The sequence below is a fragment of the Pygocentrus nattereri genome, chromosome 28 (assembly GCF_015220715.1).
Source record: "Pygocentrus nattereri isolate fPygNat1 chromosome 28, fPygNat1.pri, whole genome shotgun sequence".
NCBI lineage: Eukaryota > Metazoa > Chordata > Actinopteri > Characiformes > Serrasalmidae > Pygocentrus > Pygocentrus nattereri.
This window is the reverse complement of record NC_051238.1, coordinates 21,921,402-21,982,349: the sequence shown is the minus strand read 5'-3', so window position 1 is coordinate 21,982,349 and position 60,948 is coordinate 21,921,402. Positions and strand designations below refer to the sequence as shown.

The 60,948-nt window shown below is 40.8% G+C and overlaps 3 protein-coding genes across 8 annotated transcripts in view; 2 read left to right on the top strand and 1 right to left on the bottom strand.

Moving 5' to 3' along the window:
• Nucleotides 1-5,000: 5,000 nt before the first annotated feature.
• adra1aa (adrenoceptor alpha 1Aa) lies at nucleotides 5,001-29,639 on the bottom strand. Its single transcript, XM_017702769.2, has 3 exons — nucleotides 29,500-29,639; nucleotides 15,517-17,426; nucleotides 5,001-6,394 (listed from the first exon to the last, which is right to left on the bottom strand). Exons 2-3 carry the CDS (start codon nucleotides 16,472-16,474, stop codon nucleotides 5,877-5,879), a joined length of 1,476 nt encoding a protein of 491 aa, XP_017558258.1. The 5' UTR covers nucleotides 16,475-17,426; nucleotides 29,500-29,639; the 3' UTR covers nucleotides 5,001-5,876.
• Nucleotides 29,640-52,188: 22,549 nt separating this feature from the next.
• tmem230b (transmembrane protein 230b) lies at nucleotides 52,189-59,044 on the top strand. 2 transcript variants are annotated; one of them, XM_017702726.2, is made up of 4 exons: nucleotides 52,189-52,295; nucleotides 53,025-53,172; nucleotides 54,261-54,386; nucleotides 58,554-59,044. In XM_017702726.2, exons 2-4 carry the CDS (start codon nucleotides 53,077-53,079, stop codon nucleotides 58,692-58,694), a joined length of 363 nt encoding a protein of 120 aa, XP_017558215.1. In that variant the 5' UTR covers nucleotides 52,189-52,295; nucleotides 53,025-53,076; the 3' UTR covers nucleotides 58,695-59,044. The 2 variants fall into 2 exon arrangements, with proteins under 2 accessions (XP_017558215.1, XP_017558216.1); XM_017702727.2 differs by having other exon boundaries at nucleotides 52,194-52,422.
• A 1,787-nt stretch (nucleotides 59,045-60,831) lies between these two features.
• Nucleotides 60,832-60,948, top strand: part of igsf9b (immunoglobulin superfamily, member 9b) — a 47,635-nt gene continuing 47,518 nt past the window's right edge. For all 5 annotated transcript variants that reach the window (XM_017702773.2, XM_037535790.1, XM_017702771.2 and 2 more), the window contains exon 1: nucleotides 60,832-60,948. This exon is cut by the window's right edge and continues 470 nt beyond it. The gene's annotated coding sequence lies outside the window, so the exon portion shown is untranslated.

The following is a 60,948-nucleotide window of genomic DNA, read 5'->3' as shown; positions in this document are numbered from 1 at the left end:
TAAGCATCCGCCTCCTCATTGCTCCCCGGCGTTACACCCGCCTATTTGTTTCATATCTGGTAACCCGGGGTGTCGAATGGTACTGGGAAATGGGCAGTGGGCGGAAATCACAAGCCAAAACACAAACAGAGCTTCCTTTCCGGAGGAGTAATTCCAGAGAACATACTGTGTCATATAGTTCAACTTAGCATGCGTCCTTAATCACTGATGACTCTATCATTATGGTTTAGTTCAGGAAATTTATATTGTTCATTTAATATCAGGTAGGCCTAATTGCTAGCTCCATGTGTATTTAGTCAGCCAGGATATTTGAATTGAATTGAAATGAATAGTGCATTAAGTGGATATTCACCTACAAAAGTAAGGGACCATCATCAAAGTGCGTGTCCTTATGTACAGGTCTTGTTCTGAATGTCAAAATCTCAATAGCGTCTAAACCAGCCGAAAACCAAGGATGTTAAGACCTTCCTGTAATTGTAACATAGGCTACTACAGCAGCAGAACTTGAATAGAGGAATGTGTTGATTTATGATTATTCCATATGCATAAAATAAAAAATTAGTAGCTTCTTTATTGTAGGGTCTAAACAGGTAAAACACAAGGCATTAAATGCTGTTCTGCTCATTACACCAACTACAGCATGTCAAATTTGAATAAACTCTAGTTTAATTAATGTGTTAAACATAAAAATAATAATAGCTTCTTTACTGTAAGTCCTATAATTTTATGACCAAATGCATTAAAGTGTGTCCTATTATTGCAACTTACTACAAGTAGAATTTAAAGTGTGGTAAAGTTGAATACATTTTTCATACACAACATTGATTAGTTTCTTTACTCTAGGGCCTCAGTCTTGTCTGTGGCACATTAAGCTACTTGTGTTTCAAAGTCACGTAAGCAAAGTAGTAAGTCACTTCACTGTGTAAGACGGTACGGAGCTGCCAGTTTGTTACGGACCCTTACGGTCATTTTATCTTGTACACTTACTAAATGCTGACTTTAATCCCAGGCAAAACGTGGAGACGTAACAGTGCGAACATTTACACTTTTATGTGTAAGTTGCGAGAATCTTATGTCAACTTTTGACAGAAGGAATTGTTTTTGTTACACCATCATTACAGATATTTCACAGACATCATCAGTTAAAACAACAGCAACGATTTAACAATTGTGATTACAATGTATGTGGAACTATTTTAGTAACAGGACACTGTTATTGTGAACCTGTTTTAATCTTTCATACTTTTTTTTTCAACCTATCCTGGTTTCCAGCATTTTTCAGCACAAAGTGACACAATGGCTACTACATCTATAGTGCACTACCTGTCCAACAGAAAACCTGATTAGATGCACATACGGACGCCAAGGCATAAGCAGTGGCTCATATATATGTGCACAGCATGAGGTAGTTAGTTTGTGTGTTGGATTCTGCCTGGTGGCAGATATACAGTAAATGCCCAATTAAGACACAGGTGACCAGTCGGGTCATTGTAATTGCTAGGAGCTGAAGAGAGCGAGAGCAGGAGGCAAATTGCCTCCCACACATAAGAGAAAAACAGCAGCCCCCCACAAATTCAAATCAATATGCATCTAGCAGGGCCTTGTACATGGTGAGATAGCCATGTCTTCCCCCGCAAAAGCCAGGACTGAAACACAGACAACTTTGATTTGACCTTTTGACCGCCTCTTTTCTTACTGCTGGGCCTCTGTATGGACCATTTGGTGATACTCTATCACATGATTTGTGACTATGCGCTGGCCACACAATAGTCTCTGGGATTATTTAGCGCTGAAAGTGGGTGTGTGACAAACGCCGGTGTGTCTGTTCATTGATTGATGGGGACTGTGCAGCCAGCAGAGTGTTTGGTTTCTGCAGAGATTCGCAAGAAATATGAGTCTGGTGGCTTAAGCACGCCGACATTAGAGATCCATGGAACAGGATAAGCCATCTCAGAAGATTAAAACATTCAGAGAAGGGTTGTTTTTGTCTGTTGGGTCAATATCATAGGCTACATTAGGCAGCCACGGTCATCTTTCTGAGCCTTTGCAGGCTGTAGTGTTTCTCATGCGCTCTATGTTTGGAGCGGATCCCACAAAGGGCCGAATGAAACATCTCTCCGAGTCCCGTGAGAACACGGTTAGTCTAGATTCCGGCAACCTTGGGGTGTCACCCCGATGACACACAGGAGGACGGCTTATATGAAATGACACGCTTATGATTTTCCCTTCATGAGCCCACAGATTCCTGAAAGGCCGAGTGTGTTCTTCACTCCCTGGAGCCCTGGAGATGTTAACCTCGATTAGAAGCATTCATTTCGTATGGAACACTTCCCCATATCTCCTGTGTTTCCATTACATTGTGAAAACACAGGAATGGAATACAAAAGGCAAGTGGTCAGTGAGGCATGGCATCGCTGTCATGCAGTCGCAGCTTTTTTCTTATTTCTCACTGCATCATTTCTTGGAAAAGTCCACGGGTCTCAAACAATGCACTTATTACATTACTCAATCTATTCAACGTTTCCATGCCTCATCTCATGTTGCGTTAAATTTACATTTTTAAGTATGTTTTTGGCCCAGCACCAGAGCCTTTGCTTAGTGAGATAGCAAGCGAGAGAGAGGAAGGTTGATCTGAAGCGTAGATGGCTGCTGGAAGACGAATTGACGTCAGAACAGAGGCTCCAAGAATATCACTGCAGAACACAGGTGGGTGTCACGCCGCTCTGTTTGTAGTGTCCTGATCAAGACTGACTCACTCTCACTCACTCTCATTTTATCTCTTGCCTTGCACTCTCCCTCCCTCAGGATGGACTTGAATTAGTGTAGACAACAGGGAGGAAAGTACAGGCTTAGCGAGATCACCGGGCCATCTAGAAGTAGCAGCTCTGTCTTCTGGTAAATCACTCCGAAATGAGCTACTCCATAAACTAGACTCCATAAAAAGACTTTTTAAAGCACTGCCATAAATCACAGCTGTCCATGACAAGATTTATTGGGTCCTTACTGACCACAATGAATTAAAAAAAAAAAAAATTTTATTTGGAGGGTGTATGTGTGTAAACTTCAGGGAAAAGCTTATGGATGGCCTCAGCAACTGTCCAAACAAATGAGTGTGTGCATTTATATTCAGTATGTGTGGGTACAGTACAGTACAAAAGTCTATGGTGCACAAGAAAATGGTTTAATACTATTCATTCAGCCTCTACGTGTGTTGAGAACTATATTAGAATAAATGCAAATAAACATAAATAGAGTAAAATGTAAAAATAGATTGGTTAGAAGAAGTTAAGAGTAAGACGAACAAGGGTTTGGTTGCCGACTTCTTGCTGCTCAGGGCTCTTCAATAGATTCATTCATTTTGATTAGCAACACACCTTCATTAAGTTAAATATTTAATCAAGGATCTATTATTTGAGCCAGGTACCGGATGGTAACTGTAATTACAGGGCTTCCTCAAAGAGAGGTTTGGAAACAAATAAATGCTTACCAATCTTTGATAGGAAAATCCGAGAACAGGAATAACCTACAACAGTAGGTCCAACAAAAACGTCTTTGTAAAGTGCTTTTAAACTATGTTTCCCTCACTGTTTTAAAAACACTGACAAAAACATTTCGTTTTTTTGGTTACTGAGGTTAAACCTAGGTTAGCTTTGATGTGTGGGTGCGCTGAAAGCTTGAAGAATTCTCAGCATCCATTGTTTTTTTTGGTTTTTTTAGATGGACTTAAGAGGTCAAAAGGACGTTCTTGCATTCTCACAAACAGTAGTCAATATGCTTCTGGAAAAACTCATTCCACATCAATGCATAATCCCGTTTTCCTTAAAGAGGAAAGACTGAAGACTCCTAGAATGGGAAAGAGTATCTTGTGGATTCAAAATCGCTGACAATCTGTTTTATTGCAGCCTTTAAACAACTGTAGACATTTCTCATACTTGACTGGCATATCTAACATGCTGAGATGTAGAATTTTCCCAAGTGTCAACAGCGTTGGATTTGGTTGGAATAGTTGAACTCTGACCCCCACTGTAACGTCAGGGGACATCTTAACAATTCTCACAGTGGGATATTTCCGAAATCTGCTGGCTGGGGGTGGAGAAATTTGGAGTTATTTTTCCAAAACTGCTCCCAAAGCACTTTGAGTATGAACTGGCATTAATGACAGAACACAGAGCTTATGACTGCATTTATCTCATTCAATAGAACATTGAACAGAACACGGTAAAAAGAATTTGGTCTCGTTAATAGAAAAATACTTTACATTAATACATTGTTAATACATTGTTCTTAGGATTAAGGATTAAAATCCATACATTGTGAATGCGTGTGCGTATCCCAGGCTCTGTTCCAAACACTGGGCCTTTGGAATTGTGAAAACAGAAAAAAATGTCTGTGCATGTAAATGTTCATAGGATTTGTACTGTAAAGACCTTTCGTATATTTTTCACACACATACATCAAAGACCAGGCGCGATCCTGTTGAAGTCCATTTCTTGTGCGTCAAACGAAACTTGAGGTGAGGTATCAAACCTGGTTTATCTTTTATAGTAAAACATTTTAAATACTCAAGACACATAGGTTTATAGGCATACCTGTTCATTATACCAGAAACCAAAACAACACACATTCATCATTTCAGGCATGTATACATTTTTTTCACTGAAAACAACAGTTCACTTTTTGTGCAAATGTGCAAAGTTGATGCAAAATACCTGTCAATCATATTGATTGATAGGATCCTCATATCCCCTTCCCTGGATACACAGTGTGGTCCCACAGCCCCTCTTTGTCTGAACAACATTGATGTGCATCGCAGGCTTTCTCTCTGAATGAGTGCACATCCTCGTCTCCATTGAATGGCTGCCAATGTTTGCCGCCACTGTTGATCTTGATAAGAGGCTAGTCTCACTCAGAGACATTTCTGCGTTTATCCGGTTCATATCAATTCCGTGTGTCCGTCACAATGTCTTACAAATCGGCACCACACACACACAACACAAACATCTGAAGAGCTGTTTGTCTTCAAGACATTTCACCAGAGTACGTTTTTTATCACACCATAACAATTCCAAGAAAAACTGCACAGAATATTTAAAGAACTGTTGTTTAAATGGTCAATTTTTGGGTTTGGTTGATATATGTGACAAAACATTATTTGCATCATAAGCTTATTTTAAGTAATAGAAATTATACACTTATATTATGCAACCATGTCGCAGAAACACGCTTACTGTACCCTTGCGTCTGTCTTTGTTTTGCTCTTAGATCGTGCTTCCTTTAGTCTGCTACACAGGTTTTGATAACAATGGTGCACATTTTTTGATGCATAACCCTTTAAAGTCGCAGTTGTCTTCAGTCATAACAAAAACATGGTGTAATTCTATATTAATAATGATTTCTTCCTCGTAGCTTGCTGATATAACTGGAGACTGGACTCTAAACTCTCAATCGATACCATATTTGTGTTCATAAGTCAAAAAGGAGATGTTTTATTATGATTTGAATTTTTAAAAAGTTATAGTTAATGCAATCATTGTGCAGAAAGAAACCCATTGTTTACATTTTTGCCATGGTTTTGTAATTGACATCAAAAGTCAGACTGAGAATCTGTCACTTACAGATTATAAATTAAATGTAACTATGTATTTAACTGCATTTTAATAGTATAGCAAAACACAGAAGTAACTCTGTGTGTGCAATTATTAAGAATTTAATATTGCAAATGAATGTTTTCGCCACTAAAGGACAGAGATATCAACCAAACAATTCAAAAATGATGTCATAAAGTGTCAAAAGAACACTTTCACATTGAAAATATTCTGTGCTCGTAGTGATCGAAAATTTATGGTGTGAAAAAAACATACTTCACACTCCACGGTTTACACTGCGTCCCCGTTCTCACACAGAGAGAGCTGATGGATCTTAATGATGGGCAGAGAGCTGCGAGGTGGCTGAGTGCGAGGTGGTTCCATTTCTATGCAGCAGCATGTCCTCAGCAGGTTTTTACTGCACACCCCGGCAACTTTAGCCCCAGCATTCACCCTGACTGAGGAGGCCCGGGATGTGGGCTGCCACTCGCGGCCATCTCGGGACGAGGGCGAGCGGGACAGGGCCATGGAGGAGGACGGGCTGAGGCGGGACGTGTAGGGACGGCCCTCCAGGCCCAGGGAGAGGAGCTGCACCTGGCCATGGCCTGAAGTGTGGCCTTGGCAGAGTGGCTGAGTGGGTGTGGTCCTGCGCCGCAGACAGTGCACTCCCAGCACACTCAGGAAGGCTTTCTTAAACTCCTGACTGGAGCAGGGATAGATGATGGGGTTGATGCAGCTGTTGAAGTAACCAAGCCAGAATGTGATCTTGAAGACTGTGTCTGAGGGTCTGTAGGCTGGGAAGATGGAACCTGGTGGAACACACACACACACAGATATTAATAGTTTGTTCTCCCATCAGTCTCTGATTAAATCATTTTGTGAAATTGGATTGAAGGATTTTTCATGATCATCTTTTTAAATAAAAAAAAAAAAACCTATCAACTTTTCAGGCCTTGAAGAGAAGCATTAAGAGATAGAACTTTCTAATTATGAAATTTTCTTTAGGCAGTGGAAAATTACTGCAGACAGTTTGTGAAGGCTTTCCATAATGACAGCCAAAAATTGCAAGACATTGTGCCACAGCAGTCAAAGGATGTCTGCAAAGTTCTGAAAGAGATGAAAAAGAGGTGCGATTGACTGAGCCTGATTGAATCCTCATGTTGGCTGGATGACTACGCGGTAAAAGATTGTGCTCAAAGAAAAAAGGGAAAAATCAGAAAATCTGAATCAGAGAGGCAGTCAAAAAGAATTGCTTACATGCACAAATGAAATACAGTGATGTTTTACACCTATTTTTGATGGTTTTATCCAGTTTACTTCAGGAAGGAAAACCACAACAAATATTGGATATGCCAACAATCCAACGTAAGGTTCCACACAGTTCATTGAGTGAAATTCAGGCATGATTTAAAACCTGTTGGAACTCCTCCCTCAGTGTGTGATTCACAAAACTCAATACGAAACTGTTCATATGTGCAATAATAACAATTGTGTGTGCAATAACTCAGAGGGACACTAACTTAATTTAAATAATTGTATAAATGGTATAAATGCTTTATACCTGATGTTTCACATTACTATCACAATCACCGCCACCTTACTATATTCTTAAGTACTTAAATCCTATGTACATACTGTAAATTCTCTATATTGTCTTAAATTATTAGTAAAGTGTTTATTTTTACATAAATGGCTGCAACTGTAACAACTGCAATTTCCCCCTGGGATCAATAAAGGAATCTGAATCTGAATCTGATCTTGTGGTGCTATGCTAGGAAACGAGGATAGGAGACAAATGTGAAGACTGTGTGAGAACCAATTCCTTTAAATCACAAAAAAAAGAAAGTATGACAAAGTAGTGTAAAGTTGTGTTCAGTACTAAAGGAGCTACCAAATGCTGGTAAACACTATAAACTGTTAGTGTGTGTTTCCTATTGTGCTTCATATTTTGCTCTGTCAGTGATCATTAATGGAGTTTTGGAATAAGTGAAGTTTGGGGGAGGGCAGGCCTGAAACCCCTCCTCCTTCCAATCTAATACCCTATAAATGTCCATCTCTACCTTCTGTTTCCTGTGATGAAGTTTTCGAGTACCCTATCTCCTCCCTGTTCCTCAGTTCAACACGAAAGATGGTTCTTCAGTGGTTCTTCAGTAAAGGGAATGGCTCTATTTAGAACCAACAGTTCTATAAAACCATTTCATGCTTAAATGGTTCTTTGCATTGTGAAATGGCTCTTAATTTTGAAGGAGAACACACTGCTTATGGTTCTATATAAAATATTTGTATAATATTTGAAAATGGTTCTATATAACACCAAAAATGGTTGATATCAATGGCTTTTGATATCATAACAATAGAAGAACCCAGATACTGGAAAATGGTAATGTAAAAAATGAATGATGACTGTTCTCAACAGTGAACTACAGCAACACTGAATCAAGATAAAAATATTTTAAAATTACATTTGTGCTAGTAATTACTGTAGTCATGCACTAATGATATGCCTATGGTCATTTTGGCCCATGCCTATGGTCAAGCATGGTTAAGCAGAATGTCACTGCTGTAGAAACACAATTTTGTTTTCATGAAGTCACAAAAATGCTATGAGTGGACAATAAAACACAAGAAAGATGTAGGATATGAGCCCTTTAAAATGACCTGTAGAGACTGCTCCCCACATATTCCTCTCTGCTTCACGCACCATCCAAAATGTTTAGATTTTTCTTCTCTAGCCCCACAAGATCACAGTGTTTTTCGAATTGTGGATAAACATGCCAAAACATTTGTTAAACATCAGTGTATGACACACACGCACATGAGCAATCCTCTGCCAGGGTACGTCACTGAGAGCACAAATGTCTACAAGTCAGTGGTCTATGACATGAAAGCCCAACACGCCATGCATCATATTTCAACTGCAGTCTTTTTATATTGTCCTGTCCTTTATATTGGCTTCACAACTCATCTCTTATTCAAGGTCCATAGTTTGCTTTCAAATGAACCTTGTAAAACAGAGCAGGGTAACAGGGTTGTGGAGTCTGCTGTGTTGTTTGTACTGGTCCATGTACTGGTGCTTGTTCTGTTGGGTTCTGGTGTATCTCATGTCTGTCCCCAGATCAATCTGTGATGGATCTATGACCCTGGACTGTTTCGACTATGACCCTGGATTTGCCCTTAATGAATCTTGCTTATCTCCACATATGCGTCCGCCTCCTCGCTCCCCATTACAGCTTAGAATTCAGACTTTCAACAGAATGTTTCTGCTTGTTGCGGTGAATTACAAGGTAATACAAAATTACAATATGCTTGTGCTGCAAAAAGAGTGCCTTCTGTAAAGAAGCTGAGTGATGATAGGCGATTCACAATCTCAGAAAGAGGAGAGAACAAGAGAGGACAATGCACATGGCCAATATGGCCCGCCCATGGTAGCCTATATACACTCAGAACATTCCTTGACAGTACACAGGCTCACCCATTAACAGAATTAAAGTGTCTGAGGAAGGCGTCCAGCCTTGAAATGATGCGTCCGTCCTCAGAGCTGAGGGGCGGTGAACTGCCTCATAACACACTTTATGAGTGACTCCAGCAGGGGTCGTGTGCGTGGGCTGCATAAAAGATGAGGGTGAGCGAGAGAGAGAGAGAGAGAGACCTGAAAGTTGTTAAAGGGAGTCTCCTTCTCTCCCTAACCGACTGCATTTTAGCCATTTTATTGCTCCAGGGGGGTAACGGGAGCGTGGGGCAGGAATTCTACTGTGCCGTTCCCGCAAATGAATAAGTATGACAGCTCGTCACAGTAGGTGATGTCACATCTTAATTCAGGCAACCACATTCATTCCAAATTGCCTTCTACAAAATTCATTATCACACAATGTATTTAGGTATAAAAAAAGAAGAAAAAGCATCACTAAGACCAAAAACTGTAATGATTCATGCTTTGTTATTTATCCCACTCCGCAAGAGACGATGGAGTGTAAATAGTGGGGGGCCGCAGGGATGGAGGAATGGTGCATTAAACTGAAATGAAGCAAATGAGAAAACGGCAACAATGATTTTGTTCGTGCCCATAATATAATGACTACAAAATGATGAACGACAACGTCCTTTTTACTCTGTGATCCCCAAGCGAAGAAACTACCAATTTGCTTCGTTCGGCGAGTCTAAAAGTAGAGAGCAGCAGGAGGCAAAGACACAAACGATTCTCATGAAATACAAAAAGAAAAAAACAACAAATAATGCAAGTGAATCTATCTCTTCAACCCTAGCAGGTCAAACTCCAGCAAAGCCTACGAGCCAGCTGGGCTGAGGTGCACTTTCGACTCCAACCCCTTATGGAGCAGCGTGACAAAACAAAAATAAACAAGCATTCCGCACTGCATCCACTAAATCAAGTCACAAGGATCCTGCTGGAGCGTCACATCCTCTGTGTAGACTTGTTATTACAATGCCGCCCTTGAATCATGGCCTTGTTAGCAGAATGTGGCAGGCTGACATCAGCAGGGGGCCGTGGTGGGTCTCAAACCCATCAGATAGTGCTACAAATTAATTCACACATTAAAATCTGCATGATCCAGGGAGAACAGAAAAAGAAGCTTTAAGATCATTACTAGGGGATTCTTTTTTATAAATATATGTTTCGCCAAAGGCTTGTAGTAGTATTTACCATAGGAGAATCTGCTTGCCTTGAATTGTCAGTTCATTATACTGATCTTGGAAAGAGGTTCATGTCTTTAGGCCTAATTTATAAGAATAATAAGCACAGCAGGTATAACACTTACTCCTTACGATTTGCACTGATCGCTTCAACTAATGTAATAAGTATGGGATACTAATACATCAAGACGTAAGGCGTGTCCAGTTCCGGTTCTGAAGGACCACAGATCGGTAGTATTCCTGCTCAGAAGCCTACTAAACCTGTTAACTAATTGTGAAGTTGAGCTTGTTAGAGAAGGGAAATTGCCAAACTGTGCTGGACTAAGGCCCCACAGAAGCACAACTGGATCCCTTTGAGCTGGTCAAAATGGATTGACAGCTACACATGCTTTCTTCAATGCCTGACTGCACTGATTGGTGATGTCAGATGGCATGGTGAGTCTGCATTGTGGAGAGAGAGGGAGAGAGAGAGAGCAAGAGAGAGACAGAGAACTGCAGAGAGGCTCCTACTGACCTCCAGCCTCTGTCCTTTAACTACCATTTCCATGCTGAGACTGGTGAATCATGTCATGAATTTTTACAGACTGCCAGAGAACTTCAGAGAAGCTTTGCAGAAACTTTCACTAAAAAAGTCAGTCAAACCGCCACTTGAAACATCACTTGAAAATTCAGCATGCACAGGAAACTTATTGGCACGGTGGTCACTCAAGTGTAACATTGAAATACGAGTGACTAGTCTGGCAACACGTGTCTGCCCAGCATAGCTTTGAACTCAGAGGATCAACATGAGTGCAAGACACAGAGAGACAGAGTGAGAGAGAGTGAGAGAGATTCCCGAGAGGCTCAGCTGCTGGTGAGACCAGAGGTGCTGAAGTGCCAGTGACACGTCAAAGTCAAGTTAAAGAGGCCTTCGGCTGGTATACTCCTGCCTAGAGCATCCAGTCATGCACATCTCGAAAGGCCGCAAACTACACAATAAAGCCCATTCAGCTTTACTTTGGGAATTCATATTTCTGAATTCTGCCAGCTTCTGAAAAACACCCATTCGCCAGTGGGACTGCCTTGCCTCAAAACAACAAATGTGTTTTAAAATCAGCCAGGCATGAAATGGCTGCATTCATCCTTTGGCTTCTTTTGGGCTTGTCAGAAGTGGCCATGTTCAGGGTAAGGTTAGGATAAAGACTGTGCATTCCAAACAGCAAAATGTCAGCTTAATACCTATAACTATGATAACAAGCAATAACACACTTACTGCCCAGTTAAAAAAACATTTAACATTAGATTAAATGCAAATAAATACTGATGCAATAGAAATATAACAGGAATTTATTGCTTACAAAAGTAGATAACTTGTCAGCTAGTTAAAAGAGTAAAGGTTCGATTCAAGATTTCTTGTCAGTGCCTTCATCCATCAAATTTTCTTAAATTTCATCACCAGTTTACCTATGGAAGCACTGATTAGACGATGCAGGTATTGGATGATGACTAAAAAAACAGGGCTGCCATGAGGAGAGGTCTGAATAAACAATGGTTAAATAAACACACTGACATACAAAAAATCACTACTTACTGTATGAATGATATTTATATTTATTCTAAGATGAGTGATTTTCTGAGTAAATAAATGCTTACTGCTCAGATACATTGCTTATTAAATATGATTTTCTAAGGTGCCTTACTGTACAGTACTGTACATGCAAAAGTGATCACATCTTTGTTTATTTAACCATTAAAATCCCAAGATTATTGCATTTATTTTCCAGTAACTACAGGGACTCCAATTGAACTGTTCTTAAATAAGTGTGTAATATAACTTTTGTTACAAACGCCCTGGCCTTTTATGGGGTTAATTTCCAGTGATAACAGACATCAAGTACAAACTGTTGATTTAGTAGCAAACAGATGTTTAACAGAAACACAAAAGCTTTTAACACTCAATATCAAATCCATCAATATTTAATTTGTCCACCCTTTAGATTTGTGCACGTTCCTTTCACTTTAACTCTTCCATTCTTCCAATCTTGTGTCCTCCCAACAAAAGCTGCAAAGGTGATATTGTTACCCTTCAAAGTGACACTGAACCTTTAGAGTAAGACAAGCAACGACCCAAACACTCTTGTATTCTCATGGGCATTTAAAACTGCAAACTCCTAACATTAGCAATAACCGCACTAATGTCCTAGTAGACCACCTACATTGCCACCATCTGCTAAACAGTACATAAAGCTTTTATCTGGTGTGAGAGTGAAAATAAAGCTCCCTTCTTGCTTCAGATCTGAAAAAAAACCACAGGTGTTTCTGTCCATCCTTTTACTGCAAGAAGACCACTCAACACCAGGATGAAAGGATGTGTAGCTGTTAAGAAGCTGTTACTGAATAAAGGCAATGGAGATAACGTTACTGGATATCCGAGAATTGGAGTAACATTTTACAGACTGATGTGTTTAAACCTGAGATCTCTTAAGGGCAGCATGTACACTGCTAAAACAAACCACCTCCACAACCATCCATCCAGCACGACGGAAGGATCGATGGCTGCTGATTTGTTTATGATAGAAGGCAACACGAATGCTGATCAGTACAAATGAACTTTAATGCATCCACCATGCAATATCCTTTGGAAAGTGTGTGATTAGGAAGAAATCCACTCTATAGCAAAATAAGGTCCCCAAGCACTCTCTTGAGAGTCATTAGAGACATTAGACTACAGAGAAGCTGGTGTTCTCAGAACAATAGACTATTCACCCAAGAGCGCCAGACCCCAACATTATTGAATGTGTTTGGGATTACTTGGATCGTGAAAAGTAGAAAGTGCAACAAACTTCCAAGACTGAACTTTGGAGGTGTGGAAACAAAAATCCCTGCAGATTTCTTTTAAAAACTGACAGATGTAATAAAGGCAAAGTGGATACACTTATTGATTTTTTATGATGAAAATAACCATAGAAATAGTTAAAAATGGCTTTTAAAAAATAAAATCTTGCTGCATTAAGAACATTTCTTTCCTTTTTTTTGCATAAAAGTTTACACTGAAATGTTCGAACTGCAATGCCATTCTGCTTAAGCCATAATGAGCATAGGCATATCATTAGTGCAAGACTACAGTAATTACTAGCACAAACATAATTCAAAATTATTTTCACTTTCATTCAGTGTTGCTGTAGTTCACTGTTGTTGCTAAAATTTTGATCAGAGTTGATGGACATAAAGTTATTCTGTTTACTTGTTTGTTTGCATAATTTCCTGTTTGTCTTTCCACGCTTTGGCCTGTCGGCACCCCATGAGAAGCATGCAGATAAATGATCCCCTCAGGCATCGTCAGAGCTGTTGTTCTATTACGTTACCATTAACTTCTTCCTAATTAGCGAATATGTTTCTGTAATGATTAAGAAAAAAAAATCCCTGTACTGTGATTCATAATATATGCATGCAAAAAAAGTCTGATAACAAAGTAGTAACTAAATATTTGTGGCCTCTTGAGAAAATGAGGACCTACGTTAATTCATAAGGCAATTTATTTGTTTTTGTTGGGTTTTCAGTAATACATTAATCCAATTTCCTGCATTTGTGCTGTTTTATGACAAGTTGGACTAATATAATTTGGTTCAATCGTGCCTAACCTTGAACAGAAAGGTCTTCACAGGGCTTTAAGGAGCAAGGTTCATCTGGTGGGAAATAAACAAATGGTTATATTCCACATATGGAAAATACAGAGGAGCTCTGCTAAGTATTATAGATGTTTTTGCTGAATTGCGAGAATGCCGAGACTCTCAGTGAAATGCATGGCTGGATCTAAAAAAGCCTATTCCATAAACAAACATGTCCCCTTTGTCCAAGGAAAAAATTAAGGACTCTAAATGAAAGAAAACAATGAGTCACTTTGAGACAACCAGTGGCTGTCCCAAAGGTCTTGCTGCATCCATGCTGATAATTTAGTGTGTGTGTGTGTGTGTGTGTGTGTGTGTGTGTGTGTGTGTTTTAGTGTGACATGTCTTCTCCGAATCCAAACTGGAATGTCAGAGTATAATCCAAAACAGACTCCCAGACCGCAGAAGCCGGTGGCTTAAATAATTTGCTGGTCTCATGGGTCCAAGGTTGTCAATTTATTGGCCCTTGCCATAATGATTATAGCCTTATGTGAAATTTCTATATCTACAAGTGTACAAAATGAACTACCTCTTTTGGGAAGGACATCTTATTACTCTACGCCATGGTGTGCATTACAAATAGACTTAATAAACAAATCACACTGTCAGAAAAAAAAAATCCTTTTTCCATCCTATTTTACAGCATTTGAAATTGCCTGCTGCTCTTTGCGTTTTCTGAATACTTTATGATGAATAGACAAGCATAAATCTTGGAATGCAAAGCTTTTTTATTAACAGATGGTAAAAAATACACTTTTTCCTTCTCCTATTAAGCTGCCATTTCAGAGAGTGGGTAACTTAAAGAGCCTTCAAAAGCTTCAGTGAATCATTTCTGGCAACTCAAAATTACATGTTTATATATAAATTGTAGATAATTTTTTTAAGTCCTGAAACTTCTAACATAAAATTGCCTAATATTTTTTTTCTCCATAGTTTTCAGGTACTTACAGCCAAGCAGCTCTCCTATTGGTTAGGATTTCACAAGCTGAAATGAAGTCCTTACATGTCAGATTCACTACCAACATAATTGGAACTCGACAGAGGGATCAACCAATCATATTTTGAATTCCAGTGAGTGGGACCAATTTTGTGAGAGAAAACATTAGTCCGTGACCTCTGGAAGTACTAGCTATGTTACTGATTATGAAAATAAGTGTTAGCCTAACCAGGTTTTAGTCAGTTATTAGAAATGGAAAACAGTGGCAGCTTTATGCAAAGAACTCTTTAGTTGACTAAGGTCACTTTAAAAGTTACATAGGTGAAATGTACAAAGTAAAATATGTTAATATCCATTAGCAGCTGCACATAAAACTTACGGAAGATCTTTTTCATGCTTCAAATATTTAACCTAAAACAGGAAAAAAAAAAATTAAGCTTAAAGCTAACATAATATTAGAAGTCCCATAGGAGACTAGTAAGAGAGTAGTAAAAAAAGGCTTACACTAGAGGTGTTTTTATTTAGTTTTGACATTTATGGCTCGAACTGAAGGTCTAGCTCTGATATTCACAGTTCACCACTGTTTCCTTATGACAGTGACAAAGCAGTTTGTCTGCACAAATATTTAGGAGGATATAATGTATCAAGAAAACCTGAACAGTGTTCACCATTAGTAAAAAAGAGTAAGAAAACTCACCGATGGGAAGCACCAGGAAGAATGGAAGCCAGCAGAGAACGAAGCATCCGACTACAATGCCCAGCGTCTTAGCTGCTTTTTTCTCCCGGGAGAACTTGAGCAGTCGGAGGGCAAAGTGTGTGCGACTCCTCAAAGCCTCGTCCTCTGAGGCAGCAGTGTTGCCACGGTGTATCCGTAAGGTCACAGCTTCTGCGTGGTCCGACTTCTCCGTCTTCTGGCCCTTTCTGAGGCCGCGTGTCTCCCTGCGGGCCACCACATACACACGGCAGTACATAACCAGGATCACTACTAGTGGGAGGTAGAAAGAGCCCACTGCTGAGAAGATGGCGTAGCCAGGCTCTTCTGTGATCTTGCAGATGGACTCATCCTCCGGTGCCGGCTCCTTCCAGCCAAAAAGTGGTCCCACAGAGATGGTGATGGACAAAGCCCACACACCCATTAGTGCTAACAATGCCCGCCGCTCAGTCACTATGGCTGGGTAGCGTAGAGGGTAGCTGACTCCAATGTAACGGTCTACAGAGATCACGCACAAGCTCATGATGGACGCTGTGCAGCAGAGGACATCCATTGCTGCCCAAACGTCGCAGAAGGTCCTGCCGAACACCCACCGGCCCAGCATCTCAAAGATGGTGGAGAAAGGAAGCACAGTGGAGCTCAGGAGAAGGTCAGCCACTGCCAGGTTTACAATAAAATAATGTGTGACAGTTCGCAGATTACGATGGCAAGCCACAGACAGGATCACTAGGATGTTGCCCAGAACCCCAAACACGAGGAATATGGCAAGGACAAGGCCTAAAACAACAGCCTTGGTGACGTTCAATTCTGGGATGAGGGCTTGGCTGCAGTTGGTGCAATTCTGGGCAAGAATCCCTGGGGTCATGTTCTCTCCGAGGAGAACCATCTGCTCACGATGTTCAGGCATTTGGTGATGAATGATAGATAGATGCGCTTCACTCATTCACTTTGTGTTTGCATTCTGGACTCCTTCCAGTGGTCCACAAAAGAGGTTTTAAATGTCAGATGCTCAACTAGCCACTCTGCAAGGGCTTCAGCGCATTTACATTTCAGTCTCCATCTGACAACTACTTAGAATGTAATGAAATTAAGCCTGTTAAAATGATGGGTTTTTAACTATCTGCACTCAGAAAACATACATTTTTGCAAGGAAGTGCACAAAAAGAACTAAACATCCTGTGTGAAATGGGCACAGACATACACTTCTGAAATAAAACGGCTGTGCCAAGTAATAAATTTGTCTCAAGTGTTTTGACATTCTTCACAGTCAGCTGCAGATGGCAATCAAAATCAGATGAGAACATGCAACAAAAGTAAATAGCATGTTTTGAGTCCACTTTTGCAGCAAAGGATAATGTCCTGGCAATCCAATTGCATGTCAATGCCCTCTGGGATCTTGCTCACAATGTCATCCCGTCACGCTGCAAAATCCTTCAACTTCTAGAACCGTGCATTAATACAAGGGTGCTTAGAGACATCACTTGTACAGGTCTGTGCTGCTCCCTCTCGTGAAATTCCACAAAGGACTACTACTTTTTTATTGCCGTGTTAATGGCTTCTCATCTGCTCTCAAATGTGAAGCAGCACACATGACTGAGGGAACATTTTCTTGACATGTATTGATGTATATCGCCCAAGTCATTGTTCAAAACTACAGAATGGAGCTGCTTTCCAATTCAGCCTGGTGTGCAATCCTGTCAAGCTACAAGCGGAAAAGTGATAACATGCTTATTGTTGAATAATAAAACCGGAACTAAAAGCATTTTGGCAGGATCTGAGACAGTTATTTTTGGCAGAAGGGCAGGTCACTTTCAGTCTCCAGAGTTGGGCATGGCTCCAGCAGAAGATACTTAAGGTGCTTGGCTATAGAGATGATGCCCGTGAATTGGTTCCTCCTGAAATGCACAGAAAGACAAAAGTCAGCGGGAAACTGACATCAATAATACATTAGACATGATAGGTCATTAGGTTTGAACCAGTCATTGTTATAATGCTCTCTTGAGCATTAAAGTGGTTTACTCAAATTACTGTTTAATAGTATTGTGGAACTACCTTTGTAGTTCTTTACTTACACACCATGTTATTCTGCCCATTATACTATTCATCACAACAGTAACACCTACCTTAAGTTATATTGTATGCAAATATTCTGTTGTATTCAAGCACATATACTCTCAATGGCCACTTTATTAGGTACACCTTGCTAGTAAAAGGTCGGACCCCCTTTCCCCTTCAGAACTGTCTTAATTCTTCGTGGCACACTTTCAACAAGGTGTTGGAAACGTTCCTCAGAGATTCTGGTTGGTTATTTGAGTTCCTGTTGCCTTTCTATCATCTGGAACCAGTCTGCCCATTCTCCTCTGACCTCTCACATCAACAAGGCATTTTCGTCCACACAACTGACCGCTCACTGGATATTTCCTCTTTTTCTGACCGTTCTCTGTAAACCCTAGAGATGGTTGTGTGTGAAAATCCCAGTAGATCAGCAGTTTCTGAAATACTCAGACCAGCCCGTCTGGCACCAACTACCAGGCCACGTTCAGTCACTTAAATCCCCTTTCTTCCCCATTCTGATGCTCGGTCTGCACTTCAGCAAGTTGTCTTGACCACCTCTACATGCCTAAATGCACTGACTTGTGGCCATGCGATTGGCTGATCAGCTATCTGTGTTAACAAGCAATTGAACAGGTGTACCTAATAAAGTGCCAGGTGAGTGTATGTAAACCCAGTGTAATTTAGTGTCTTGTATATCTGTCCATTTTGTAGTTCGTCCTAATATATGCATGTGATTTGCTGTTACTCTGCTGATTAATTTGTCTATCTGCCTATTAAGTCATGATGAGTTGTAAGAGCTCCTGAAAGTCACAATTTAGGGGAAAATTGATATGCAAGTTCATCTTCATGTGCATATTCAATAATTTGATATCATATCGTAGCACATTTCACCACCATAAACCAGGCTGTTACAAATAAATGTGTTCTTTTCATTTTCACCAAATCAAGGATTAAGGTCATGACTGCTGTCTACACAATCCATTTATCTTGACTAGAGCAGTACAAGTAGGGATAAAATAAACAGTCACACTTCTTGGATAGTAATGAAACAGTCTCTTGCCTGTTTATTCAAATCACATTAAAAGCCAATCAGGAAAATGCCAAATTCCAACATTCATAGTTGCATCCAGAAGGAGAGTACAGACCAAGAGGTAGTGGAAATGCTATTTTGTAAGTGCAATGTACATTAGATGGGATTGCTTCCAGGCAAATGCTAGCATGTTTGTTCATCCATGCAAATCCATACTTGCCAGACCTTTCCATCAAAACATCTCTATTTATTTTTTGTGCCCCAGATTCAGACTTTCACCTGTCTCAAATCAATGGGGTTTCGTTCACCTCCCTGCCATTGATCCAGTACACAGTGCCGGCCAGAAGGCTAGAGAGCAGCAAATGAGGTACGTCAATCACATATCAACTTTCTTAAAATATCTGCAGCAAAGAGAGCAAGGACAGTGACCTGTGGATCCGAGCCTGAACAGACTCAAAGTCGTTATTGGCAGTTAGTGGCTTGCCATCAGCAAAACTTCACACCATGATCTGCTTCATCTGTCTGCTTAATTTAGTATTTAATAGTCCATTACTTTGTCCTCAGAGACTTTCCCGATATAAATTCCACTCATATATTCATTATCAGAATGCGATGGAATATAAAGAGAGTGTAAATGCACAGAACAAGCCAACTAATTAAAGGAATTCCACCAATTTTTCAACATTTCTGCATAATTAAACCATTATAATGTTTACAGTGTCATACGGAAAAGTTTGATGTAAAATGCTCCACTCTAGAGAAACATTGCAAGTCAGAATTTTTCACAGTAAAGGTGAAACGAATCAGATGTCTGAAGCATTTAACAGCTACCTTCCAAAAATTATTACATGAAACATGAAACTTTTGGCCTAAAATATGATTTTAAAGGGCAAAGCAAGGCAAAAAATCCACAAAGAAAACTGCCCCTATTATATATTACGTATAAAAACTCAGGCATGTGTAGCTTTACTGGTTATGTTGGATAGTAAATAAAATGACTTTGTATACATGGCAATCCCTGGTTCCTGCCACCTCCTCTGTAAGTAAATCAGGCTCAGTAAGATTTTCTACAATGAACCACTTCACATCAAACCACTCTGACTTTGTTTACATCTCAAAACAAAATTATGCAGAAACTTTGAAATAAGCTGTTTAATTCTACACTGAAAAGAATAGTGCATTGAATTTACTCGATTCATTTCCATATGAATTAAATATTATACCAACACAATTTAAGTCGTTAGTACCAAAATTAGCTCATTTGAAAGATGAAACCATGCAGTAATTATTCTATTAATATGTAAATGATGCACACATTTCAATCAACTCAATTCACTGCATTACTTTTTCAATTCATAAGTGCTATTAAAGACAAAAAGCCTTCTTGCTGTGCTAATTCACACAGGCAGAATTATCAGCTTATGTCTCACTGAGAGGTTTTATCTAGCACTGTGGTGGCATACCAACCTTTTCACTGCAAAAAGACAAAAATGTGCCTTTTTTCTTGCTGGTGAAATGAGCTCAATGAAACCTCTGATTTGAGAAAATACACTTGAATTAACAAGTACTCCAACCCCATATTCTACAAAATCTCTTTATCTGCTTTGTCCTTTACAGCAATTTATTTCTGCTGTCTTTTTATGGTTGTTTATGGCTCTCCCATCCTCGACTCAAAAGAATCTTTTCCAAAGTGAGACAGGAATGCTGCTCTAAACATCTTTACAGAATATGACAAATGAGAAAATGAATCTGTACAGCGCTGTCCACTGCCTCCGTCTTTTGTGGGTGTCAAAGCAAATTCATTCAGGAAACAAATGGCAAAAATGCACTGAATGCATTAGAATATAAACACCGGCGAGGGAATTCTTAGGTTTTCGGCAGCGATATGCATGCCTGATGACAGATGAGCCATCAAGGATGATACTTGTAAAAAGCCATTAACATTTTCAGCTCTAATTCATCCTCCCTCTACAGACGGCAGAGCAATATCCCTCCGATCAGTATGCCATTCTTCTCCACAGATTAACCGTGATTACAAGAAATGTGTATAATGACCATGGAATTATGACTTTATCGATTACCACAGCTAAGAAAATCCAAGCCAGCCTTCCACTCCTGCTCAGATCCTTTTTGTGGTTTTTGTTATTAATCTCAAGTATTGATCAGATCCTGTTAATAAGTAATGGAAGTGACCTTCAGGCTCTTCTGCTCTTGCTGAAAGTTCTGCCAGGACGCTGCCAGGGTGTGAAAACACTAAATCACTCCCAACTCGCCCAGCTGGAAGCTAGCCTTTTGAAAGTGCGAGTTCTAGCTTTGCTTCACCCTGAGGGCGCATACAAGGGCATAAACGTAGTCCCTCCAATCTGTGTCCTGCAATATTGCTGTATTATATCACTGAACTAAACAAAAAAATCAGCCTGAGTCGCATTTTCAAAAAGATGAAGTGCTTTAGCAACAGAATGCCATGTATCATAGCCACATGTGTAATTGTGCTACAGTGCAATTAGAGGGAGCTCATTTCAGGGGATTCTGGTAGAAAAGCCCGTTATTACGTCGCATGGCAGCAGTTTCATTCCTCTATAGTGGCACTTTAGAATAAATTCAGGGCAAATCAGTCACAGACTACATAGATACTAAACTAAGCTGATTCAAAATCCCTTACAATATTAAACGAGTGAACTAAAACAGTCATATTTAAAACTTTTTAATGGGCTCAATAGCATGAAATCACTACGTATGAAGTGCACCTCAGATAACAGCGTGAGTCCATTTAAAAGTTTTAGATGTGATAAATGAAAGAAACACTCTGTGCTCTTAATTAATTGGCTATTACATTTTTCTAAAGCTTACCTTAACTCAACGCCTCCCAAATAGCCCAACGTCGCTTTCACCCTGTCATTACTTCACAGCCATTTATAGCAAGATAATAATTTAGTCTGCATTAATTGATTCTGGAAAGTTTGTGGAAATCTCTGCTAATTGCAAGTTCGGCCTGACACCGCTGTTATTTGCTTGAGAGTCAAGCTATTCTACACGTACGTTAATAAGTGTTTATCAAAGTTAAACATGGTCATTGTTAAGTCAGTGATCATTTATTCTGGAACAGAGCTAGGTTAGCTGTATATGAACTCATGCTGGCCCTGAAGCCATTCATTTGAAAGCGTACATCCTTGACTTGCATGAAATTTCTTTTTCATATAGATATTCATTCAGAATGTACTCGTACAGTTGGCAGCCCCTGACTCATGCCTTCTTTTTACATTGTAATCCAATACACATTTCCTGGGGCTCTGCTTTAAATACTGCGCTCACTCTTCCCTCTATAAGCACTGCAGAGAGAAACAGAATGCATTCCACACTTCACCAGTCTCAGCGCCATAATAATAATAATCGTCCAAGGACAGAGGGGGTGGAAACCAGTAAGCACTATTTCTCTCCCTCTCCCTCTCTCTTTCTTTTTTCTTGCTCTCTCTGATCCTCCCATCTCACCATTAACCAGCACCTGACCTTTAGGTTTCTCCAGCGAGCAGAGTGAGCTTGTGCACCGTCACACCAGCTGCTCCCATGCTCAGCTGCCCTAGCCTGACTCCTGACTCCAGCTGCCACAGCGCATTTCACAGTGGCCTGCTCGCCCACCCCACGCCCCCTGGCTCTCTCTCTCTCCCCTGCAACATCTCAGCCTTACGTGCTTTCACAATAGCGCTAACACCCTGAGGGTACACACAAGAACAGAAATGCAGTCCACCAACTTGTGTCGTATAATATTGCAGTATTATTATATTACTGTATAATACAACCTGCCTTCTGCGCAACGACCGCTGGGATAGGCTCCAGCACCCCCCGCGACCCTGAGAGAAAAGTGGCTTAGAAAATGTGTGTGTGTGTGTGTGTGTGTGTGTGTGTGTGTGTGTGTGTGTGTGTGTGTGTGTGTATAATACAAAAAAACAGCCAGGGCTGTTTTAAATAAAATTTCTGAGCTCATAACAAAACCTAAAAATAATGCTTATTATTACACTATTTGAAACATGGCTCTCTATAACGTGAGCACTTGACTGAATCAATAGAAACACCCCAAAATGACTCTGAATAAAGTATTATTACATTAAAGGGCCAAATTTCTTTTACTTTCTTGAATAATGGAGATATGTAAACACTGTTAAAGTTTCAAAAGACACCACTCACTCCTCACTCCATACCGTCCATATATGAAAACTATGCTGCAAAAACAGCCTGTTTGAGTTTGTTGGTTCCGTGACGTCACTAGAACCAACTTTATATGTACGCACCTACAGCAGTTTAGCTCCGCCCATTCATATTGAAGTTATAAGAAGTGTTTCTGCTCTGGGTGCTTTTTGAATGAGGCACAATGCTAGGCAGCTAATCACAACAGCGGTCATTTATCTAATTTCACTCCTAAAAGTCTCAAAAATAACCTGTTTAGTTATAGGTGATAAAGAGAGGTTGCTAAATGGTCATGTAATTTATATTTCATGGCCATTTTTGGTACATATTTTTTACAACAGTAATGTCATGCAATAATTAGGACACATTATTCAGTAACCACTATGGAATTATGTAAGGTTGTTATGGTTCATGGCATCAAGATCAGCTGTACTTGCAAACAAATTGCTAGAAAATCCATAGCACTGATTCAAACACACACACACACACACACACACACACACACACACACACACACACACACACACACACCTAAACCGCTTATCCTTCTGGGTCACGAACTGAATTCAGTTACACTTCAATTACAGCTTAAATTAAGCTTGATTAACATCTGTTATCCTTAAAATTTCAACTGTGTGAACTAAAATGTTCAAATATAACACTTAAAAAGAATTCTTGCTCCAGTACTGACTCATTGGTGTCTATTATAAGCATTATGAGTTCATTTCCTAAGAGAACACTGTGAAATATTATGTTTGTATGATTCTCAGTTTGAGCGTCAAGGTAAACAACCAGCAAGGTTTTAAGGAAAAAACAATATAGACATATAATAAAACACCGCATTTAAAGCCTTTTCTGAGACTTTTCCATGCATGCATGTATGACTGACATCTCTCAGTCCAACACTTCCAGCCTGCTACACCACTAAACAGAACTAAAAACAGCAGCAGGAGCAGGGAAGAATGAGTGAACCACACATCTCTACACATCATCGGCCTCCAAAAAAAACAAGCATTTACATTCTACCTTGTGTGAACATTTCATGATGAACAGACCAATAGGGAACGTTCCAAAATTACTTGGTATTAATTTTTTTTATATTAACCAACATTAAAATGAAGGATGTTTCTGTCTTCTCCTGTTAAATTACTCTTTTTTTGAGGTGCACGTTTTTTTTTTTTGCAACAATACGCAGGTTGCATTTTTGACCATCCCCTCTGTGAATGTGGCTCACTTAAAATATTATCCAGCTTTTATTTGGCAACGTCTCAAAGACGGTACGGTACTTGCTCAATTTACTGCTGAATGTGCACCCAGAAAATGCTGGCATGGGCAGTTGAAAAAAATGGAAGAACGAACAAACCAACTTACAACGGCTGAATGAACAAACGGATGAACAGATGGAAGGATGGCAAACATAGAGACAAATGAACAGAACTAGCTTGATAGTTCAGTTATGTTTACACTCGCAGAAATAAAGGTATGTAACCTGTCACTGGGGCAGTACCCCTCTTGTCACTGGGGTGGTTCCCTCAAGGGTACATCTCTGTACCTTTAGTCAGGGAACATAACTGTACCATAATCCTTAGAAATGATTTTTTCAGTTATACTGACTCCACACAATCCATCTCGTCCCCAGGCTTTTTATTCTATTGTTCTGTTAAAACATTAGTTTATGAAAAGGTACAAATTTGAGGTTTCTACTGTAAAAAAATATTTAAGGTACATGATTGGACCTTAAAACCACTGTTGTACCTTTAAGGGTACATTTACATTGTTTGTACATTGATGAAGAAAACATGTACCTGAGCCAAAAAGCACTGGCCAGTTATTGTGCATTACAGTTATCTATGACATTTTATATACATACAGACTCACCAGCCTCTTTATTAGGTACACCTTGCTAGTAAAAGGCTGGACCCCCTTTTGCCTTCAGAACTGTCTTAATTCTTCGTGGCACATTTTCAACAAGGTGTTGGAAACGTTCCTCAGAGATTTTGATTGGTTATTTGAGTTCCTGCTGCCTTTCTATCATCTGGACCCAGTCTGCCCATTCTCCTCTGACCTCTCACATCAACAAGGCATTTTCATCCACACAACTGACCGCTCACTGGATATTTCCTCTTTTTCGGACCGTTCTCTGTAAACCCTAGAGATGGTTGTGTGTGAAAATCCCAGTAGATCAGCAGTTTCTGAAATACTCAGACCAGCCCGTCTGGCACCAACAACCACGTCACGTTCAAAGCCACTTAAATCCCCTTTCTTCCCCGTTCTGATGCTCGGTCTGCACTGCAGCAAGTTGTCTTGACCACCTCTACATGCCTAAATGCATTGAGTTGCGGCCATGTGATTGGCTGATTAGCTATTTGTGTTAACAAGCAATTGAACAGGTGTACCTAATAAATATATATACAGAGAGAGAGAGAGAGAGAGAGAGAGAGAGAGGTTAGTTGAAAAACTCTGAAGTAGTCCTTTAATGAGCTCAACACTAATTGAGTCACTACTCCTAAAGTACACCTAAGATACCTTCACACAGCACCACCAAACAGATGGAAGACAGGATGCTGTGGAAAGGGAAGACGAGTAGAAAAAATGCAGTGCGGGAACAGGAGCAGCCCACGTGCTCAGTCTCCTCACAGTCCAAAACAGATGATAGAGAAGGATGCAGTGCGGCATTCCTCACAGGAGCTGCAAACTTGTACGGGTCCTGCAGCAAAAATTAAACAGGAGTGACAGCCAGGTGATCTGTGCTGGCTAGTGGACTACCATTACCGACTGACCCCAGGGATAGCTGGCTTAGGTATGGCTGTGCACAAAATGAGCCAACACTCACTCAAGCAGGCCAGCTGCCACTCAAGCAGAGGAAAAGGAGGGGAAATGGCAATCTTGAGCAACACATTTCCGAGATTGGCTTCTAACCCTTCCTGGAAGAGCTGAAGGGTCTCTCTGTTTTCAAAGCACGCAGTAAAAATAAAAACAGCGCACATGATTCTGTGGCTGTCATGATTACATTCAATTAAAAACACATTGATTAAAACGTTTCTTCTTGATCAACTGACTTGATTAGCTGAAAGGTGGAATGATTACAATGCATATTTAAAGTCTCTTATGACTCTCTTACAGTAAAAAAATAAAATAGTGAAATAAAAACTGTTTGTATGCATTTTCTGACACAGCGTTTTTATATATTTAAATAAAGTATTTGTAAAGTCTTATCTGTACAATTTTTCTTTTTCTATTTAATTACATTGGAAATTTGGAAAGGCTATGCATATAGTCAGCTATGTCCATTTTATTTGACCTTTTTTTAAAAACTGATTAACTGATTAACTGTGGAAAATAATTGAGAGATTACACAATTATTAATGCAAGCCCTGCTTGATTTAGGTGTGTCTTGTGTAACTATTAACATCGAAACAAGCACTATGTTAATGTAGTAACATATTTTATTCATGTGGAGATGATGCATTGCACACATGAATCATATATATTCCTTGCATCATTTTTCTAAGTGCAGATGGGAGGGATTCAGGGGTATGCAGGGGTCTCCTAAAGACCATGTAAAAGCCTGCAAAGCTGGTGTGCAGGGTCCGCCGTCACTCTGACAGAGATGAAATCATAATTGTCTCTCTGCGCTGAAGGCTTATCACATTCCGTCAGCGACGCACAGCAACCAGCGCTGCAGCCCTCGTGTCTTTTAAACGCACTGTAGAAAGCACGGTAACAGTCCGCTTTGACATCAATAGTAAATGAAGAATGGATTTCATTGCTTTAATGAAAAAGCGAGGAAGCGAACTGCAAACTGACCATACCTGGGTGAAACGATAAGGAGAAACAATGAAAATGCAGCATGTGGTTTTACTCGGCTCTGAGACTTTGGCAGATCGAATAGAAGGCTGAAAGACAGACGGGCAGAGGGGCATTTTCACATTGAAAGCTCTTTGGATAATTCCCTCTGCAGGCACCGGAGAAGGGGATATGCTCTGTGATCCTAATGATGCATTTATCCCCCTCTACCTAGCACTAACTGTGTGTGTGTGTGTGTGTGTGTGTGTGTGTGTGTGTGTGTGTGTGAGTGTGTGTGTGAAAAGAGTGAGTGAAAGAGAGAGAGAGAGAGAGAGAGAGAGAGAGAGTCTATGACCAGAAACAAGAATACCAAGGTAATATATATATATACCTATATATATATATATATATATATATATATACGTTTATCCCACTTATCATATAGGTGCACTTATTTCGACAATTACTGCAGTCCATCTGTTTCTCTGCAGACTTATATTTTTTTCGCCTCTTTTACCCTGTTCAGCAATGACTAGGACCTCCAGAGGACCACCACAAAGCAGGTATTATTTCCATTTTGGGTCATTCTCTGCACTGCAGTGACATCGACATAGTGGTTTTATGTTAGCGTGTGTTGTGCTGGCACAAGTGGGTCAGACACAGCAGTGCTGCTGGAGTTTTTAAACACTATGTCCACTCACTGTCCACTCTTTTAGACACTGCTACCTTGCTGGTCCACCTTATAGATTTGAAGTCAGAGACAGTAGCTCATCTGTTGCTGCACAATTTATGTAAGTCATCCCCTAGGCCTTCATGAGTATTCACAGGATATTTTAGGTTGGTGGACCTTTCTCAGTCCAGAAGTGCCACTGCATTGCTTAAAAACTCCAGCAGCACTGCTGTGCTCGATCCACTTGTACCAGCGCAACACACACTAACACACCAGCACCAACACGACAGCATAACTGCAGTGCTGAGAATGAATTCACCTAAATTATACCTCATCTGTGGTGGTCCTGACCATTGAAGAACAGGGTGGAAGGGGTCCAATTTAACAAAGCATGCAGAAACAGACAGACTACTGTCTGTAATTGTAGAACTACAACATGCACCTACATGGTAAGTAGAGCTGATGAAATGGACAATAACTGCAGAAAGAAGAAGGTGAAATGAAGCGGCCGCTCGGTGTATTTACACTCACCGGCCACTTTATTTGCTTGTTAACACAAACAGCTAATCAGCCAATCACACGGCCGCAACTCAATGCATTTAGGCATGTAGAGGTGGTCAAGACGACTTGCTGAAGTGCAGACCGAGCATCAGAATGGGGAAGAAAGGGGATTTCAGTGGCTTTGAACATGTCATGGTTGTTGGTGCCAGACGGGCTGGTCTGAGTATTTCAGAAACTGCTGATCTACTGGGATTTTCACGCACAACCATCTCTAGGGTTTACAGAGAACGGTCCGAAAAAGAGGAAATATCCAGTGAGCGGTCAGTTGTGTGGATGAAAATGCCCTGTTGATGTGAGAGGTCAGAGGAGAATGGGCAGACTGGTTCCAGATGATAGAAAGGCAGCAGGAACTCAAATAACCAACCAGAATCTCTGAGGAACGTTTCCAACACCTTGTTGAAAGTGTGCCACAAAGAATTAAGGCAGTTCTGAAGGCAAAAGGGGGTCCAACCTTTTACTTGTACCTAATAAAGTGGTCAGTGAGTGTATACATATAGCTTAACACGCTGTATTCCCCTGCAGTCTACACTAGTAGGCATGTCACTGCCCAAGTACACAGTGTATTTTGTACATAAGCTTTCTGGACACAAAAGTATGCTTAAGGCTTAAAATGGGTGGATGATGAAAGACGCTAGTCTGATCCTGGGGTTACAAATTCCTCTCTGAATAGAGGCACAGAACGGGCTCAGCCGCTGCTGGACTTCACCTTGAAAGTTTCCCCTGACCAGCGGCTGCAGACCATTCAAATCGCAGGCAGTGCGCTCTGTACAGAGACAATGAAGAGCCGCCAGACACCCCGCCGCGTTAGAGCTGCATTCTCCTCGCCTGACTGTCTTCTGCTAGATATCAAACACTTTTACACTACTTCGAGCTCAAAGCCACCTGTGAGCAGATTCTGAGGTACAAACGGCGGTTTTGTTGCAGCGACCTTGAGATAAACGAAGCTTTATCGAGGCGCTGGAGCAGATGACTTCGATTTTTCCTTCGAATTTGTTGGCTTCACTCTGCCTTGTCGTTAGTAGAGGAACGTGGTGTTCATGGTGGGGGTGTGTACTGACTGAAACCGACACACAGGCTGGATTTTAATCGAGAAATATCTCCTCACCGCTGTCTCTAGAGAGCATGTCTGTGCGTAAGAGTGCTGGGTTACAACGGGAATTCACCTCAGAGTGCAGCGCTGATGGAAGTGCTTCGGCACTCGAAACAGTGGCTTACTACCAAATAACGCCTTAAACTGCGAGTTAAAGACAATGAGGTGAATATGAAATGAACGGAACCGAGAAACTCTTTAAATGTTAAAAGTTAAATGTGGTAAAAGTCGGTGTCGCGTTATCAGAACCTCTGACGAGCGAAACGTTACTGTGTTAATCTGCAGTTAGGCTAAAGTCAGTCAGACAGACGTGCTTCAAAACATAACAGTCCATGTAAAAGACGTCTCTAATATCTAATATAACGCATATCTGAAGCAATAAGCCAATGTCCAGTCTAATATGCCATACATCTGAAACTAAAAGCCACAGGTGAGTGAGTCTGTGATGTTCTCCACCGTCGCTCAGATCATCTGTAGTTTACTAGAAGATTCCTCGGTGCACACAAAATAGTTATACATCCCTTAAACTGCTAATCTTCCTCTAAATAAGCAGATGGACAAGACATGTGTGGAGAAAAGCATCGAGTCCCTTACCTCATACACACGTTCTTGGATCCTGAACTGTAAAGCTCTGAATCCCTGCTCGTTTGGTCCTCAAGAGGATGTGTCCACAGGCTTGGTGCTTATGGAGAGTGCGCTCTGCTGGGACTGTTATAGTGCTGATGTCTTGGAAAACGTGGCTCCTCCTGCATGGTGACACCACACTGAGTCACAGTCTGACTCTCCTCCTGTTTTACGCACAAACCTAAGGCTCCTGTATGGCCAAAGCTCAGCAGGTGATCAGGGATGGCCATGCTCACCACCAACCCCCACCCCCCACCCCCATCTCCAAGTGCAGGGTTGCAAAACGGGGCTCCCAGAGCTAGACCTGCCCATCTTAATGTGTATGATGCGAAGCAAGAGAGCTAAGGGCATTCTTGAAGGCACACTGTCGTCATTAGACATATGGATGCAAATAACTGCGTCCGCTCTCCTCTTGGGAATCTCTGGCTCAAAGTGTCGAAGGCCTTCTAAGGCTGGCAGGAATTGCACAGTGAAGTCCCTAAAGCATACGCTGCATGCAGAGCCAGATGCTCACTCACTTCTCTGAAATATGTTGGCAACATCTGTGAGAAGTTTGACTGGGATAGACTAGCGCAGAGTGTTTGTGTGTGTGTTTGAGTGTGTTTCTCAAGTTGCAGGTCTCCCAGCTCCAGACCTGTCCATTTCAATACCTGCATTGTGAGGTGAAGGAGCTGGATTAGAGCAGTTTGGAGCCCAAGTGTCCCCACAGTTTTGAAAAGTTGGCACAGATGTCATTCTTCAGTGGGTATACTAGTACACTGGAAAAAGTGATGGATTCAATTTATGTAAATCGAATGAGTACGTTGTTAGAACATGAGCCAAACATACTGCATTAACACACCTTGCAATGTATTTAGTTGTGGTAAAAAATATATATATTTTAATATTTTTTGATGATCGCAATTATTTAAGTTGACTGCATTTTCCGTAGTTGTTAGATTTCACAAGAAAATAAAAGGGACCATGGGGTTGAGGCAAATTAATGAAAATGAAAGAAAGCAATAAATGCTTTCATTGAGATTATGGGGTTTGTAAAAATATTTGTAAGCTATTAGGCTAATTCTAATTTTTTTATTATGTATGTTGGCAGAGTGTGTTTTCATTATATTTGTTATTCTTCTTGTGAAGGACGTGTAGCTTTGCTTATCTCTACACATAATTCTGTGTAACTGTAGATATTAGTGTGTGTCACGATTGGCCCCTCCCAGTCCTGTCTATGTGCTCCTGTTGTCTTTACTTCCCAGTCCTGTCCATGTGCTTCTTTGTTTTGGTTTTCAGTCCTGCCCCCTTGTTTCGTGACTCCACCCCTGATTGCCTCCACCTGTTTTCCACCTGTCACTCGTCTTCCCTCTGATATGTAAGCCCCATTTGCCCTGGTCTGTGCTGGTCATTGTTTGATGTGTGTTGGGTGGATGTTTTATTTGTTTGATGTTTGACTTTCTAGTCTTTGATTGTATTCTGTGTTCTGTTCATCATGTCTGTCCCGCGATCTCTCCGTGTTGGCTGTATGAACCTGGACTGTTATGTCTACAACCCTGGATTTGCACAGAATAAAACTCGCTTATCTCCGCATATGCGTCCATGTCATTGTGTTGATTGCAAAGTGCAACCAAAGTTAGCATAGCTACTAATTAAAGACAAGTAGCAAATAATATAAAAGAAAACACAATTACATCGTTGATCATGATTATTTATATAGCAGTTACTCATCAGATCGCGACGGCCCTAGATCCACTGGTGCAAATTCATCATTCCCAATATATTTGTAGTGTAGCAAGATAAAAAAGTCGATATATTATTTATAATATTTTGCAATCCCATTTCCAAAAAAGTTGGAATGCTGTGCAAAATGTAAATAAAAACATTTCAACCCTATATTTCATTGAAAATAGTACAAAGACAACATATTGATGTGAGAGGTCAGAGGAGAATGGGCAGACTGGTTCCAGATGATAGAAATGCAACAGGAACTCCAATAACCAACCAAAATCTTTGAAAAATGTTTCCAACACCTTGTTGAAAGTGTGGCACGAAGAAGTAAGGCAGTTCTGAAGGCCTTAATTTCTCAACCTTTTACTAGCAAGGTGTACCTAATAAAGTGGCCAGTGAGTGTATTAGATATTATGTGAATATGGTAATGCAACATATTTTTTTTCATGGTTTTACTTATGAACATCTGCAACTTTTATGTGGTGAGAGTATGTTGGTCGACTTCTCAGTGAATCAACTAAACTCAGTGTACCACTTTTCCAGGTCATATGGAACAATAATTAATTTAAAGGAGCTTAGACTCAAAAGGATAAACCATCTTCCTGTGGGTTGCACCGGATATAGTGGAATAGTGATAAATGCAGTTTACAAACGAGATTAAAAAGAGTCACACAGATCAAACAGAAGATGCAAGAGATAAACCAGTGACCAAAGTTAAAGGGGAATTCCACTGATTTCTCAACATTTCTGCATACTTAAATAAGTAAGATGCAAACAAAGCCATTCAGAGTAGTTTGATGTGAAATTTTAAGTTCTACTGAAACTTCCAGAGTATGAATTTTTGACAGTACTGGTGGTAGGAATCAGATGTCTGAAGTGTGTAATGCCTCTAAAAGCTCCCTCACAGAATATTATTTACATCTCAATGAGTGAATTTTGCAGAAATTATTCAAAAAATCATGCAATAATCAGAATTTTCCTTTAAAAGTCTTGCCGAAAAGATCTGGTGAACTACCAATTGTATTCCATGTGTACAGTATTCAGATTCAGATTCAGATTCCTTTATTGATCCCAGGGGGAAACTGCAGTTGTTACAGTTGCAGCCGCTTATGTAAAAATAAACACTTTACTAATAATTTAAGACAATATAGAGACATTTACAGTATGTACATAGGATTTAAGTACTTATGAGTATAGTTAGGTGGTAGTGATTGTGATAGTAATATGAAACATCAGGTATAAAGCAGTTACAATTATTTAAATTAAGTTAGTGTGCCTCTGAGTTATTGCACACACAATTGTTATTATTGCACATATGAACAGTTTTGTATTGAGTTTTGTGAGTCACACACTGAGGGCGGAGTTATAGAGTTTGATGGCCACAGGTAAGAATGACTTCCTGTGGCGCTCTGTGGTGCATTTTGGTAGAGTGAGTCTTGAGCTGAATGAGCTCTTGTGTCTCATCACCGTGTCGTGGAGTGGGTGGGAGCCATTGTTCATAATGGCCTTCAGCTTAGACAGCATCCTCCTCTCCAACACGGCCGTCAGCGAGTCCAGCTCCACACCCACAACATCACCGGCCTTGCGGATCAGTTTGCTGAGTATGTTGGCATCTGCCACCCTCAGCCTGCTTCCCCAGCATGCAACAACGACTTTGGCCCTTCCTGTAGAGGGCATCAGTGTTCTTAGCCCAGTCCAGTTTATTGTCAATATACACACCCAGATATTTGTAATCATCCACAGTGTCCACACTGACCCCGCTGATGGACACAGGGGTCACCGATGCCTTGTCCCTCCTCAGGTCCACCACCAGCTCCTTTGTCTTTGTCACATTGAGCTGCAGGTGGTTCCGCTCACACCATGCGACAAAGTCCTTCACTGTAGCCCTGTACTCATCCTCAACTCCCTTGCTGATAAATCCAACTATTGCAGAGTCATCAGAAAACTTCTGAAGGTGGCATGTCTCTGTGCAGTAGCTGAAGTCCGTGGTGTAGAGGGTGAAGAGGAAGGGAGAGAGGACAGTTCCTTGTGGAACTCCAGTTTTGCTAACCACTCTGTCCGACACACAGTGCTGCAGGCGTACATACTGTGGTCTGCCAGTCAGGTAGTCAACAATCCAGGACACAAAGGGGGGCATCTACCTGCATCACTGTGAGCTTATCACCCAGAAGAGCTGGCCAGACAGTGTTAAATGCGCTGGAGAAGTCAAAAAACTCAGAGCTGGCTGGCTTATCCAGGTGAGCATAAACTCGGTTGAGCAGGTAGATGATGGCGTCTTCAACTCCCAAGCGGGGCTGATAGGCAAACTCGAGGGGATCTAGAAAAGGCTGGACTATGGGTCGGAGCTGATCCAAGACGAGCCTCTCCATGGTCTTCATGACATGAGACGTCAGTGCCACTGGCCTGTAGTCCTTGGTGTCACTGGGGCATTGCATCTTTGGAACAGGAACAATGCAGGATGTCTTCCACATCATAGGGATCCTCTGGAGACTCAGGCTCATGTTGAAGACATGTTGAAGTACTCCACAAAGTTGGGCGGCACAGGCTTTAAGCACCCTGGGTGGAACCCCATCAGGGCCTGCAGCCTTGTTTGCGTGGAGTCTCTTCAGTTGTCTTCTCACCTGGTCAGCAATGAGACGCACTGTAAAGGTGGTGGGTGGGGGAGGGATGGAGGTGTGAGACGGGCTGTCACAGGAGGGGAGCAGGCTATCAGGAGGGGGAGGGGGGATGAGTGGGATGGTCTGCTGAGGACTGGCAGCAGAGGAGTCAGGCTGGGGGGGACAGAGCCTGCAGTGTCAAATCTGTTAAAGAACAGATTTAGCTTGTTGGCCCCATCCACACTGACCTCTGCTCCTCCTTTGTTGCTGGACCTGAAGCTGGTGATGGTCCTCATTCCATTCCAGACCTCTGTCATGTTATTCTCCTGGAGTTTCCACTCCAGCTTCCTCCTATATTTGTCCTTCGCCTCCTTGATAGCTGTCCTCAGTTCCCTCTGGATTGTTCTCACCTCCACCCTGTCTCCCGCTCTGAAGGCCCTCTTCTTCTTGTTGAGGACAGCCTTAATGTCCTTTGTTACCCACGGCTTGTTGTTTGTGCAACATTTAACAGTCCTGGTTGGGACAGTGGAGTCCACACAGAAGTTAATGTAGTCTGTGATGCACTCTGTGAGCCCGTCGATGTCCTCTCCGTGTGGCTCACAGAGTGCAGACCAATCAGTAGCCTCAAAGCAATCCTGCAGTGCCTCGTTCGTCTCCCCAGACCATCTCCTCACTATCCGATTGGTCACAGGCTGACTCTTCACCAGCGGCACATAACAGGAGCTGAGGTGTACCAAGTTGTGATCTGACCTACCCAGAGGGGGGAGGGGGGAGCGGCTGTATGCGTCCTTAACATTAGCATACAGCAGGTCCAGTGTTCTTTCCTCTCTGGTGTGACAGTCCACATACTGAGTGAAGTGTGGTAGTGCCTTGGCCATAGCGACATGGTTAAAGTCACCTGATATGGCGATAAAGGCACTCGGGTGTTGCGTTTGGAGACGTGCTGTAGTTGAGTAAATGACGTCACTTGCCGACGTCGGGTTGGCAGAGGGGGGAATGTAGACAGTCACGATGATGGCATGCGAATACTCGCGTGGTAAATAATATGGCCTGAGTGCAACAGCCAACAGCTCAATGTCCGGGTAACAGGTAAGTTTCTTGATGGTAATGTGACCAGGGTTACACCAGTGGTTATTAACTAGCACAGCGACCCCACCTCCTTTGCGCTTACCGCTCTCGGTGTAGCCCCGGTTGGCCCGAACAGTCTGGAAGCCATTGATGGAAACATGGTCATCCGGGACGTCCTGGTGTAGCCATGTCTCCGAAAAGCACATTAGACTACACTCCCGGTACTCCCTCTGACTCCTGGCTAGTGCTGTTAGCTCATCCACCTTATTAGCCAGCGACCTCACGTTGCCCATGATGACGGAGGGGAGACGCGGCTTATATCCCTTCTTCTCCATAAGCTGTCTCTCCCTCGCTTTCCCCGTGCGCTGGTTAATTCCCCCTCTGCATCCCCTGTGCGTCCGTCTCCAAAGCATGTTAGATGTTAGTATGTTAGATACAATAGTTAGTATGTTAGATACAATAAATATCCAAAAGTATCTAAGCAGCCCTTCTAATTAGTGAATGCGGTTAATTGCAAACTTTGCTGACACCTTATCTAATCACCACAGAAAAGCATTGCCAATAGAATGGGACACCCAGGAGCAGCTGTAAATGAACCTAAAGCTATCATGCTAAGTGCCAAGCATGAGCTAGAGGGGTATAAAAGCCCCCAGTATTTGACTTTGGAGTGGTGGAACTGCATTCTCTGAAGTGATGGAGCTCCGTCTGATGTCTTTGAGGTGAGTTAAAATACAAATTGTTATCCAGAACTAATCATCAAACGTCAGTACATGACCTCATTCATGCTTCTGTGGCTGAATGCAGTCAAATCCTCACAACAGTGTTCTAACATCTGGTGTAAAAACTTCCCAGAAACGTACATGTTCTTGCTGCAGCAAAGGACGTCAAACTCCTTATTTTAGAAAACTGCCCATTTTATGCTGTGTTGGTTTCTGAAGAGCAGGAGACTACAAACGTTTTCACATATATGTCCAGTGTATAAGGGAGAGCATTGCAGGCAGGACAGTTGTGCTGGGGCCTGTAGAGCAGGGGAACCTATGGCAATCTGGATCCCTGTGTCTTTAATGGATGGTTTATATTGCTATTTGCACAAATTTATACACTCACCGTTTATTGTTCAACTGCTTGTTAATACAAAGAGCTAATCAGCCAATCACATGGCCGCAACTCAGTGCATTTAGGCATGTAGAGGTGGTCAAGACAACTTGCTGAAGTGCAGACCGAGCATCAGAATGGGGAAGAAAGGGGATTTAAGTGGCTTTGAACGTGGCGTGGTTGTTGGTGCCAGACGGGCTGGTCTGAGTATTTCAGAAACTGCTGATCTACTGGGATTTTCACACACAACCATCTCTAGGGTTTACAGAGAACGGTCAGAAAAAGAGGAAATATCCAGTGAGCGGTCAGTTGTGTGGACGAAAATGCCTTGTTGATGTGAGAGGTCAGAGGAGAATGGGCAGACTGGCTCCAGATGATAGAAAGGCAACAGGAACTCAAATAACCAACCAAAATCTCTGAGGAACGTTTCCAACACCTTGTTGAAAGTGTGCCACGAAGAATTAAGGCAGTTCTGAAGGCAAAAGGGGGTCCAACCTTTTACTAGCAAGGTATACCTAATAAAGAGGCTGGTGAGTGTACATTACATTGGTTAAGTATAGTATATTTTAACCATTAGCCTACATTAATTGTATCTTACCTAATGTCTCGTTGATGCTCTATTCAAAGAGTTCGACTTTGTACACTTTGTGCGAGAAAGTGTGCATCCGCAAAATTGCTTTCAGTGTTTCAGTTTGCTTTTGTTTGTCAAGAACTGTGTGGCTGTAACACACACACACACACACACACACACACACACATGTGTGTGTAACCACACATTTGAATAATGTGAATTCAAAGCAGCATTTTTTTCAGTGCAGTATCATGGAATCAATGGAACTGGAGGTTTTTGTGTGCTACTGTCTTTTCTATTACTATATAAAAGGAGAACAATGAAGGCACTGTGATAGTTTCTGAGCGAGCAAGTACATGCAGAATGAAATTCTGGGCTTTTTATTCATTTGTATTATTCATTTGATCAGGCAAAGAATAAAACTCAAGACTGAGCTCTGAAGTATATTTCTGCTATTTCTTGCTCAAAGTAATATTTTGTGGCTCAAAGTAAAAATCTATGAATTTTCATGATCTTTCATAGGTCATGTTCCTTACATAGCAATTGCAAGTGAAGACATTACAGGTTATTTTTATTAAGCTAATTTCCTCATGTCAAATCCTTTCCTTTTTTTTGTACCAGAGCTCATGAGAACATGGTTATGCCACTGAATACATACAGATATGTCCCAGTTCTTATTTGCCGCATATTTCACTCTTTCCAGTATTGATATTATTCCTCAGAAAGTTAAAGATTAAATTGACCTTTTATTGACTGTTCTTATTCATGCTTGCTTGCATGTAAACTACATCATGATATCTGTTTTTGATCACAAAACAGTAAAATTTCCAAGTTATTTTTCTCATTCATTTTTCACTTGAGGCTGGACAGGAGACTATATTGCGCTTAAAACATCAGGGCAGTTAGTCTTCAGAGAGATTTAGAATTGCACTAACAGTAATATGACATACTATTGGGTTAGGAGGTTAGGGTTAGGGTTAGGGAGCTGGCCCTGTGACCGGAAGGTTGCCAGTTCGATCCCCAGAGCTGATAGTCCATGACTGAGGTGTCCTTGAGCAAGACACCTAACCCCCAACTGCTCCCCGGGCACTGTGGATAGGGCTGCCCACCGCTCCGGGCAAGTGTGCTCACTGCCCCCTAGTGCGTGTGTGTTCACTAGTGTGTATGTGGTGTTTCACTTCACGGATGGGTTAAATGCGGAGGTGGAATTTCCCCGGTTGTGGGATCAAAAAATATCTCTTAATCTTATTGCCTCATATTATCTGGTATTATGTTGTATTTTAGTAGACAGTACATCAGTTAGTACATTTTTGACGACACTGTCAATACTGGACATGTGGATGTAAACAACTGCGTTCTTTCTGCTCCTGGGAATGTCTGGCTCAAAGACTTGACAGTCTCCTGAGGCTGGTAGAAATTGTACAGTGGATTCAGTACATGCAGAGCCAGATGCTCTCTCACTTCTCTGAAATCTTTTGGCAAGTATTACTGTGAGAATTTTTACCATGATTTTCAGTGTGTGTGTGTGTTTGCATATGTGTGTGCCTTCCTGACCAAACAACATTGATCTGGTAAAGTTAGCAAATAAACATTCCCCTACCTCCCACTCCTTCTCTATATCAGTCTCCTATGACACACGCTTTTTCATCTCAGGCTTTAATATTCTTTTATTGCTCTTCTCAGAGCTTTTTTTAGCTCCACCTTCATACTTTTTGTTGTGTCACAGTCTCTCCATGGACATGAGTCGGTCTCTTAGCTGTGCTTTGACTGGCAGGCAGTGTTAAGAGGCAGATTGATGAGGAATTTGTTCTGGACATCTCCTTGTCTTGTATCGACTGCCCTTGACAGGATCAGCTTGAGATAGGCCGGTATTGGGGTGTTTGTTTATGTATGAATCAAGCGGTCCACAGAGGATGGACACAAAACAATTTTAATCCTGTGTTACAATTGTTCTCAGGGTGAGTGCTTTAAGATGGGAATCATGTGAGTTCCCATACGAGTGGGATTTGGGCTGTTCCTGGGAATTAAATGTCCCGCTTTGGAGGAACAGATCACTTGTTCTGGCAGGACATTCTAAACATCTTAAGGATGACACTTATTTTCAGACACAAGGGGTCCGCCTCCAAAATGTCTCTTTTACATTTCCTTTCCAGACACGTGTGTCTGTGTGCTTTTGTGATCACACTTTTTTGGCATTTCTCTTCTTCTTTCTTTTTTTTTTTAACTGGAAAAGCAAAAACATTTTTTTGGTTACTGAGGTTCAGGTTAATGTTATATTTAAGGTTATGACCCATTTGGAAGACAAGACAAACATTATTACATGTGTTTCACATATTAAATGTCTGCATTTCTGAAAATGATGGAGTGGAAGGTGTACAATGTCTGAACACAGCTTCTGATTGGTTGATGAGTCAGAAACACAGCCTCTGATTGGTCGACTGACTCAAGTGTCAGGGATGGCTAACAGCCCTGCTAAAAACAACAATAATGTTTTTTATAACACAGAGAAATTGATAAAGAATCACAGAAGATATTCAGTGCTGGATTTGTCAGTATTTTACTCTAAAAGACAGTTTAGTGCAGTTCAGAGTTGAATTATTATTATTGTCTTCATTGAAATGGCAAAATGCTAGCTTCCAGGAAAAATGAAAGTAAGCCTGTAGCATGCAACATTCCCAAGATGTTATTTTTTTTTATGCACAACATTTGTAGATGTTGCATACCACATCACTGACCTGAGAGGATCAGTAAAGACCTGGATGTGGTTTTATGGGGTTGAGAGAGGTTGTGTGCATTTGGGAAAAGCTTTGGGTCACTGGTTACTTCTAGTGTTTGTTAGCTGGCATGTGAAAATACCTTTGTAATTGCTCATAATACATCCTCAGCTCTTAATTAAGATGGTGGAACTCCTCATATTGTTGTCTGTTGTGTACAATGGGAGGTACACATTGTGTTTTATAAGTTCTTCATGTGTACTACTCAAGGAATTAATTTCTTCTTCCTAGAATGGTAAAAAAAAAACACATCAGACTACATTTGAAAGCTAAAGTTAAAAACTGCTTAAAATTTTTGTATTCCAAAAAAAAAATTGTGAACAGACTTCAAGAGTTAGAAAATTCATATTACATTTAGCTAGTTGCATATTATTGCTGACATATCAAAACCTTGTAACTTGAAATATTGAAAATACTTTATAATACTGCCCTTTACATTGTGTGTACATTTCACTAAAAAATGGACCAATACAAAATAGTCCATAATTATCTAATAAGATTGCATTATCATTACATTAACAATTAGAAGAATGTTTATTTTTCATATAAAGTTACCATTTCAGAGATTTTTTTAACAACAGTGATGATCATTCCAGCTCCTAATCAGATGTGTGTGAAGAGGAATGGACAGAGGTCAAACTCTTCCATGTTAGTATCTTACGCATGAATACATCAAGGCTATTTGCATCACAGCTTAATTTTAAGCCTAGCGCGTAGAAATCTAGTTGAACCTCAGCTGAGGCACTATAAATGCCATCATGACACATCATGCCCCTCAGCCCCCCCTCTCTACCTGCTTCCACATCAGCCTCAGAGACATATGATTTTAGCCTCCCTCCATGAGTCTAAATCACCATGACAACTTTTAGACCTTATTTATCTTTTAAATCACGGCTCAGAAATAGCTTTGGAGATGGGGGTAGAAGGGCATGTGTCTTTGGGAAATGATTGCGGTCGGGGCGCCTGTGTAATCGATGCCCTCACTCTCCCTGCGCACATCCGTCAAAGGTAACGCTAGAGTCAACCAGCCCAGTCATAATGAATGGCAAGACAGTGATGTATTGGTCCAATATGAAATTATCTGAATAAGCAATTATAAGCAATCTGACTCTGCATCTCTTTCTCTATTTCACTGTGGGTGCATGTCCATGTTTGTCTGTGTGAGTGAATTTCTTTTCATACATGTTTGGACAAAAATGTCCTGACTTTGTTGGAAAATCAGAGAAAAAACAGGGCAACCTACAACAAAATGAATCTGACTACATGGATCATGTTTTTAAACTGAATGGGCAAAAGCATCTCTTTTTGGTTAATGTGGTCCAAAGCCCGCATTTTCTTGTATTTTCTTTTTTTAATGAGGTCCAGTAATGATATCTATGTGGGTTTATGTACCAAAAATGGCCATCTTTTATTTTTTATATGGCCATTTTACAATCTGTCATCATCCCATATAATTAAACAGGCTGTTTTGCTGTTGTATCTTTATGACTGATATATCTAGGTCCTCTGTCAGTCTGGATTGAAACACAAAATATTCCGCATAAATGGACCAACTGAACTGCTGTATTATGTAAATGTGTTCGTTTCTGTGACCCTGTAAACCAATGCATCAAAAAACAGCTTAATTTCCATATTTGGACTGTATGGCCTGATGAATGAACAGTACTTCTTTTTTTACATTGTACATATGGTACATCTGGGACATTTGAATGACCCCCATGTGCTGACAGGTATAAACCTATCTGTGTGTATATGTGTGAGGAACCAGAACAAAAGAGCAAAGGAATTCTGTTACAAGCTAAAATAAGCAATGAATCAATTTGTTTCCCCGTAGGTAATGACGCAGAGCTTTGAGGCAGTTCAGAGTGGTTCTTAAGAAGAGATTTACTTGTTGTGAACCTGTGTGTTGAAACACTCCCTGTTCAATTGACTCTGTAGATTCAGCAGTACTCCTCTTGAAACCTTTGCACTTCAACACAGTTCGATTTACCTTGGCCTGAAGAGATTCATAAGTTTATCTTGTGAAAAAACTCAGCAATAGCAATTACTTTAGTCACTGCTTCTGTTTCTACTTCCAACACTTAATGGTAAGAGAAGGCCAAAGGGGCTGAGAGATAAAAAGAGAATGAATCAGTGTGTGTGTGTGTGTGTGTTACCTCGAATCCCTGCTGTGAGACACATGTCCAATGAGTAATTATATGGGGCCAAGGTATCGCCTCACCTTCATGACTTCTCTTCAGCCTCGGCAAAAACTAAAATTAGTTCCAGGAGACACCTTCTAGTCAGAAAATTAATAAAAAAAGAATGTCATTTCTGTACCTTCATGCAAATGTAGTGTGACTTAATGAACCCAGTGTCCCTTTTTTTTATCCTGAGCACTGAGTGTAAGATTAGAATTGGAACTGATCTCTGGAAGTGGACAGATCTTCTTGAGCAAAGTCGTGTATCACCAGCATGAACCATGTCAGATCTGTCACTCAGTAACAAATGACCAGTGCTGGGGAAAAAGTCCCAAAAATACGTACATTAATAACGAAGATTTTGTGCAGCTGCTGTGACTTTAGAGAAATGTACAAAATATTCAAATCTCATTGAATGTATTGCAATGTCCTTGCATTTGTTGCTGCATAATGACATGGCAGCATCATTGGGTTGTTAGATGTGTTTATTATTAAATAGTTAAATCCAATCGCTATATGTAGTGCTGTAGTCCGCTAGAGGCTGAATCAAGACTGAGACCTGCACATATCAAGTCTGAGTAAGACCATGGCTTTACATAAATTGAGTCTGAGACAAGGCCAATTGCAGCTTAGAGAGATGACTCTATTTCCTCTTTATGAAATCTGGCTAAAAGGCTTTGTGGACCACCTCTTAAAGTGGTTTGAAAGACTGGGTTAACATGTTTTAAGTACATCTTGGCTTCGTTTACATCAGAGATCAGAAACGGAATAAAAAAAAATGAATCAAATCCAAATGCAGTGTTACATGCTGGCAAACGAGTTAGCACACTTGAAGTCTAAACGTGTATAGACGCCCTAGCTGTCTTGCATCATGACTCTACACAGAGTACAAAGAAAATCGTGTGAGACTGTACAGAAAAGCACAGAGGACATTTAGACACGTAATGTGAATGACAAGTCATGATTACTGAATGGTTCTGTACTATTCTAGGCACAAAATACCACATACATGTCATGTAAATCTTGTAGAATGATACATCAATTGCAGTCATGCAAGATGTTGATTTGTGATTTTGGAGATAAGACCAATAAAAAGCTACTGGGATACACAAAATGAGGAAATAAGGTTATTATCCGCTAACAGAGATTTCAAATAACATTTCTGTTCTGGAACAATTATGGATTATTTCGTTTTGAGCCGCATTTTGGTTCCTAGCAAAAATTCTATTTTGGTTTTTGTTTTGTTCCTTGATGTCATGATTGGCCCCTTCCAGTCCTGTCCTTGTGTTCGTGTTGTGTTTTGGTTTAGCCCACGTGTTCTTTGTTTTGGTTTTGTAGTCCAGCCCCCTTGTTTAGTGATTCCGCCCCTGATTGGTCCCACCTGTGTTTCCAACTGTGTCTTGTGATCCCTTGTTGGCCCTGTTGTATTTAAGCCCTGTGTTTGCCTTTTATCTTTGTTTGAACTGTTTGAATCTTTGTTTGAATTGTTGTTTTAGTTTGTTTGGCTTGTTCTGTTCCATTTTGGATTTTGGTGTTCTTAGTTACGTCTGTCCACCCTGCTCTCAGTATCGATTATTGGAACCCGGACTGGTTTCACCACGACCCTGGATTTGCTCATAAGAAACGTCACTTACCTCAGCACTTGCGTCCGCCTCCTCGCTCCCCACCGTTACACTTGAACTGAATCAGAGCTCAAATTACACCTGCATTTTCACAAATATAATCCCTATCTGTATATAATCCTGAAACTAAAGATACATGAAAAGTACAGGTGTAAACAGAGTCTATGATTTAGTACTGAAAAGTTCCAAACATCATAGGAAATTTTAAAAATGTTTGTCTTTTTGTTGAGTTTATGAATTTTCACAAGCACAGTTAAAGGGAGGACAGTAGACTAAGTGACGTTTCCACATTGTACTACTGCTACTGAATATAGTTCATCAGAAAATGAATTGCCAAGTCAGCAATTTCCTGGATGAGCCCTCTCCACACACTCAAATGATCCATTTTCTATTGGGTGAAGTGCATTTCAACGGCACATTAACCAGAAACAAAGTGTCCCACCGTGGATTACAACTGGCAGTTTAATGCAAACGTATGTGGTCATTGGAGGACCAAGGTCAGGATGAGTTACAGAATATCCATAGCACTTTTGAACCTAGTACATTGATATTATTTCTAACCACTCTTGCTGAAAACAGCGTGCCCCAGAAATTGCTCTGTACAGACTGCATTGTCAGTATTCAATTGACATTGCAAGTATCTGCCCATTGCTGTTGTACTTAGCAGCGATAGTATAGTCACTGTATTTTAAATGCTAGCGATTACAGGAGCCACTGTTTTTGAATGGAAGTGATTATATTTAAGAGACAAATAGCTTCCTGCTACTTCCTCCTGAAGAATGGCTTGTGGTATCAGTGACTTGCAATTTTCACCATCTTTTTTTAAATATAAATATAAATATAACATTTTTGAACAGACAACATGAAAAGGCATGGACTAAAAAAGGCAGCTTCGCCTTTGAATGGGCAAATTGTCTTGAATGCGAATGTATGCTTCCAGGAAAGGTTTAAAGGCACTTGTCCTTATTAAAGGATATTAGTTATTTAGATACTGAATACCAGGATCCCAAGTTGTAAATCCAACTTGTATTTGTGAGAGCAAAAGTGCTTTGCCCACTTCAGATGGTAGATTTCTGAAAATACAGTGAAAATTGGGATGCCAATCTAATCTTTGGCAACTGTATTAGAAACATTTATTTTTTATGGTTCGAGACTGCAGATCTGTTTCCATTCACAATGTGTGCATCTAGTCCTTCCACCACCCAAATAATTCGGTCCACCGTGATCAAAAATGGACCAATGATGAAGGGAGAAGAGGATGAGTTAGAAAGCTATGCATCACATATAGGCTACCATCTGTAGTTGTACATCTATATAGTAGACCTGTAACGTGGTAAAGTGAACAGTGATTGTATATATGAGGTAGGAGTTTCTCATAAAACTAACAGTGAGTGTATATTTGACCTTCAGTGTATGAGTACTTGTGAATCTGAAAACAAATGCCTGTACAGGAACCAGGCTTACAAATACAGGTATTTTTTACTAAATCTTTGTTGTCAGGAAAATGAATCCTCCACTTTAAATAAAAGTACAAATGCTGGAAAACCAGCTCAGCTAGAGTAGGATATCAGAAACCTCTTACTACACTGCAAATGACCTACTTATATAAATTCATATAAATGTAAGTCTCCACCATTCTTCATCAGACATGACTTGTACAGCATCAAGTCCCCTAATAATATAGTCTTGGAGCATTTAATTAAGTTGTGCCACACTGAATCAATTCTTCATCAAGTGGCATTTCATCCAGCCACCTCATAACCCATGGTAACGGAAACGATTAACTACAGCACAACAGGTTGTCTAACAGTGGCATGGGGTTAGCTAATTATGACAGATGACGTCACTTTTCATGCAATGAGTCATATTTAACGCTATGAAGCTCAAAGACACACACGACATAAGAAGGAAATTTGATAAATCTGGGCTTTACTGCTAGGTTGAGGGTTGTCCAACACTCAAAAATATGCCCTCAAGAGCAGTTCACTGATTAGAAATTAAGCATTGATGAAGGGCCAGAGGGTAACAGTCCTAGCATAAACTATGTATGGGCTACAGTTATTAACTGTGCACAGTCTATCCAATAGTTACCAGTGAGTGTACTGGCACCCTAGCAACTTTTATGATTCTCTTCAGCAAGTTGAGGCTATAGCAACTTTTGTCAGAACAGATGAACTGAAGTACCGCTGGCACGTTTACCTTGACTTCAGTTTGAGTCGCATTCTTGAAAATGTGGTTTTCATGTAAGCTGTGTGACAAATTCAATACGTTTTCCATTCATGCACAATATAGCGTGGGCAGAGCGTTGGGCCAAGCTTCTGATGATGCTTGATAAGAAGCAGCCTAAAGATGTTCTTCATATCAGTAACAATGTCAATTCAAAGATGCCAGATTGAAGGAGCTTGGCGTTTCATGGTTGGTGAAGAGAACTGGCTAATAACTGGTTTTTGCAGGCTTGAGTTCAGTAATTGATATTCTGATTTTCTGAACCGTCAGGGGAGCTCGGACAGTGCTGGAGCCGTTTGGCAGTGCGCCCACGCCCTCTTGTTCTCGAGTGAGAGGTGCTGATGAGCAGCCCTGACCCGCTCAGTTAACAGCTCTCTCCCCCCATCACACACACTTACTCAGAGAGAGACACTGGGTTTCAAAGACATGCAACTCAAAAACTCGCCCACACACCAACACACACTGCACTAAGCGGCTGACACACACATATGTACTCAAAGGCTCAGAGTCTTGCAGGCAGGAACGTACATACACAGACACACATATGCACACAGATGCTCTTAGGCATTAACATACTCACACAGTCAAGCTGGAGACTCAATTTAGATTTCCAACACCAGATAAGGCAAGAAGAGGGATGTCAAGGTGGAAGAGCTTATTGGAATTGTGAAGGAGAGAGGTGCATACAGCCAAAGAGTGTATAATCTTTGTGCAATATTGATGGAGATTGTTCATCAAATTTAGAACCAAAAATCCATTTCTGATAGCATTTCTGATGAGATTCTGACATTTGGCCCCAAGAGTGTGAAATATTTATTTAGACAGTATATTTAGAAACCACCTTAATTTTTTTACATTCATTTTTGAAGCCCTTAATTTTTCAAGAAATAATTCATTTGCGTAAGGAAAGGGAAAGTCAAAGGAAAATAAGTAAATAATAGGAGTTTCCAAAACTAGAATTCAAAAAAATATTCAAAGATACAGAGAAATGGGACTCCTAGCAAGTGTGCAAAGCCTAGTAGACCACCAAAACAGTTACCAGTAGATAAACAGTGCTTAAAGTTTTCATCTTTAAGAGAAAACCAGGCTCCACTTTTGCCTCAGATGTGGAAAATCTTAATAAAGATTCTGATTCTGATGAGAAACTGCAACTTCAAATGTATATCATATTTTTCAGAATTTATTGTGCCCACCCATTGCCTTTATTACAACTTTCAATGTTTTTGGGAGACTTATTTTCAGTTTCTCCAAAAAAATCTGCAGGGACATTTTTTCACACTTTCAAAGTTCAGTCTTAGAAATTGGTTGCATTTTCTGCTGTCACTGATTTTCCTTCGACGTTCCCCTCCTTCAGCAAGTACTGTCTTATCTATATTCTTTGAAAATGAATATATTCTACTTAATGGCCATTTTGACTGGAAATGAGAGATCCGTTTGGTTGCTCTGTCTGTGTGTGTGTGTGTGTGTGTGTGTGCATGCCTGTGTGTGCAAAGTGGTAGCAGTGTTGAGATCCATAATGGCAGTGCCTGAGGAGCTGCTTCAGCTGCAGCACCCAGTCCTCTCTGCAGCACTAATGAAATCAGGCTTAATTACTGAACCTGCCACAACTCTGCCCAAAACACACTCTAATTACAACACCACCACTCCGTTCAATAACCCTAAGGGGACGCTCATATGTCAGTCTGTCTGCCTGCACTTCTTTCCCCTTCACTTTTTTGTCTCTTGCACAACAGAACAGTAAATGAAATACACTCTGTTTGCCTACAGTGAACTGAATTCACCACCTTCATGACAACTCACTTCCCTCAGAGTGACAGCACACATTATCTGAGAGGAAGCTGCCAGATCATGTAGGTACAAGAAATTGAATCAAAACAAACTCATCAATTATAGAATATCTGAAAAAGGAAAGAGAAATACAATCTTATCTTATGCACAGGGCTGGGATTTTGACATTTTTGTAAATGTCTCCTGGAAAATGGAAGCTAGGAAAGGGCAATGGGTCCAACTATCTGTATCGGCGCGGTGACACAGTGGAGACCAACAGCACCTTGGAAACAGAGCCGAACTAGATTACAAGTGTGCCTCAGCTGAACTGCTCATGGCCTGGGACGTGAAGAGAATGCAGTATAATATGCTCCTCAAATGACTGAGTTGAGTGAAATCAGGTCTCAGAGACACTCCAGCTACCTCAAAGTACCACTCTAAGAAGAATCTCATTACAAATAGCTGCACTTCTTCCACTTTTCGGATGCAGGGTTTTATAATTCATGTGTATGCGTTTTACTTTCTCGCTATATTCCAATTCAGCCCAGAAGAATACAATGACACTCTATACTTGAAAATTTGGTGGCTGTCTAGTTTGAGGATTGCAGAGGTTGAGCATCAGTTGGGTTTTACATCAGTACTCCCCTTCATCCTCATCTCCTAAAAACATCTTCGGAAATCTACAGGTTTTTTTTTTTTAACGTCTGCATAATTTAAGCATTAAAATAAAACAATGATATTCATTGATATGAGGCATGATATATAATCTATCTACCCATCCATCCATCCATCGGAAAGAAAGAGAAGACATCTCAAAACTCTCATTACTTCATGTAATAGCTTTCTGTGAGGTGGATTTAGAGGTTTCTCTGGTTTCTCTCACCACCGTGAACAATTCGAACTCGCAAATTTGGAGCATTTCACATCAAACGGCTCTGAATGACTTTGTTTATATCTTAACCAGTTCTGATGGAAGTGAGAATGTACACTACTCTCTTTATCCCGAAGGTATTGGATCAGCCCGACATGTTTGATGTCCAACATTTGCTTTGCACTTGAGCTCTTGCAAATGTTTCTAGCATAGTAATGTAAGCTTATACTGCACAAATTAGCTCTGCGCAAAACTGCACACACACTCACACTATGCTGAGTTGTTAAGAAATCTAAAATAGATTAGTCTATGTTAGTTTTTTACACTGTATGTCAGGCTGTTATCTACAATCAAAGGATGAAAGAATTGCTCCGACTATTGTTTAGCTATGGAATGTACTTTTGTCCACTTTTACAAGTACAGTATGACACACAGTAGCAGAAATCACATAAACAAGTCTACATGTTGACAGCCCTGGCGCCAGAACAAGTTTGTCAGATGGACTATTCTTTAGACATGGGTGGGCCCACAAAAGAAGTGTGTGTGGGGGTGGGGGGGGGGGGGGGTATAGCTTCTTGCTCACAACAGTGCAGTCATTATCACCCTGCCTTTTCCAAAGCTACCATACAATAACAGGACTGAGAATGCAAACTTTGCAGAAACCCAACCAGCACTAAAACACCTTTCTCTATAAAGCATGCCTCTCCTTACAACAGTAAAGATCATGTAATAAACAGCTAAGCTGTAATTAACAAAACAAAGCAACTTAAAACCTATACCATCACACATAGTTGGCTAAAACATACTAACACGGTGTGCATGAAAAAGGTTTATGGACCATTTATATCTTATACCTGATGACTCATGCAAAATCAAAGTCCAGTGCAAAAAAAGTACTTTAGACACCAAACTTGTCTTGGCAATTACAGGGGGTAAGAGGGAAAACTGTAAATCAGATTTTTCACCAAACTATTCCTTAAATGAGCACAATCAGATGGGTTAATGCCAGTGCTAAGTCCTATGTCTGGAGGTGAGCTGCGTGAGTTTCTGTAGTAGGACTGAGACTGATTCTGTGGAGGCCTCTGCATACACATTACCCTACGTAAACGTCTGGGCTGATGGCCCGATTTTCCCGGCAGTGACGGGGCAATTTCAATGGTGCTGCGGAAAGACAATTTCCCTTTAACAGGTCTGACGTCATTAATTATTCATAATCGGTAGAAGGTCAGCTGTACAGGACTGTTTTGTTGTGTTATTTTCATACCACCACAACGTCCCTTCTTCTTCTTCTTCTTCTTCTTTTGGCTGCTCCCTTTAGGGGTCGCCACAGCGGATCATCTGCTTCCATCTTGCCCTATCCATTGCCTCCTCTACTTTCACACCAATGTCCCACCACAACGTCCCAAAAGTCTTTATTTTAGTTATTACAGAGCATGGGATGAGAGGCGAGGAGTCATAAATACACATACATGACTGCATGTGCACACACACTTTTATGCATGCACATAGAGGTTGTAATGTTGGTCTGGTTTAAGAGAACTCTGTCAAAACAGGGTATACTGATAAATGGCACATGCATATTAGCTGAGTATGGAACGAAAAAAATAAATAAAAAGAACTAAAACACATCTGAACACAGTATAAACTTGCTACCATAAGGATAGCCAGACAGATGGAGAGATAAAAGGCTGTAAAGATGGACGGACAATACAGAGTTTGTTTTACAGCTGTTCCGTTCTTCTCAGCAGTTAATGCTTACAAATCTCATCTAAGCATTGCTTTGGTACTTCTGGGTTATACTGCACGAACCCCCAATATTCATTTAAACCTTTATTTATTCAGCTGCTGCCACAGCACTGAAGTTAAATACAGCAGCGGAAATTGGGAAATGCTGCCAAACGTTTATCATCTCTATAGGCATCTGTATGCAGCTTATGCTGTTTTGTGTAAAAGAGAGGGATGACACCTTGCGCTGTAAAGCTCCAGGCTCCTAAAAAATATAACACAAAAAAATACCCTCATATTTCATACACATACCAATCCACAAATGCATTATCTTGGATGCCAGTCATATCTAAAATGTTTATATTTGGATTATCAGACCCACAAGTCAGTAAGCTTGTCAAATTAATCAGGGAGCCAAAGGGCATTGCTTTTTAGAACTCTCTATTTTCTCAGACCCTGTGGCTGTGTATGTGTGTACACTGGTGGGGAGGAGTGGCTTATGGATTAAAACAAAATGTAGATATCAAGATTCATAGCTATATTTAACCCTCACTGTTTTGAAACATTTAAAACCTCTTAAAAAGATTTACACACTCCAGCAGAGAAAGCATTACAGGCTTCGCAGTAGTCTAGACCCTGCCTCCACCTCCTCCACTGGCTATTCTGCATCGACTCCTTAGATAATTACTAGATACTCATCAGGGAAGAAGCATGGCAGAGGAAGAGCAGAAGGGACAAAAGGACAGCCGAAGCCTGTAAATGGCCACTGTGATGCCATATTTTTATACATACATATATATATATATATATATATATATATATATATATATATATATACACACAAACATATATATATATATATATATATATATATATATATATATATATATATATATATATATATATATATACATACACATACATACATACATACATACCAGCCACTTTATGGCTAGTAAATGGCTGGACTTCAGAACTGTCTTAATTATTCGTGTATCAAGTTGTCTTGACCACCTCTACATGCCTAAATGCATTGAGTTGCGGCCATTTGATTGGCTGATTCGCTATTTGTGTTAACAAGCAATTGAACATAATAAAGTGGCCGGTGAGTGTATATATACATGTACGTACATACAAACATATGTGTATGTATACATACATAAATATAGTGTACAGATACACACTCATACACCACATAAATTATTGACCATACCTGACGTCAGCATTTATTGTGCTCTACATGGGCCCCATGTAGATAATAAAATACTTTCCTGTATGTAAAAAGCAGTCAAAATAGCAAAAGCCCAGACAACAAACAATGCCTACACTGGAGGTGAAGGATCAGCATGTCCATGTAGCTTAAATCGACCCCTTTAGATAAGGCCGTCGTTCAGATCATGGTCCATATATAGACTCATGTTGTGAAATGAAGGCTTTTCGGCCTGTACATTTCCTGGGGGGGAAATGAGTCACTTGTTTCTTGACAGTTGTCGGTGCACTATAAAAGTGTGGCCTGTTGCTGGTACGATTGGGTGAGTGCAGGGTTAGATTGTATAATTAAATGCAATGTCCCTGAGTGGCTCTATTACAAGGCCCAAAGCTGCCAGTGGCATGCCACAAAATGGTCCACATAAAAAAAAGACTGTGCTTCACTGCACTCGAGCTGTGCTTTGCTGCCCTTGAACAAATGCTTTTAAGCTCAGAAGAGAAAGAGGGATGAGATGGTAAAAAAAACATGGTTTTCAACCACCATCTTTTTCCTTCTGCAATTTACATTGCAATAAAACAGAAAGAGAAAGTAACAAGACAAACTTAAAGATAGATTTGACTCAAGATACAGTGCCAAGCTCCAACTGTATTCTTTAATGAGGCCTAATTAATTGATTCCAATTAGTTCGGAGTTTCCCTCATTAGATGGTGGATAGGCACTTTGTGAGTTGTCCGTCAGGGATTGTTCATTATGATTTTGTGTCTTGTGCCGTCTCATTTAATGACTCCCTAGGCCTAGTCTCTTCCTCGGCTATTCTTCAAAGCACTACTCCAGAGGTTCTTGATGCTCCCCCAAATCCTGGCTTGGTGTACCACAGCCTGGCATTTTTGTATTGTTTTCCCTGCTCTAGCACAGCTGATTAAACCCATCAGCTAATTAACGTTGTCCAGAGCTGAACTAGGCGCATGTACTACATTAACAAGATTGAGAACCACCAAGGAGCTCAAAACTGGAAAACAGCAGCTTTACAACTTCATATTGCCCAAAGAATCTATCACAAGCCCATTGATCGAGGTCTGCACAGACCTTTCTGACTAAATGCCTTAAGTCTGTCGCTTTTGTAAGAGCAAAAGTGTTGAGGAGTGCTTCCCAAGCCCAGTCTCAGAACTGGAGTGGGTTAAGACCATGATCACAAGAGTCTTGCGCTTTTACAGACTGGTTTTTGTGACGGAGAGCCCCCTTGTGGCGTCTTGTTTACTAGGAGCTGCGCATGCGCGTGTCCGGCTGCACTCAGGAGGTGTTGGAGATCATAACATGGTCGCGTGTGGGAAAGCATGATATTGATATGAGGTATTAATGCGCAGTAACCTCGAGTTTTGAATTTAGGGAATTCTGAGCTGTGATTTTGTACCCGAGATTTCTGTTACAGTGGAAAGTTTTAGCTCAATCAGAATACTCAGCTAGCCGAACAGCCCAGGTGAGCTGGCGTGGTTATTAACTTTATTATTACTGAATCATAATAGAAATTCACGAATTCACTGCCTTTAGAAGACGCTCGTTTAGCATGACCTCTGTGGACTGAGCTGGCATAGAAGTGTTGCTTATTGCCACAACAGCAGGGGTGGCGATGGTCGCTGTGCGTTGTCTGTGTAGGTGACTAGTTATTTAGTTAAAGGGGAATCCGACCGATTTTTCAAAATTCCGTCTTTTTCATGTAAAGTGATTTGCGATTTGCTTGATGTGAAATCGTCCGTTGTAGAGAAACGTACAGACTCTGATTTCTTTACATGGTGGTGATAGGAACCAGGGCTCTTCATGTGTGCAACACAAGTATAGCCGTTTTAATCACTACCCTAAACCACCAGTGAGCCCTTACAGTGCCCTACATGTACTCCACCCCCATAAATGGATTAAAATAAATGGATTAACAAGACCTTTTAGGCCAAAACGTTATCACCGAACTTCCTTAAATCAATGTCAGACATCAGGCAGTGTAATTATAAGCAGTTCATGTAATGCATTTCTGTGGGAGAGCTGACACACCTGGCTAAACACCAGTGCTTAATCCATATGTTGCAGCACGGATTGAAGTGAAGGCGACTGATCAGAAGAGCAAATCAAAACACTTAAAATGCCGGCCAGGAACGCAGTGACCAGTGGGCTGCCCAATAGCAAAGTGAGATACTCAAAGCTTGCAAGTGATGATGACGGCTACATTGACCTTCAGGTAAGCAGTGAGATTCAGTAGAGTTTGATGCGTGAGCACTAAGGAAAAGATCCTGTGCTGAAGTACTCTACATCCCCCAGGTTTTCACCACATGCAGCAGCACATACAGTTCCAGGACTGTTGTATCGTCCATTGCTGTGCTTAGTATGTCAGCTGCAGTTAAAGGGCCCATTTTCCACATTGTGCATGTATCTTCAATTCCCCCTGGGGTCCATCATTATTTTTATGTAGTTTTATGCACTAAAACTGTAATAATTCATTTTAACATGATCATTTTCAAACCTTTATCCTTCAAACTTAAACAGTATGTTTTTTGTGACTATGCCTTTAAGATTGATGTACACTCGCCGGCCACTTTATTAGATACAGTTGCTTGTTAACACAAATAGCTAATCAGCCAATCACATGGCTGCAACTCAGTGCATTTAGGCATGTAGAGGTGGTCAAGACAACTTGCTGAAGTGCAGACTGAGCATCAGAATGGGGAAGAAAGGGGATTTAAGTGACTTTGAACGTGGCGTATTTGTTGGTGGGTTTACAGAGAACAGTCCAAAAAAGAGGAAATATCCAGTGAGCGGTCAGTTGTGTGGACGAAAATGCCTTGTTGATGTGAGAGGTCAGAGGAGAATGGGCAGACTGGTTCCAGATGATAGAAAGGCAACAGGAACTCAAATAACCAACCAAAATCTCTGAGGAACGTTTCCAACTCCTCGTTGAAAGTCTGCCATGAAGAATTAAGGCAGTTCTGAAGGCAAAAGGGGGTCCAACCTTTTACTAGCAAGGTGTACCTAATAAAGTGGCAGGTGAGTGTATGTAAATGAGTTTGATTTTAAAAGCAGTCAGCAGGCTGAAATACCTCTTATAACTTCTGTATAATTGGGTCTGGCCGCACAGCTGAACTATCTGACCGTATTATGGGACCCCGCTAAGGAAAATGAGCGTTTCATTCAACATTGTTCATTGTTGATAAAGCCAGCAGCACCGTATTATCTGTCGGTGGGCTTTCACAGTTCAGATTTTTAAAAGGTTATATTTAGTTGTCCTGTTCAATAATAACATGTGTAAAGATATTCTTGTTTCTTTTTTAGTTTAAGAGAAGCCCACCCAAAGTCCCATATAAGGCGATTGCCCTGGCAACTGTTCTCTTTCTTATCGGCACAATTTTGATCGTCATTGGAGCTCTTCTGTTAGCGGGATACTTTGACATTGAAGATGTGAGTATGCAACTTTATTGATTCCAATAATTTTGATTTTGCCTAAATACTCATCAGTTACCAGTAGGACCATGACCTACGTCATGCAGTTTCAGTAACACTAGTGCCTGCAGCTTGTATGAGATGTGTTAAAGGTTGTGCTGGGTATCCGTCAGGAACTTGGTCTGTCTTACCAATTATGCAGAGATTTTCAGTATTGAACTTTTAACCTTTTAATCTAAGTAAACATGTTAAAACTATTGAATGTCTCTTGGATTACTAAATGCAGTATGCAGGAGTCTGTATTCCTTTTTTTTTTCAAGACAGTATTTTTATACATGGTTAACCAGTTTTCTCTAAGTTTTAAAATAAAACAAATTAAATAAAGTTAAGGGTTTTGGCTGCTCTTATGTGCAGAAGCTGTCTGATGCCTCTTTAACATCTCTGTACTGCTTATATCTTCTTTTGAGTTGCTTTGGCAAGCCTTATTTGCAGTTGGCGATATCTTTCTGGTTGTTTGGTGTTTTGGTTGTCTGACTTCTGTTATTTCTCCTCTTCACTGACTGAAATGCATGCTCAATTGATGTAAATTAGAAGGCTGCGGTGAACTCCTTGGTTAAATGTGTAGCCTCAGATTTTTGTCTCACTACATTATGACCACCTAAACATCAGCGGAAGCTTTTTTTGGACAGGAAAAAAACAAAATGCTTCTGTTTACATAATTATTTATTCCACTGCTGCCATAATCAAAGACCTGTGAGCCAGCTTCAGAGACAGGTCCAAGCTATGACACTGGCTCAGGTGCTGAGGATCACTGTAGACCCTCTCTTTCTTCACACTTCTTACTTTCTGCCATGTTAGTGAAGGTTTATAATCAAGTCTTCTACTTGTACATTTCTTTTCCAAAACTCTTCTGGTTGACCCTTTCACTTATTTGTGAATTCAGTCTGTTTTTGTGTGTTATTGAGTGTCTCGCAGTGCAGCCTATATTTTTCCTCCTGAGTCAACTCTGAATGGTGAATCATGATACTTTGACACCTACACTATGCAGATTTTCTGATTTTATAAGCTCTTATTTTGAGGTATTTCTTCACAGCTCTGATGGCTTCAGCGAATGACTTGCTTGTCCTAAGTTGCTTATATCAGTCGTACCTTTTTTCGAAAGTATCCATACTATTGATTTTTGGATGCCTCGTCATCATACAATGACTGGCATTTGCCTTAATCTCATTTTCAAAGCGTCTGGCTTTTCCATCACAGTTAGTTCTCTGGTTTTTATCTTGGATTATGCCTTTACAACACCAGACTGCACAGGCAACTCCAATGACTACAACTAATGCTGGACATTTACAGCCCAATTAAGTGTACACAATTAAGGAAGTATGAACTTGAGCAAATAGAAAACGTCACAAACCTGACAAAAACCTGTATATGGCCTCATATGTTTCTCTGAAATCTAAATGTCATAACTATGCAACAAAATCCATACTTTCTTGTGACTTTAAAGTTTTTTTTCCATCAGACTGGTAATGCACACAGCTGCTGAAAGGTAATAAAGATATATTTGGCCAGTCATGGTGTCGCTACTTTAGTCCAGCTGTAACTTTTCCCCGCATTAACTGTGGACTACTTACACCTCCGTGCTAAACTGCACTATTATTTCTTACGACTGGACCGTTTGTATGTTCCCACCACAAAAATGCCATGATAACAAAGGCCTTTCTGTTAATATTGGCTCATTTCACAGTATACTGCACTGCAGTCCCCAGCATGCACTGCAACATAATGTGCGCTCTGACTCTTTTACCCCAGGAATAATCCATGGGAAAGATAGCGCTACTGGAGGTAGGAAGTTTTTGAACAGTCAAGTAACATTCATATGTAAAGTTACATTAATATGTAAAGTAGTAAAATAATATTTGATGAGTTTAGACCTCCAGCAAATTAAAATTGATCAGACACTGAATAGTGTTGTGGTCACATGTCACCTTAATAATACACCGTAATACATATACACACAATACGCACAATGAAATGAGAAAGAAACGTCTTGTAGTGTCATTTTTAAATCAAGCATACTTAACAGATTATACACACACTGGCCACTTTATTAGGTACACCTTGCTAGTAAAAGGTTGGACCCCCTTTCGCCTTCAGAACTGCCTTAATTCTTCGTGGCACACTTTCAACAAGGTGTTGGAAACGTTCCTCAGAGATTTTGGTTGGTTGTCTTGACCACCTCTACATGCCTAAATGCATTGAGTTGCGGTCATGTGACTGGCTGGTTAGTGATTTGTGTTAACAAGCAACTGAACTTTACCTAATAAAGTGGCAGGTGAGTGTACTTTGTATATAATATTGAAATACCTGTATACGCTTAAATAAATACTGGGTGCTATGTAATATCAGAAACAGTTTACATCTGCTTTCAGCTTCAAGGCTCTAAGCCATGTGCATTAATGACTAGCTGTAAGACAAAGTTCAGACAGCCACTCCTGATAATAACACTAATCTGAGTTGGCGAAAAAAACCTCGATTGCATTAGAGAACTGTGTAGCTAAGTGTATTGCAATGCCTTTAATAAGCCTGCATGACAAAGTCCTGCTGAAAGTAAACAGTTCATGCTGTGCTTGGAGAGTTCAGAATGGGGTGTGATTACGTTCCTGCTGTGAGGAGCATCTGACGCTACCATTAATCCTGGTCATAGATTGTCTTAAGGAGTTCCTCAGTCTACTGCCCTATTTCCTGACTCAGTCCAGATGGTGTAGCAGCCACATCACTCCCAGCTCACCTGAACTCAAAATCAGAAAGAGCATGGTTGATATGTTCTCTCAATGGAGATGATGAAACTGGTAATCCAGACTATGGTACTTTTTCAGAGAACAAGCAGGACAGAATATTAGAGAGTAGTTTAAGATCAGTGCTGTTCAAGGTGCATAGGAACCAAAGTCTGTTGTTTGCTTCTTTTCTTTCTTAGTTTTGCACAGGAGCTCTGAGGCTAATGTGGCTAACAAGTTACACTAAAATTTACTTTTTAAATAATATACACTCACCGGCCACTTTATTAGGTAAAAGCTAGTAAAAGGTTGGACCCTCTTTTGCCTTCAGAACTGCCTTAATTCTTCGTGGCACACTTTCAACAAGGTGTTGGAAACGTTCCTCAGAGGTTCTGGTTGGTTATTTGAGTTCCTGTTGCCTTTCTATCATCTGGAACCAGTCTGCCCATTCTCCTCTGACCTCTCACATCAACAAGGCATTTTCGTCCACACAACTGACCGCTCACTGGATATTTCCTCTTTTTCGGACCGTTCTCTGTAAACCCTAGAGATAGTTGTGCGTGAAAATCCCAGTAGATCAGCAGTTTCTGAAATACTCAGACCAGCCCGTCTGGCACCAACAACCACGCCACGTTCAAAGTCCCTTAAATCCCCTTTCTTCCCCATTCTGATGCTCGGTCTGCACTTCAGCTAGTTGTCTTGACCACCTCTACATACCTAAATGCAGTGAGTTGCGGCCGTGTGATTGGCTGATTAGCTATTTGGGTTAACAAGCAATTGAATTGTACCTAATAAAGTGGCCAGTGAGTGGCCAGGTATTTCACCAATTACCATACTATAATAATAATAATGTACAATAAATATATAAAATGAAATAATATAGAAAATAGCAGCATCAAAAGGAGAAAGAGAATTATGGGGAAAAAAGGAATGTGTGCATGAGAGAAAAAGAAAGAACATGACATGAGAAGGCTGATGCAGAATTTGGGAAGCACTGACTGAACAGGTATGTCTTAATTTTTGATTTGAAAGATGAAAGACTTCAGCAAGCTTTGATGAATTAACGCACTCTTGCCTCAGACTATGTGATGTGATAAAGTGATCTCAAGTAGATATGCATATTGGGTTTCTGATTTTTTTTATCATAGATAACAGTAAATCTATGAGGTCTATAAGCAAGTTTGTGTAACGCTTATTCTACATCTAATCTTAATCTTATTTCTTAACCTTAACCTAACCCTAGTCCTCTCCTTAGTCCGAAGCCTAACCCAGTTACTAATAATTTTTTTCAGTCTGCACATAGATGAGCTATATGGGATGTAAAGTTTGACTGCATGTAATGTTGTGGAGATTTGTGTCCTTCGGTATTCTTCGTAAGTGATGGTGTTTTTGCTTTTTCTCTCACTCGCAGCACCGCGACCGCACTATACCGGTCCTCATCATTGGAATCCTCGTCTTCCTCCCCGGTTTCTACCACTTGCGCATCGCCTACTATGCTTCTAAGGGCTACCCAGGCTACTCCTACGATGACATCCCAGACTTTGATGACTGAGTAACATGGAACATTGTGACAGCTCACTGACATTTCTGATAGTTCTCTGAAGAAGAGCCTTCTTTTATGTGCAGAGACAAAGCTGCAGTCTTGACAAGCCCTCATTTTGAAGTAAAGTACTACATGGAGAAAAGATGGTATGTGTTCGCTCTGAAGATTTTATGTTGATGAAAAGTGCATCTGTAGAGGCTGATAATTTGAGCATAAAGAATTCACCATGTGCATTAATGTTCCATACTTAAGTAATAGAAAGATGCTTGTAGCATTTGTGTTCCTACATTGCCATGTTGCAGTTAATAAACCATGTATGGTTGTGATTAAAATTGAGGGAAGGGGGAAAAGCAGCCTAACGTGTTCCCAGTGTCTGTTTTATATTTAACATTGCTTTTGGTAAGTTACAGTAGAAGGAGCAGACGAGGGAAACTTGTCATCAGTTCTGCTTCCAGAAATGCTCTGTAAAACTGTCCTCTAGTTTTGTCTACACCCAGTTTTACAGTCTTGACTGGACACTACAAATGCTGTGGCTTTCTACTGAAGTTTCAGTACTGCGTTCCACTTCTTCTGTATCGCAATTTCATACATTTTCAATTCAATTCAAGTTCATTTGTATTGCGCTTTTTATAACGATGTTGTCACAAAGCAGCTTTACAGAAGTTTGAAAACACAGTTACAACTTATATCAGCCAGTGAGCGAGCCAGAGGCGACGGTGGCAAGGAAAATCTCCCTCAGTCTGGAGGAAGAAACCTTGGGAGGAACCAAGACTCACAAGGGGAGACCTGCCCTCCTCTGGTCAGACAGTGTTTACAGTTTAATAAGCTAAATACCAAATAAAAGCTAAGAGGATCTCTGTTTGAAGACTGGATGGTAAAGCTTTAGAAACTGCACTGGTAGAGGCGGTCTCTGACTGAGGTGGTCTCTGATTGAGGCGGTCTCTGATAATCTCTAATCTGGGACCTTGAAGTGAATGTGTCATGTTTTATTTATTTAGCTCTAAGCCATAGTTCAGTTGTGTCCTGGTTTTTCGACTGAATTAAGTTTCCATATTTCAGAAGTTGCTTCCAATGCTACATCATCTACAGAATTGCACTCCCGGTTGTTGATTCCGTAAAAAAATTAAATAAAGCTAAAAAAATCATTTAATCATTTAACTTCAAATGCATTGAAACCGTGTTGCGTCATGTCAAAGCTAAGAAAAAGAGTGAATTCAGAATATAGCCCATATTTCAAACATCGCATAAATGTATAATTAATGCCAAAATAATAATAATAATTAGGAAGCAAAATTAGCTGGTGGTTGTTGTGCTGGTCAACTTACGCCCTCAAGTGGCTGGAAAGTGAACATAAGATCAAGTCTTTTGTTCACTTTCGCGCCTCGGAGTAAAAGTGCAGATCTTGGATAAGATTCCTCTTCAGTTATTATTCATCTCCTTCACAAAGAGACCAATTCATGAACCGCCTGAACTAAGGCAGTGTGTGATTTCGAGCCCACAGCAAAGAAAATAATCCCAGGGGTGCATAATGAGACTCTTCTCCGGCTCGGGCTGCATTTGATCACAGAACAGATCCAAGATAAACGCACATGCTGTATCAGTGCCGGCCTGGGCAGTGTGTGATGCTTAGTGAAAGGGTGCTGTTGAAAGTGAATACAGTATCAAGCTGAGTGCGATGTAAATAATGAATAGAAATAAATCTGATCAGACAGAAAGACGTTACGCTTGGGCTGCGTCCTAAACCGCGTAATACCACACTAACTAGTGTGTGAAAAGCCACAGCACCGTTCATTAGTAGTGCGTCGTGCTGTGGGGTTTGGGGGCGCAGCTGAAGGAGTGGAGAGGAGTGAGCGGTCTGAGAAACGGGTTTAACCTTTGGCTCCTGTGTGGCCTCCGCCGCTCAGTCCCCTAAAGCCACGAGGTCAAACAAACGAGAGCAGCAGCGGTGCGATTTTTCAGTCCGGACGGGAAAAAGCGCACGAACCGGCCGAGAAGAGGGGGGAGGTTTGTGTCCGGGGGAGGGGAGGTTTGTGTCCGGGGGAGGGGAGGCTTTTGGGGAGGGGAGGCTTTTGGGGAGGGAGGGAAGGAGGGAAGGAGGGAGGGAGGGAGGGAGGGGACAGGGAGGTGGAGAAGAGGAACACTAGCAAGTAGGCAGACGTTTGTCCGTCATGGTGCGCATGGCCTTTGAGGCGCTGTGGAGGCGTTGGACGAACACACGCTCCGAAACTTGAGCGGACAGAGAGCGAGTGCGTGTGTCTCAGCT

Coding starts and splice junctions, on each gene's coding strand:
- tmem230b (XM_017702726.2), top strand. CDS start 53,077: ATGCCGGCCAGGAACGCAGTGACCAGTGGGCTGCCCAATAGCAAAGTG. Junction 53,173..54,260: donor ACGGCTACATTGACCTTCAG/GTAAGCAGTGAG, acceptor TTTCTTTTTTAG/TTTAAGAGAAGCCCACCCAA. Junction 54,387..58,553: donor GATACTTTGACATTGAAGAT/GTGAGTATGCAA, acceptor TCTCACTCGCAG/CACCGCGACCGCACTATACC.
- adra1aa (XM_017702769.2), bottom strand. CDS start 16,474: ATGAGTGAAGCGCATCTATCTATCATTCATCACCAAATGCCTGAACAT. Junction 6,395..15,516: donor CTTCCTGGTGCTTCCCATCG/GTGAGTTTTCTT, acceptor GTGTTCCACCAG/GTTCCATCTTCCCAGCCTAC.